Source organism: Stegodyphus dumicola, chromosome 12, assembly GCF_044657685.1.
Source record: "Stegodyphus dumicola isolate Sdum_Otavi_A_Nest chromosome 12, ASM4465768v1".
Taxonomy (NCBI): Eukaryota; Metazoa; Arthropoda; class Arachnida; order Araneae; family Eresidae; genus Stegodyphus; species Stegodyphus dumicola.
The window spans coordinates 93,654,126-93,726,214 of NC_140779.1; positions in this window are offsets into that span (position 1 = coordinate 93,654,126).

Here is a 72,089-nt window from a genome sequence, read left to right on the forward strand (position 1 = left end):
CTTATTTGTTAATACGAGAGTGATAAAGTTTGAAAATGTGTGTGAATTTCAAAAATTTTGGACTTTAACGTTAGGCAAACAGAATTGAACTTTAAAGTTAGGAAAAATATACATTTTTCAAGTAGGAGAATAGATACTGTATATTTTTACTGTTGAATATCCTTGAGTGTTTTCCAGATGTGTATTCTTGATTTTCGACGTACTGATTTATGAGACAAGATGGAAAATGAATTATTTCACGATAATCCTATGCTATATGTATATCCTTTTAACAAGTTTCGAGTGCTTGTCGGTAAAAACTGGACTCATTTTTTGAGCACTATTAAGAGAGCGAGACTTAAGGACTCTAATTATTTTACTGGATGAGACAAGCCATAGCTATGCGTAGCTAGAAATTTGTGTGTGTGTGTTTTTTTTTTGCTAATTATTTAACCTAGAATCTTGTGAAATGTGTAATTGTGAGGAGTTAACGTTAGGGAAATTTTGATTTTTTTTTTTAATTGATTGAATAATATTTTGTGAAATGTATGTAATGTTTTCATGATTCTCTAGAGTAGTATATTATTGCTTTTTGATTTACAATGTTTTGATATGATCCCAGTATATTGTGTAATTGTTAGTAATTTAATTTAGTATTGAGCAATGAATTTTATAAGTTCTTAAGGCATAATGATACAAATGAATGAGTTAGAAAAATTGAAGATTGTTTTTCAATTGCAAAATTCTGTTTTAAAATTAACATGGGTTAGATTTGAATTTTTGCCTGAGATCAGCAATAGTGATGTTTGGTTATTTAATTTTTTTGTATTGCATTCATCAGCTTGAGTGAAGTTCTAATTAGTTTAATGAGTCAGAGTAATTGAGATTAGTTATCTTCTGAGTTTTAAGTTTGTGAAAAGTTGTCAGGTGAGAATTGTTTAAACAGTAGAAATTTAGTCTTGTGAATTGTAGAAAGTGAATTTTAATGAGAATTTTGGTGACAACGGGAATTTGGGTTGTGAAAATGTTTGAAATAAGTTTGAGAAGATTAGTTACTTATGCTCTGTACTCATGTGTGGGAATTTTCTGTTGATTACAAGTAGTTTGTCTTGAATTTACTAGTGGATCGTAATAGATTTGATTTGAGTTATTGAATTTTCTTTCTTGGTTGGACTTGTTGCTGAATTTGGGGTTAATTCTTGTTTTGGCTTAAGTTTTGTATTTGAATTGGTAGTATCAAGATAGTTGTATCAGGTTTTTGTTTTGTTTTGGTGGTTTCTGCCAAGGTCCGTAAAATGTAAGTTCTCTGATGTTTAGTTTCTGTGGAAGAATTGAGATTTCTGTGGTCATAGGAAAATAGTAGAATTTGAGTTATGGATTTCATTTGTGAGATTTTTAGGGATTTTTGAGTTACGAGTTATGAGTATTTTTTTTAGTTTAGCACTTTTGAGAACTTTGCATTTGTTGCTTGCAGTTAGGTCTTGCGTGAAGTTGCAATGTCCTGAAAGCTCGTTTTCTTGTAAATACTTGCACTTCATGGTGGCACTTGACCTCTTACACCGGGGCAAACAGGAACTTGTTATCTGAGAAAGCTATTGTTGTATCTTTTTTCATTGTGTTGGTTCAGAATTGTAACGTCTCAGTCAGCGCACTTTTCTTTCCGAGATAAGAGATCTTATGTTCTTTTTCAACGTGTCTGGAGGTTTGCTTGATACGTAAAGTTTGAGTCTGTCATTTATAATACAGCGCTTTTCTCAGCTTACATGGACGCGGTAAAGAGTTACTTTGTTTCTTTTGTTTGGTTGGAGGTGTTGCTGATGGCTGCTACTTAGGTTACTATACAACGTTTTGAAAAAGTCTGATGCAGAATAGATCTCGGTTTTTGCCTAAATTGGGGGGTTGTTTTGAACACTTTGTTGATTTGTGATATTTTATTTAGTGTTCTAGTAACGTGCTTCAGTCCAGCTTTGATTGATTTCTTTGACTAGGTTGATTTTTTTTTCTCGTGGACTTAAGAGATTTTTAGAATTACTGAAATTTTTGTTGTCTAACTAAGGGGACTTAAATATGGTGTTGTTACTCACTAGTGTTTACCGTGAGGTGTGAAATTTTTAGCGACACTTCACTCTTGCTGGTTGATTTTTTTTGGCTTGATTTGAATTACAGTGAAATATTTTTGACTTGATATGGTTTAACGTAATGCTTATGTGTGATTTGTTTAGGTATTGCAGTTTAAAAAATTTTTTTTTAAGTATCACTGATCTCATTGCTCATTTGAATTATGTACGAAATTTTTACAGTTTAATTGTATTTTCATTTTTGGTGTATATGTGTATCTTGGTAGTATTTGTAAATTTTGGGCCAAACGTTATTTTGTACATGCATTAGGTTGTAGTAGTATTATTTTTGTGTGTTTTGGATAAAATTCTAATTGGTATTTGCACAGCGTATTCGTTATGTTCATTCTCGGAATTGATTTTGGTTGGATTGAATTTTTGGACAATCACGTTTTCCTTCTTTCTGATTTTTTGTGTGGGGTATTTTCGGCTGGTTCCGAGGTTCCTTGTGTTGTAACGTTCTTTTCTTTTCTAATGCTTGGCCCTGATCAGGCCGCTTCTGTTCTTAGACGTGATTGTTTGGGATTCAATCTTGGAAGTTATTCAATTTCGTAGTACTTAGGGGTCTTTACTCCTTATTTGAATACGTTAATGTGACATATTTTATTTGGAATTGTTTGAATTATTAGTGTGTTTATTTTCTCAGGAATGTATTTTATGTATCTGCGGCGCGTTAATTATCTTATTGATTGATCTTAGACATATTTTTTTTGTGATTAGCGCCTTAATTTTATTTTTATTTTTGTATGTGTTCTGAGTATTTCTAGGTTTAATTAAGTGATTTAATTGATGTTTTTGATTAATTATTTTTGATGATCTTCCTTGAGTATTTTAATTAGTAATTGCTTTGATTAATCTTGTTGTTTTACTTGCACATTTTGGACTTGAAATTTAATGTGTCAGTAACGTCACTGTTACCAAGGAGTCGTGTGAAATATTGTTACATTATGTTATCCTTTAGCCTTATTGCACAGTATGAGTCATGGTATTTCAAGAAGTGTCTGTCTGTTAAATTTTGGTAAACCAAAATTTAATTCCTTAGGGGAAAGGAATGTTATGTAGAGAAATTATCTGATAGCGTTATAAAAAATTAGGTGAATGATTTTATGATTTATGGAAATTTAAATTTTATTTTGATTCTGAATTATTTAATTTAAGGCTTTAATTTTGGGGAAAAACAGATGCTTCTGGAAATATTATTTAGTTTAAAAGAGTATTATTTATTTTCCTCTATTTGTAAATCTTGTACAAACTTTTATTCATTGTGAAAGAAGCAGGGAAAGGGAGGCAATTTTCGCCAAGTCATGATTTCGCGCGCTTTAGAATGTTCGAGAAAGAATTTTCATTGTTAGTTGACCTTAAGAGAGGAAAGTACGTGACGGAAAGGTCAAAGGTTGCTACTTGTCTTTCAATGTAAGTCATTCAGGTTTTTGGCGATTGAGGGTCCGGTTGTTGAATAAGTGAAGAAGGGCGCGCATGCGCGATCACCCTTTTTTCCGCATTCTGGAGTTGAAAACGAAGATTTTGCCATAATTAAGGGGGCGATAAGTGAAGCCATAGTGGGAGCCCGTTTTGGGAAGGAGACGAAGGAAATTCGAGTTGGATACACACTTACTTTTTGACTTACTCTTGACTCGCTTTAGACACTTACTTTTGGATGACTCTCGGACTGACTCGCTGATTTTTGGGCTTGCTGGACAAAATGTAAGTGACTCCGAGAGGTGTTTTCCGGCGGGGAGCGGCAAATATGCTCCCCGGCCGCGTTTTGGTTAAGAGGCGAGACTCTCTTACACACTTACTCTGGACTCGCTTAGGCACTCACTGACTGACTCGCTGATTTTCGGGCTTGCTGGACTTGTTGACGGAGACTGAGAAAAAACTTGTGGGTGTTGCGAAGGAGAAAGGAAAAGATTTAGTCGGCATCGAGCAGTGCTTCCGGCGGGGAGCGGCAATTATGCTCCCCGGCCGCGGGTTTTCTCAAAAATGCGAAGAAAAAAAAACTGTTGAGCGAATAACAAAAAAATTAACACAGACTTGGGTCTCTATCTGTATCGGCAAAAGTCAGGACGATGTCCTCTGAACTCCGACTTGAAAACAGAAGGAATTATGTCACCTTAGTCAACTGGAAGCCTGCGTTAGCCGTTCTCTAAAATGCCTAGCTTAATTGTCTACGTTTTCCTTGGTGGAGCTGAGAGTCTAGGCAGACAGCCGTGCGGTGTAAGCTGTTCTCTTGCTTCCAGTGGGAACAATTTTCTTCTATGGAAACCAGTAGCAGGCGTAAGATTTGACGGTATAGCAGATGTAATTCATTGTCGTGCCGATTCGAGTCTCTGTCTTGCGGATTTGCCAAGTGACGTAAGGATAGAGCTAAGATATGAGCTCTCCTCCACTTCAAGATGTCCCCTCAAGATAAGTATTATTTTTTTTGGTGTGTTGGAACTTTAGGCAAGTTTTTCCAAAAACGTCCTTAGCAGTAAAAACAACGTCGAATCCAAAATTTAACTCTCAGGCCATAAATTGTTTCCCTTTCCTTTCTTTTAAATCACCAGACAAACCTTAAGTTTTTTTATGAATTTAAATGAACAGACTCTCAGATGAGGTTAAGATTTTTCTTATTGTGTTGTAATTGAATAAACTGATATTTAATCTGGAACCTCTTACAGTATGTTTTCTTTATATATTTAATATGAACTTTTCCTTTATATCTTGTATATGTTTTATGTTTTCGATCCTCTCACGGCGCGGTCCCGGGATGCATTTTTTTTCACAACGCAAAAATGCTGTACACGTTTCACTATACGATCACTCCCTTTAACGGCAAGTAGTTTCATATTTAACATTTAACAATATAGGAATTTCAGATATAACATGGTACCTAGAAGTAAAACTATTTAACCCATGCGTCGAAACTTTTCTTCATAACAAGTGACGTAAGGATAGAGCTAAGATATGAGCTCTCCTCCACTTCAAGAGGTCCACTACAGATAAGTTTTTTTTTTTTTTTTTTTTTTTTTTTTTTGTTTATTCGAACCTCTCACGAAACTTTTTTCTTCATAACATTGGTGCCGTGACCTCTGCTTAGTGAAGGATCGAATCAGTAACTGATTTTGTGAATTTATTTATTTCGTATAACTTACTGTTTTAAGAAGGTGTTAAATTTTATGTGCTAGGATTAATTAGAGTTTTTGATTTGGTTTGCTTATTTGTTAATACGAGAGTGATAAAGTTTGAAAATGTGTGTGAATTTCAAAAATTTTGGACTTTAACGTTAGGCAAACAGAATTGAACTTTAAAGTTAGGAAAAATATACATTTTTCAAGTAGGAGAATAGATAGTGTATATTTTTACTGTTGAATATCCTTGAGTGTTTTCCAGATGTGTATTCTTGATTTTCGACGTACTGATTTATGAGACAAGATGGAAAATGAATTATTTCACGATAATCCTATGCTATATGTATATCCTTTTAACAAGTTTCGAGTGCTTGTCGGTAAAAACTGGACTCATTTTTTGAGCACTATTAAGAGAGCGAGACTTAAGGACTCTAATTATTTTACTGGATGAGACAAGCCATAGCTATGCGTAGCTAGAAATTTTTGTGTGTGTGTGTGTTTTTGCTAATTATTTAACCTAGAATCTTGTGAAATGTGTAATTGTGAGGAGTTAACGTTAGAGAAATTTTGATTTTTTTTTTAATTGATTGAATAATATTTTGTGAAATGTATGTAATGTTTTCATGATTCTCTAGCGTAGTATATTATTGCTTTTTGATTTACAATGTTTTGATATGATCCCAGTATATTGTGTAATTGTTAGTAATTTAATTTAGTATTGAGCAATGAATTTTATAAGTTCTTAAGGCATAATGATACAAATGAATGAGTTAGAAAAATTGAAGATTGTTTTTCAATTGCAAAATTCTGTTTTAAAATTAACATGGGTTAGATTTGAATTTTTGCCTGAGATCAGCAATAGTGATGTTTGGTTATTTAATTTTTTGGTATTGCATTCATCAGCTTGAGTGAAGTTCTAATTAGTTTAATGAGTCAGAGTAATTGAGATTAGTTATCTTCTGAGTTTTAAGTTTGTGAAAAGTTGTCAGGTGAGAATTGTTTAAACAGTAGAAATTTAGTCTTGTGAATTGTAGAAAGTGAATTTTAATGAGAATTTTGGTGACAACGGGAATTTGGGTTGTGAAAATGTTTGAAATAAGTTTGAGAAGATTAGTTACTTATGCTCTGTACTCATGTGTGGGAATTTTCTGTTGATTACAAGTAGTTTGTCTTGAATTTACTAGTGGATCGTAATAGATTTGATTTGAGTTATTGAATTTTCTTTCTTGGTTGGACTTGTTGCTGAATTTGGGGTTAATTCTTGTTTTGGCTTAAGTTTTGTATTTGAATTGGTAGTATCAAGATAGTTGTATCAGGTTTTTGTTTTGTTTTGGTGGTTTCTGCCAAGGTCCGTAAAATGTAAGTTCTCTGATGTTTAGTTTCTGTGGAAGAATTGAGATTTCTGTGGTCATAGGAAAATAGTAGAATTTGAGTTATGGATTTCATTTGTGAGATTTTTAGGGATTTTTGAGTTACGAGTTATGAGTATTTTTTTTAGTTTAGCACTTTTGAGAACTTTGCATTTGTTGCTTGCAGTTAGGTCTTGCGTGAAGTTGCAATGTCCTGAAAGCTCGTTTTCTTGTAAATACTTGCACTTCATGGTGGCACTTGACCTCTTACACCGGGGCAAACAGGAACTTGTTATCTGAGAAAGCTATTGTTGTATCTTTTTTCATTGTGTTGGTTCAGAATTGTAACGTCTCAGTCAGCGCACTTTTCTTTCCGAGATGAGAGATCTTATGTTCTTTTTCAACGTGTCTGGAGGTTTGCTTGATACGTAAAGTTTGAGTCTGTCATTTATAATACAGCGCTTTTCTCAGCTTACATGGACGCGGTAAAGAGTTACTTTGTTTCTTTTGTTTGGTTGGAGGTGTTGCTGATGGCTGCTACTTAGGTTACTATACAACGTTTTGAAAAAGTCTGATGCAGAATAGATCTCGGTTTTTGCCTAAATTGGGGGGTTGTTTTGAACACTTTGTTGATTTGTGATATTTTATTTAGTGTTCTAGTAACGTGCTTCAGTCCAGCTTTGATTGATTTCTTTGACTAGGTTGATTTTTTTTTCTCGTGGACTTAAGAGATTTTTAGAATTACTGAAATTTTTGTTGTCTAACTAAGGGGACTTAAATATGGTGTTGTTACTCACTAGTGTTTACCGTGAGGTGTGAAATTTTTAGCGACACTTCACTCTTGCTGGTTGATTTTTTTTGGCTTGATTTGAATTACAGTGAAATATTTTTGACTTGATATGGTTTAACGTAATGCTTATGTGTGATTTGTTTAGGTATTGCAGTTTAAAATTTTTTTTAAGTATCACTGATCTCATTGCTCATTTGAATTATGTACGAAATTTTTACAGTTTAATTGTATTTTCATTTTTGGTGTATATGTGTATCTTGGTAGTATTTGTAAATTTTGGGCCAAACGTTATTTTGTGCATGCATTAGGTTGTAGTAGTATTATTTTTGTGTGTTTTGGATAAAATTCTAATTGGTATTTGCACAGCGTATTCGTTATGTTCATTCTCGGAATTGATTTTGGTTGGATTGAATTTTTGGACAATCACGTTTTCCTTCTTTCTGATTTTTTGTGTGGGGTATTTTCGGCTGGTTCCGAGGTTCCTTGTGTTGTAACGTTCTTTTCTTTTCTAATGCTTGGCCCTGATCAGGCCGCTTCTGTTCTTAGACGTGATTGTTTGGGATTCAATCTTGGAAGTTATTCAATTTCGTAGTACTTAGGGGTCTTTACTCCTTATTTGAATACGTTAATGTGACATATTTTATTTGGAATTGTTTGAATTATTAGTGTGTTTATTTTCTCAGGAATGTATTTTATGTATCTGCGGCGCGTTAATTATCTTATTGATTGATCTTAGACATATTTTTTTTTGTGATTAGCGCCTTAATTTTATTTTTATTTTTGTATGTGTTCTGAGTATTTCTAGGTTTAATTAAGTGATTTAATTGATGTTTTCGATTAATTATTTTTGATGATCTTCCTTGAGTATTTTAATTAGTAATTGCTTTGATTAATCTTGTTGTTTTACTTGCACATTTTGGACTTGAAATTTAATGTGTCAGTAACGTCACTGTTACCAAGGAGTCGTGTGAAATATTGTTACATTATGTTATCCTTTAGCCTTATTGCACAGTATGAGTCATAGTATTTCAAGAAGTGTCTGTCTGTTAAATTTTGGTAAACCAAAATTTAATTCCTTAGGGGAAAGGAATGTTATGTAGAGAAATTATCTGATAGCGTTATAAAAAATTAGGTGAATGATTTTATGATTTATGGAAATTTAAATTTTATTTTGATTCTGAATTATTTAATTTAAGGCTTTAATTTTGGGGAAAAACAGATGCTTCTGGAAATATTATTTAGTTTAAAAGAGTATTATTTATTTTCCTCTATTTGTAAATCTTGTACAAACTTTTATTCATTGTGAAAGAAGCAGGGAAAGGGAGGCAATTTTCGCCAAGTCATGATTTCGCGCGCTTTAGAATGTTCGAGAAAGAATTTTCATTGTTAGTTGACCTTAAGAGAGGAAAGTACGTGACGGAAAGGTCAAAGGTTGCTACTTGTCTTTCAATGTAAGTCATTCAGGTTTTTGGCGATTGAGGGTCCGGTTGTTGGCTAAGTGAAGAAGGGCGCGCATGCGCGATCACCCTTTTTTCCGCATTCTGGAGTTGAAAACGAAGATTTTGCCATAATTAAGGGGGCGATAAGTGAAGCCATAGTGGGAGCCCGTTTTGGGAAGGAGACGAAGGAAATTCGAGTTGGATACACACTTACTTTTTGACTTACTCTTGACTCGCTTTAGACACTTACTTTTGGATGACTCTCGGACTGACTCGCTGATTTTTGGGCTTGCTGGACAAAATGTAAGTGACTCCGAGAGGTGTTTTCCGGCGGGGAGCGGCAAATATGCTCCCCGGCCGCGTTTTGGTTAAGAGGCGAGACTCTCTTACACACTTACTCTGGACTCGCTTAGGCACTCACTGACTGACTCGCTGATTTTCGGGCTTGCTGGACTTGTTGACGGAGACTGAGAAAAAACTTGTGGGTGTTGCGAAGGAGAAAGGAAAAGATTTAGTCGGCATCGAGCAGTGCTTCCGGCGGGGAGCGGCAATTATGCTCCCCGGCCGCGGGTTTTCTCAAAAATGCGAAGAAAAAAAAAACTGTTGAGCGAATAACAAAAAAATTAACACAGACTTGGGTCTCTATCTGTATCGGCAAAAGTCAGGACGATGTCCTCTGAACTCCGACTTGAAAACAGAAGGAATTATGTCACCTTAGTCAACTGGAAGCCTGCGTTAGCCGTTCTCTAAAATGCCTAGCTTAATTGTCTACGTTTTCCTTGGTGGAGCTGAGAGTCTAGGCAGACAGCCGTGCGGTGTAAGCTGTTCTCTTGCTTCCAGTGGGAACAATTTTCTTCTATGGAAACCAGTAGCAGGCGTAAGATTTGACGGTATAGCAGATGTAATTCATTGTCGTGCCGATTCGAGTCTCTGTCTTGCGGATTTGCCAAGTGACGTAAGGATAGAGCTAAGATATGAGCTCTCCTCCACTTCAAGATGTCCCCTCAAGATAAGTATTATTTTTTTTGGTGTGTTGGAACTTTAGGCAAGTTTTTCCAAAAACGTCCTTAGCAGTAAAAACAACGTCGAATCCAAAATTTAACTCTCAGGCCATAAATTGTTTCCCTTTCCTTTCTTTTAAATCACCAGACAAACCTCAAGTTTTTTTATGAATTTAAATGAACAGACTCTCAGATGAGGTTAAGATTTTTCTTATTGTGTTGTAATTGAATAAACTGATATTTAATCTGGAACCTCTTACAGTATGTTTTCTTTATATATTTAATATGAACTTTTCCTTTATATCTTGTATATGTTTTATGTTTTCGATCCTCTCACGGCGCGGTCCCGGGATGCATTTTTTTTCACAACGCAAAAATGCTGTACACGTTTCACTATACGATCACTCCCTTTAACGGCAAGTAGTTTCATATTTAACATTTAACAATATAGGAATTTCAGATATAACATGGTACCTAGAAGTAAAACTATTTAACCCATGCGTCGAAACTTTTCTTCATAACAAGTGACGTAAGGATAGAGCTAAGATATGAGCTCTCCTCCACTTCAAGAGGTCCACTACAGATAAGTTTTTTTTTTTTTTTTTTTTTTTTTTTTTTTTGTTTATTCGAACCTCTCACGAAACTTTTTTCTTCATAACATTGGTGCCGTGACCTCTGCTTAGTGAAGGATCGAATCAGTAACTGATTTTGTGAATTTATTTATTTCGTATAACTTACTGTTTTAAGAAGGTGTTAAATTTTATGTGCTAGGATTAATTAGAGTTTTTGATTTGGTTTGCTTATTTGTTAATACGAGAGTGATAAAGTTTGAAAATGTGTGTGAATTTCAAAAATTTTGGACTTTAACGTTAGGCAAACAGAATTGAACTTTAAAGTTAGGAAAAATATACATTTTTCAAGTAGGAGAATAGATAGTGTATATTTTTACTGTTGAATATCCTTGAGTGTTTTCCAGATGTGTATTCTTGATTTTCGACGTACTGATTTATGAGACAAGATGGAAAATGAATTATTTCACGATAATCCTATGCTATATGTATATCCTTTTAACAAGTTTCGAGTGCTTGTCGGTAAAAACTGGACTCATTTTTTGAGCACTATTAAGAGAGCGAGACTTAAGGACTCTAATTATTTTACTGGATGAGACAAGCCATAGCTATGCGTAGCTAGAAATTTTTGTGTGTGTGTGTGTTTTTGCTAATTATTTAACCTAGAATCTTGTGAAATGTGTAATTGTGAGGAGTTAACGTTAGAGAAATTTTGATTTTTTTTTTAATTGATTGAATAATATTTTGTGAAATGTATGTAATGTTTTCATGATTCTCTAGCGTAGTATATTATTGCTTTTTGATTTACAATGTTTTGATATGATCCCAGTATATTGTGTAATTGTTAGTAATTTAATTTAGTATTGAGCAATGAATTTTATAAGTTCTTAAGGCATAATGATACAAATGAATGAGTTAGAAAAATTGAAGATTGTTTTTCAATTGCAAAATTCTGTTTTAAAATTAACATGGGTTAGATTTGAATTTTTGCCTGAGATCAGCAATAGTGATGTTTGGTTATTTAATTTTTTGGTATTGCATTCATCAGCTTGAGTGAAGTTCTAATTAGTTTAATGAGTCAGAGTAATTGAGATTAGTTATCTTCTGAGTTTTAAGTTTGTGAAAAGTTGTCAGGTGAGAATTGTTTAAACAGTAGAAATTTAGTCTTGTGAATTGTAGAAAGTGAATTTTAATGAGAATTTTGGTGACAACGGGAATTTGGGTTGTGAAAATGTTTGAAATAAGTTTGAGAAGATTAGTTACTTATGCTCTGTACTCATGTGTGGGAATTTTCTGTTGATTACAAGTAGTTTGTCTTGAATTTACTAGTGGATCGTAATAGATTTGATTTGAGTTATTGAATTTTCTTTCTTGGTTGGACTTGTTGCTGAATTTGGGGTTAATTCTTGTTTTGGCTTAAGTTTTGTATTTGAATTGGTAGTATCAAGATAGTTGTATCAGGTTTTTGTTTTGTTTTGGTGGTTTCTGCCAAGGTCCGTAAAATGTAAGTTCTCTGATGTTTAGTTTCTGTGGAAGAATTGAGATTTCTGTGGTCATAGGAAAATAGTAGAATTTGAGTTATGGATTTCATTTGTGAGATTTTTAGGGATTTTTGAGTTACGAGTTATGAGTATTTTTTTTAGTTTAGCACTTTTGAGAACTTTGCATTTGTTGCTTGCAGTTAGGTCTTGCGTGAAGTTGCAATGTCCTGAAAGCTCGTTTTCTTGTAAATACTTGCACTTCATGGTGGCACTTGACCTCTTACACCGGGGCAAACAGGAACTTGTTATCTGAGAAAGCTATTGTTGTATCTTTTTTCATTGTGTTGGTTCAGAATTGTAACGTCTCAGTCAGCGCACTTTTCTTTCCGAGATGAGAGATCTTATGTTCTTTTTCAACGTGTCTGGAGGTTTGCTTGATACGTAAAGTTTGAGTCTGTCATTTATAATACAGCGCTTTTCTCAGCTTACATGGACGCGGTAAAGAGTTACTTTGTTTCTTTTGTTTGGTTGGAGGTGTTGCTGATGGCTGCTACTTAGGTTACTATACAACGTTTTGAAAAAGTCTGATGCAGAATAGATCTCGGTTTTTGCCTAAATTGGGGGGTTGTTTTGAACACTTTGTTGATTTGTGATATTTTATTTAGTGTTCTAGTAACGTGCTTCAGTCCAGCTTTGATTGATTTCTTTGACTAGGTTGATTTTTTTTTCTCGTGGACTTAAGAGATTTTTAGAATTACTGAAATTTTTGTTGTCTAACTAAGGGGACTTAAATATGGTGTTGTTACTCACTAGTGTTTACCGTGAGGTGTGAAATTTTTAGCGACACTTCACTCTTGCTGGTTGATTTTTTTTGGCTTGATTTGAATTACAGTGAAATATTTTTGACTTGATATGGTTTAACGTAATGCTTATGTGTGATTTGTTTAGGTATTGCAGTTTAAAATTTTTTTTAAGTATCACTGATCTCATTGCTCATTTGAATTATGTACGAAATTTTTACAGTTTAATTGTATTTTCATTTTTGGTGTATATGTGTATCTTGGTAGTATTTGTAAATTTTGGGCCAAACGTTATTTTGTGCATGCATTAGGTTGTAGTAGTATTATTTTTGTGTGTTTTGGATAAAATTCTAATTGGTATTTGCACAGCGTATTCGTTATGTTCATTCTCGGAATTGATTTTGGTTGGATTGAATTTTTGGACAATCACGTTTTCCTTCTTTCTGATTTTTTGTGTGGGGTATTTTCGGCTGGTTCCGAGGTTCCTTGTGTTGTAACGTTCTTTTCTTTTCTAATGCTTGGCCCTGATCAGGCCGCTTCTGTTCTTAGACGTGATTGTTTGGGATTCAATCTTGGAAGTTATTCAATTTCGTAGTACTTAGGGGTCTTTACTCCTTATTTGAATACGTTAATGTGACATATTTTATTTGGAATTGTTTGAATTATTAGTGTGTTTATTTTCTCAGGAATGTATTTTATGTATCTGCGGCGCGTTAATTATCTTATTGATTGATCTTAGACATATTTTTTTTTGTGATTAGCGCCTTAATTTTATTTTTATTTTTGTATGTGTTCTGAGTATTTCTAGGTTTAATTAAGTGATTTAATTGATGTTTTCGATTAATTATTTTTGATGATCTTCCTTGAGTATTTTAATTAGTAATTGCTTTGATTAATCTTGTTGTTTTACTTGCACATTTTGGACTTGAAATTTAATGTGTCAGTAACGTCACTGTTACCAAGGAGTCGTGTGAAATATTGTTACATTATGTTATCCTTTAGCCTTATTGCACAGTATGAGTCATGGTATTTCAAGAAGTGTCTGTCTGTTAAATTTTGGTAAACCAAAATTTAATTCCTTAGGGGAAAGGAATGTTATGTAGAGAAATTATCTGATAGCGTTATAAAAAATTAGGTGAATGATTTTATGATTTATGGAAATTTAAATTTTATTTTGATTCTGAATTATTTAATTTAAGGCTTTAATTTTGGGGAAAAACAGATGCTTCTGGAAATATTATTTAGTTTAAAAGAGTATTATTTATTTTCCTCTATTTGTAAATCTTGTACAAACTTTTATTCATTGTGAAAGAAGCAGGGAAAGGGAGGCAATTTTCGCCAAGTCATGATTTCGCGCGCTTTAGAATGTTCGAGAAAGAATTTTCATTGTTAGTTGACCTTAAGAGAGGAAAGTACGTGACGGAAAGGTCAAAGGTTGCTACTTGTCTTTCAATGTAAGTCATTCAGGTTTTTGGCGATTGAGGGTCCGGTTGTTGGCTAAGTGAAGAAGGGCGCGCATGCGCGATCACCCTTTTTTCCGCATTCTGGAGTTGAAAACGAAGATTTTGCCATAATTAAGGGGGCGATAAGTGAAGCCATAGTGGGAGCCCGTTTTGGGAAGGAGACGAAGGAAATTCGAGTTGGATACACACTTACTTTTTGACTTACTCTTGACTCGCTTTAGACACTTACTTTTGGATGACTCTCGGACTGACTCGCTGATTTTTGGGCTTGCTGGACAAAATGTAAGTGACTCCGAGAGGTGTTTTCCGGCGGGGAGCGGCAAATATGCTCCCCGGCCGCGTTTTGGTTAAGAGGCGAGACTCTCTTACACACTTACTCTGGACTCGCTTAGGCACTCACTGACTGACTCGCTGATTTTCGGGCTTGCTGGACTTGTTGACGGAGACTGAGAAAAAACTTGTGGGTGTTGCGAAGGAGAAAGGAAAAGATTTAGTCGGCATCGAGCAGTGCTTCCGGCGGGGAGCGGCAATTATGCTCCCCGGCCGCGGGTTTTCTCAAAAATGCGAAGAAAAAAAAAAACTGTTGAGCGAATAACAAAAAAATTAACACAGACTTGGGTCTCTATCTGTATCGGCAAAAGTCAGGACGATGTCCTCTGAACTCCGACTTGAAAACAGAAGGAATTATGTCACCTTAGTCAACTGGAAGCCTGCGTTAGCCGTTCTCTAAAATGCCTAGCTTAATTGTCTACGTTTTCCTTGGTGGAGCTGAGAGTCTAGGCAGACAGCCGTGCGGTGTAAGCTGTTCTCTTGCTTCCAGTGGGAACAATTTTCTTCTATGGAAACCAGTAGCAGGCGTAAGATTTGACGGTATAGCAGATGTAATTCATTGTCGTGCCGATTCGAGTCTCTGTCTTGCGGATTTGCCAAGTGACGTAAGGATAGAGCTAAGATATGAGCTCTCCTCCACTTCAAGATGTCCCCTCAAGATAAGTATTATTTTTTTTTGGTGTGTTGGAACTTTAGGCAAGTTTTTCCAAAAACGTCCTTAGCAGTAAAAACAACGTCGAATCCAAAATTTAACTCTCAGGCCATAAATTGTTTCCCTTTCCTTTCTTTTAAATCACCAGACAAACCTTAAGTTTTTTTATGAATTTAAATGAACAGACTCTCAGATGAGGTTAAGATTTTTCTTATTGTGTTGTAATTGAATAAACTGATATTTAATCTGGAACCTCTTACAGTATGTTTTCTTTATATATTTAATATGAACTTTTCCTTTATATCTTGTATATGTTTTATGTTTTCGATCCTCTCACGGCGCGGTCCCGGGATGCATTTTTTTTCACAACGCAAAAATGCTGTACACGTTTCACTATACGATCACTCCCTTTAACGGCAAGTAGTTTCATATTTAACATTTAACAATATAGGAATTTCAGATATAACATGGTACCTAGAAGTAAAACTATTTAACCCATGGGTCGAAACTTTTCTTCATAACAAGTGACGTAAGGATAGAGCTAAGATATGAGCTCTCCTCCACTTCAAGAGGTCCACTACAGATAAGTTTTTTTTTTTTTTTTTTGTTTATTCGAACCTCTCACGAAACTTTTTTCTTCATAACATTGGTGCCGTGACCTCTGCTTAGTGAAGGATCGAATCAGTAACTGATTTTGTGAATTTATTTATTTCGTATAACTTACTGTTTTAAGAAGGTGTTAAATTTTATGTGCTAGGATTAATTAGAGTTTTTGATTTGGTTTGCTTATTTGTTAATACGAGAGTGATAAAGTTTGAAAATGTGTGTGAATTTCAAAAATTTTGGACTTTAACGTTAGGCAAACAGAATTGAACTTTAATGTTAGGAAAAATATACATTTTTCAAGTAGGAGAATAGATACTGTATATTTTTACTGTTGAATATCCTTGAGTGTTTTCCAGATGTGTATTCTTGATTTTCGACGTACTGATTTATGAGACAAGATGGAAAATGAATTATTTCACGATAATCCTATGCTATATGTATATCCTTTTAACAAGTTTCGAGTGCTTGTCGGTAAAAACTGGACTCATTTTTTGAGCACTATTAAGAGAGCGAGACTTAAGGACTCTAATTATTTTACTGGATGAGACAAGCCATAGCTATGCGTAGCTAGAAATTTTTGTGTGTGTGTGTGTTTTTGCTAATTATTTAACCTAGAATCTTGTGAAATGTGTAATTGTGAGGAGTTAACGTTAGAGAAATTTTGATTTTTTTTTTAATTGATTGAATAATATTTTGTGAAATGTATGTAATGTTTTCATGATTCTCTAGCGTAGTATATTATTGCTTTTTGATTTACAATGTTTTGATATGATCCCAGTATATTGTGTAATTGTTAGTAATTTAATTTAGTATTGAGCAATGAATTTTATAAGTTCTTAAGGCATAATGATACAAATGAATGAGTTAGAAAAATTGAAGATTGTTTTTCAATTGCAAAATTCTGTTTTAAAATTAACATGGGTTAGATTTGAATTTTTGCCTGAGATCAGCAATAGTGATGTTTGGTTATTTAATTTTTTTGTATTGCATTCATCAGCTTGAGTGAAGTTCTAATTAGTTTAATGAGTCAGAGTAATTGAGATTAGTTATCTTCTGAGTTTTAAGTTTGTGAAAAGTTGTCAGGTGAGAATTGTTTAAACAGTAGAAATTTAGTCTTGTGAATTGTAGAAAGTGAATTTTAATGAGAATTTTGGTGACAACGGGAATTTGGGTTGTGAAAATGTTTGAAATAAGTTTGAGAAGATTAGTTACTTATGCTCTGTACTCATGTGTGGGAATTTTCTGTTGATTACAAGTAGTTTGTCTTGAATTTACTAGTGGATCGTAATAGATTTGATTTGAGTTATTGAATTTTCTTTCTTGGTTGGACTTGTTGCTGAATTTGGGGTTAATTCTTGTTTTGGCTTAAGTTTTGTATTTGAATTGGTAGTATCAAGATAGTTGTATCAGGTTTTTGTTTTGTTTTGGTGGTTTCTGCCAAGGTCCGTAAAATGTAAGTTCTCTGATGTTTAGTTTCTGTGGAAGAATTGAGATTTCTGTGGTCATAGGAAAATAGTAGAATTTGAGTTATGGATTTCATTTGTGAGATTTTTAGGGATTTTTGAGTTACGAGTTATGAGTATTTTTTTTAGTTTAGCACTTTTGAGAACTTTGCATTTGTTGCTTGCAGTTAGGTCTTGCGTGAAGTTGCAATGTCCTGAAAGCTCGTTTTCTTGTAAATACTTGCACTTCATGGTGGCACTTGACCTCTTACACCGGGGCAAACAGGAACTTGTTATCTGAGAAAGCTATTGTTGTATCTTTTTTCATTGTGTTGGTTCAGAATTGTAACGTCTCAGTCAGCGCACTTTTCTTTCCGAGATAAGAGATCTTATGTTCTTTTTCAACGTGTCTGGAGGTTTGCTTGATACGTAAAGTTTGAGTCTGTCATTTATAATACAGCGCTTTTCTCAGCTTACATGGACGCGGTAAAGAGTTACTTTGTTTCTTTTGTTTGGTTGGAGGTGTTGCTGATGGCTGCTACTTAGGTTACTATACAACGTTTTGAAAAAGTCTGATGCAGAATAGATCTCGGTTTTTGCCTAAATTGGGGGGTTGTTTTGAACACTTTGTTGATTTGTGATATTTTATTTAGTGTTCTAGTAACGTGCTTCAGTCCAGCTTTGATTGATTTCTTTGACTAGGTTGATTTTTTTTTTCTCGTGGACTTAAGAGATTTTTAGAATTACTGAAATTTTTGTTGTCTAACTAAGGGGACTTAAATATGGTGTTGTTACTCACTAGTGTTTACCGTGAGGTGTGAAATTTTTAGCGACACTTCACTCTTGCTGGTTGATTTTTTTTGGCTTGATTTGAATTACAGTGAAATATTTTTGACTTGATATGGTTTAACGTAATGCTTATGTGTGATTTGTTTAGGTATTGCAGTTTAAAAATTTTTTTTTAAGTATCACTGATCTCATTGCTCATTTGAATTATGTACGAAATTTTTACAGTTTAATTGTATTTTCATTTTTGGTGTATATGTGTATCTTGGTACTATTTGTAAATTTTGGGCCAAACGTTATTTTGTGCATGCATTAGGTTGTAGTAGTATTATTTTTGTGTGTTTTGGATAAAATTCTAATTGGTATTTGCACAGCATATTCGTTATGTTCATTCTCGGAATTGATTTTGGTTGGATTGAATTTTTGGACAATCACGTTTTCCTTCTTTCTGATTTTTTGTGTGGGGTATTTTCGGCTGGTTCCGAGGTTCCTTGTGTTGTAACGTTCTTTTCTTTTCTAATGCTTGGCCCTGATCAGGCCGCTTCTGTTCTTAGACGTGATTGTTTGGGATTCAATCTTGGAAGTTATTCAATTTCGTAGTACTTAGGGGTCTTTACTCCTTATTTGAATACGTTAATGTGACATATTTTATTTGGAATTGTTTGAATTATTAGTGTGTTTATTTTCTCAGGAATGTATTTTATGTATCTGCGGCGCGTTAATTATCTTATTGATTGATCTTAGACATATTTTTTTTTGTGATTAGCGCCTTAATTTTATTTTTATTTTTGTATGTGTTCTGAGTATTTCTAGGTTTAATTAAGTGATTTAATTGATGTTTTCGATTAATTATTTTTGATGATCTTCCTTGAGTATTTTAATTAGTAATTGCTTTGATTAATCTTGTTGTTTTACTTGCACATTTTGGACTTGAAATTTAATGTGTCAGTAACGTCACTGTTACCAAGGAGTCGTGTGAAATATTGTTACATTATGTTATCCTTTAGCCTTATTGCACAGTATGAGTCATGGTATTTCAAGAAGTGTCTGTCTGCTAAATTTTGGTAAACCAAAATTTAATTCCTTAGGGGAAAGGAATGTTATGTAGAGAAATTATCTGATAGCGTTATAAAAAATTAGGTGAATGATTTTATGATTTATGGAAATTTAAATTTTATTTTGATTCTGAATTATTTAATTTAAGGCTTTAATTTTGGGGAAAAACAGATGCTTCTGGAAATATTATTTAGTTTAAAAGAGTATTATTTATTTTCCTCTATTTGTAAATCTTGTACAAACTTTTATTCATTGTGAAAGAAGCAGGGAAAGGGAGGCAATTTTCGCCAAGTCATGATTTCGCGCGCTTTAGAATGTTCGAGAAAGAATTTTCATTGTTAGTTGACCTTAAGAGAGGAAAGTACGTGACGGAAAGGTCAAAGGTTGCTACTTGTCTTTCAATGTAAGTCATTCAGGTTTTTGGCGATTGAGGGTCCGGTTGTTGGCTAAGTGAAGAAGGGCGCGCATGCACGATCACCCTTTTTTCCGCATTCTGGAGTTGAAAACGAAGATTTTGCCATAATTAAGGGGGCGATAAGTGAAGCCATAGTGGGAGCCCGTTTTGGTAAGGAGACGAAGGAAATTCGAGTTGGATACACACTTACTTTTTGACTTACTCTTGACTCGCTTTAGACACTTACTTTTGGATGACTCTCGGACTGACTCGCTGATTTTTGGGCTTGCTGGACAAAATGTAAGTGACTCCGAGAGGTGTTTTCCGGCGGGGAGCGGCAAATATGCTCCCCGGCCGCGTTTTGGTTAAGAGGCGAGACTCTCTTACACACTTACTCTGGACTCGCTTAGGCACTCACTGACTGACTCGCTGATTTTCGGGCTTGCTGGACTTCTTGACGGAGACTGAGAAAAAACTTGTGGGTGTTGCGAAGGAGAAAGGAAAAGATTTAGTCGGCATCGAGCAGTGCTTCCGGCGGGGAGCGGCAATTATGCTCCCCGGCCGCGGGTTTTCTCAAAAATGCGAAGAAAAAAAAACTGTTGAGCGAATAACAAAAAAATTAACACAGACTTGGGTCTCTATCTGTATCGGCAAAAGTCAGTACGATGTCCTCTGAACTCCGACTTGAAAACAGAAGGAATTATGTCACCTTAGTCAACTGGAAGCCTGCGTTAGCCGTTCTCTAAAATGCCTAGCTTAATTGTCTACGTTTTCCTTGGTGGAGCTGAGAGTCTAGGCAGACAGCCGTGCGGTGTAAGCTGTTCTCTTGCTTCCAGTGGGAACAATTTTCTTCTATGGAAACCAGTAGCAGGCGTAAGATTTGACGGTATAGCAGATGTAATTCATTGTCGTGCCGATTCGAGTCTCTGTCTTGCGGATTTGCCAAGTGACGTAAGGATAGAGCTAAGATATGAGCTCTCCTCCACTTCAAGATGTCCCCTCAAGATAAGTATTATTTTTTTTGGTGTGTTGGAACTTTAGGCAAGTTTTTCCAAAAACGTCCTTAGCAGTAAAAACAACGTCGAATCCAAAATTTAACTCTCAGGCCATAAATTGTTTCCCTTTCCTTTCTTTTAAATCACCAGACAAACCTTAAGTTTTTTTATGAATTTAAATGAACAGACTCTCAGATGAGGTTAAGATTTTTCTTATTGTGTTGTAATTGAATAAACTGATATTTAATCTGGAACCTCTTACAGTATGTTTTCTTTATATATTTAATATGAACTTTTCCTTTATATCTTGTATATGTTTTATGTTTTCGATCCTCTCACGGCGCGGTCCCGGGATGCATTTTTTTTCACAACGCAAAAATGCTGTACACGTTTCACTATACGATCACTCCCTTTAACGGCAAGTAGTTTCATATTTAACATTTAACAATATAGGAATTTCAGATATAACATGGTACCTAGAAGTAAAACTATTTAACCCATGGGTCGAAACTTTTCTTCATAACAAGTGACGTAAGGATAGAGCTAAGATATGAGCTCTCCTCCACTTCAAGAGGTCCACTACAGATAAGTTTTTTTTTTTTTTTTTTTGTTTATTCGAACCTCTCACGAAACTTTTTTCTTCATAACATTGGTGCCGTGACCTCTGCTTAGTGAAGGATCGAATCAGTAACTGATTTTGTGAATTTATTTATTTCGTATAACTTACTGTTTTAAGAAGGTGTTAAATTTTATGTGCTAGGATTAATTAGAGTTTTTGATTTGGTTTGCTTATTTGTTAATACGAGAGTGATAAAGTTTGAAAATGTGTGTGAATTTCAAAAATTTTGGACTTTAACGTTAGGCAAACAGAATTGAACTTTAAAGTTAGGAAAAATATACATTTTTCAAGTAGGAGAATAGATACTGTATATTTTTACTGTTGAATATCCTTGAGTGTTTTCCAGATGTGTATTCTTGATTTTCGACGTACTGATTTATGAGACAAGATGGAAAATGAATTATTTCACGATAATCCTATGCTATATGTATATCCTTTTAACAAGTTTCGAGTGCTTGTCGGTAAAAACTGGACTCATTTTTTGAGCACTATTAAGAGAGCGAGACTTAAGGACTCTAATTATTTTATTGGATGAGACAAGCCATAGCTATGCGTAGCTAGAAATTTTTGTGTGTGTGTGTGTTTTTGCTAATTATTTAACCTAGAATCTTGTGAAATGTGTAATTGTGAGGAGTTAACGTTAGAGAAATTTTGATTTTTTTTTAATTGATTGAATAATATTTTGTGAAATGTGTGTAATGTTTTCATGATTCTCTAGCGTAGTATATTATTGCTTTTTGATTTACAATGTTTTGATATGATCCCAGTATATTGTGTAATTGTTAGTAATTTAATTTAGTATTGAGCAATGAATTTTATAAGTTCTTAAGGCATAATGATACAAATGAATGAGTTAGAAAAATTGAAGATTGTTTTTCAATTGCAAAATTCTGTTTTAAAATTAACATGGGTTAGATTTGAATTTTTGCCTGAGATCAGCAATAGTGATGTTTGGTTATTTAATTTTTTTGTATTGCATTCATCAGCTTGAGTGAAGTTCTAATTAGTTTAATGAGTCAGAGTAATTGAGATTAGTTATCTTCTGAGTTTTAAGTTTGTGAAAAGTTGTCAGGTGAGAATTGTTTAAACAGTAGAAATTTAGTCTTGTGAATTGTAGAAAGTGAATTTTAATGAGAATTTTGGTGACAACGGGAATTTGGGTTGTGAAAATGTTTGAAATAAGTTTGAGAAGATTAGTTACTTATGCTCTGTACTCATGTGTGGGAATTTTCTGTTGATTACAAGTAGTTTGTCTTGAATTTACTAGTGGATCGTAATAGATTTGATTTGAGTTATTGAATTTTCTTTCTTGGTTGGACTTGTTGCTGAATTTGGGGTTAATTCTTGTTTTGGCTTAAGTTTTGTATTTGAATTGGTAGTATCAAGATAGTTGTATCAGGTTTTTGTTTTGTTTTGGTGGTTTCTGCCAAGGTCCGTAAAATGTAAGTTCTCTGATGTTTAGTTTCTGTGGAAGAATTGAGATTTCTGTGGTCATAGGAAAATAGTAGAATTTGAGTTATGGATTTCATTTGTGAGATTTTTAGGGATTTTTGAGTTACGAGTTATGAGTATTTTTTTTAGTTTAGCACTTTTGAGAACTTTGCATTTGTTGCTTGCAGTTAGGTCTTGCGTGAAGTTGCAATGTCCTGAAAGCTCGTTTTCTTGTAAATACTTGCACTTCATGGTGGCACTTGACCTCTTACACCGGGGCAAACAGGAACTTGTTATCTGAGAAAGCTATTGTTGTATCTTTTTTCATTGTGTTGGTTCAGAATTGTAACGTCTCAGTCAGCGCACTTTTCTTTCCGAGATAAGAGATCTTATGTTCTTTTTCAACGTGTCTGGAGGTTTGCTTGATACGTAAAGTTTGAGTCTGTCATTTATAATACAGCGCTTTTCTCAGCTTACATGGACGCGGTAAAGAGTTACTTTGTTTCTTTTGTTTGGTTGGAGGTGTTGCTGATGGCTGCTACTTAGGTTACTATACAACGTTTTGAAAAAGTCTGATGCAGAATAGATCTCGGTTTTTGCCTAAATTGGGGGGTTGTTTTGAACACTTTGTTGATTTGTGATATTTTATTTAGTGTTCTAGTAACGTGCTTCAGTCCAGCTTTGATTGATTTCTTTGACTAGGTTGATTTTTTTTTTCTCGTGGACTTAAGAGATTTTTAGAATTACTGAAATTTTTGTTGTCTAACTAAGGGGACTTAAATATGGTGTTGTTACTCACTAGTGTTTACCGTGAGGTGTGAAATTTTTAGCGACACTTCACTCTTGCTGGTTGATTTTTTTTGGCTTGATTTGAATTACAGTGAAATATTTTTGACTTGATATGGTTTAACGTAATGCTTATGTGTGATTTGTTTAGGTATTGCAGTTTAAAAATTTTTTTTTAAGTATCACTGATCTCATTGCTCATTTGAATTATGTACGAAATTTTTACAGTTTAATTGTATTTTCATTTTTGGTGTATATGTGTATCTTGGTAGTATTTGTAAATTTTGGGCCAAACGTTATTTTGTACATGCATTAGGTTGTAGTAGTATTATTTTTGTGTGTTTTGGATAAAATTCTAATTGGTATTTGCACAGCGTATTCGTTATGTTCATTCTCGGAATTGATTTTGGTTGGATTGAATTTTTGGACAATCACGTTTTCCTTCTTTCTGATTTTTTGTGTGGGGTATTTTCGGCTGGTTCCGAGGTTCCTTGTGTTGTAACGTTCTTTTCTTTTCTAATGCTTGGCCCTGATCAGGCCGCTTCTGTTCTTAGACGTGATTGTTTGGGATTCAATCTTGGAAGTTATTCAATTTCGTAGTACTTAGGGGTCTTTACTCCTTATTTGAATACGTTAATGTGACATATTTTATTTGGAATTGTTTGAATTATTAGTGTGTTTATTTTCTCAGGAATGTATTTTATGTATCTGCGGCGCGTTAATTATCTTATTGATTGATCTTAGACATATTTTTTTTGTGATTAGCGCCTTAATTTTATTTTTATTTTTGTATGTGTTCTGAGTATTTCTAGGTTTAATTAAGTGATTTAATTGATGTTTTTGATTAATTATTTTTGATGATCTTCCTTGAGTATTTTAATTAGTAATTGCTTTGATTAATCTTGTTGTTTTACTTGCACATTTTGGACTTGAAATTTAATGTGTCAGTAACGTCACTGTTACCAAGGAGTCGTGTGAAATATTGTTACATTATGTTATCCTTTAGCCTTATTGCACAGTATGAGTCATGGTATTTCAAGAAGTGTCTGTCTGCTAAATTTTGGTAAACCAAAATTTAATTCCTTAGGGGAAAGGAATGTTATGTAGAGAAATTATCTGATAGCGTTATAAAAAATTAGGTGAATGATTTTATGATTTATGGAAATTTAAATTTTATTTTGATTCTGAATTATTTAATTTAAGGCTTTAATTTTGGGGAAAAACAGATGCTTCTGGAAATATTATTTAGTTTAAAAGAGTATTATTTATTTTCCTCTATTTGTAAATCTTGTACAAACTTTTATTCATTGTGAAAGAAGCAGGGAAAGGGAGGCAATTTTCGCCAAGTCATGATTTCGCGCGCTTTAGAATGTTCGAGAAAGAATTTTCATTGTTAGTTGACTTTAAGAGAGGAAAGTACGTGACGGAAAGGTCAAAGGTTGCTACTTGTCTTTCAATGTAAGTCATTCAGGTTTTTGGCGATTGAGGGTCCGGTTGTTGGCTAAGTGAAGAAGGGCGCGCATGCGCGATCACCCTTTTTCCGCATTCTGGAGTTGAAAACGAAGATTTTGCCATAATTAAGGGGGCGATAAGTGAAGCCATAGTGGGAGCCCGTTTTGGGAAGGAGACGAAGGAAATTCGAGTTGGATACACACTTACTTTTTGACTTACTCTTGACTCGCTTTAGACACTTACTTTTGGATGACTCTCGGACTGACTCGCTGATTTTTGGGCTTGCTGGACAAAATGTAAGTGACTCCGAGAGGTGTTTTCCGGCGGGGAGCGGCAAATATGCTCCCCGGCCGCGTTTTGGTTAAGAGGCGAGACTCTCTTACACACTTACTCTGGACTCGCTTAGGCACTCACTGACTGACTCGCTGATTTTCGGGCTTGCTAGACTTGTTGACGGAGACTGAGAAAAAACTTGTGGGTGTTGCGAAGGAGAAAGGAAAAGATTTAGTCGGCATCGAGCAGTGCTTCCGGCGGGGAGCGGCAATTATGCTTCCCGGCCGCGGGTTTTCTCAAAAATGCGAAGAAAAAAAAAACTGTTGAGCGAATAACAAAAAAATTAACAGAGACTTGGGTCTCTATCTGTATCGGCAAAAGTCAGGACGATGTCCTCTGAACTCCGACTTGAAAACAGAAGGAATTATGTCACCTTAGTCAACTGGAAGCCTGCGTTAGCCGTTCTCTAAAATGCCTAGCTTAATTGTCTACGTTTTCCTTGGTGGAGCTGAGAGTCTAGGCAGACAGCCGTGCGGTGTAAGCTGTTCTCTTGCTTCCAGTGGGAACAATTTTCTTCTATGGAAACCAGTAGCAGGCGTAAGATTTGACGGTATAGCAGATGTAATTCATTGTCGTGCCGATTCGAGTCTCTGTCTTGCGGATTTGCCAAGTGACGTAAGGATAGAGCTAAGATATGAGCTCTCCTCCACTTCAAGATGTCCCCTCAAGATAAGTATTATTTTTTTTTTGGTGTGTTGGAACTTTAGGCAAGTTTTTCCAAAAACGTCCTTAGCAGTAAAAACAACGTCGAATCCAAAATTTAACTCTCAGGCCATAAATTGTTTCCCTTTCCTTTCTTTTAAATCACCAGACAAACCTTAAGTTTTTTTATGAATTTAAATGAACAGACTCTCAGATGAGGTTAAGATTTTTCTTATTGTGTTGTAATTGAATAAACTGATATTTAATCTGGAACCTCTTACAGTATGTTTTCTTTATATATTTAATATGAAATTTTCCTTTATATCTTGTATATGTTTTATGTTTTCGATCCTCTCACGGCGCGGTCCCGGGATGCATTTTTTTTCACAACGCAAAAATGCTGTACACGTTTCACTATACGATCACTCCCTTTAACGGCAAGTAGTTTCATATTTAACATTTAACAATATAGGAATTTCAGATATAACATGGTACCTAGAAGTAAAACTATTTAACCCATGGGTCGAAACTTTTCTTCATAACAAGTGACGTAAGGATAGAGCTAAGATATGAGCTCTCCTCCACTTCAAGAGGTCCACTACAGATAAGTTATTTTTTTTTTTTTTTGTGTTTATTCGAACCTCTCACGAAACTTTTTTCTTCATAACATTGGTGCCGTGACCTCTGCTTAGTGAAGGATCGAATCAGTAACTGATTTTGTGAATTTATTTATTTCGTATAACTTACTGTTTTAAGAAGGTGTTAAATTTTATGTGCTAGGATTAATTAGAGTTTTTGATTTGGTTTGCTTATTTGTTAATACGAGAGTGATAAAGTTTGAAAATGTGTGTGAATTTCAAAAATTTTGGACTTTAACGTTAGGCAAACAGAATTGAACTTTAAAGTTAGGAAAAATATACATTTTTCAAGTAGGAGAATAGATACTGTATATTTTTACTGTTGAATATCCTTGAGTGTTTTCCAGATGTGTATTCTTGATTTTCGACGTACTGATTTATGAGACAAGATGGAAAATGAATTATTTCACGATAATCCTATGCTATATGTATATCCTTTTAACAAGTTTCGAGTGCTTGTCGGTAAAAACTGGACTCATTTTTTGAGCACTATTAAGAGAGCGAGACTTAAGGACTCTAATTATTTTACTGGATGAGACAAGCCATAGCTATGCGTAGCTAGAAATTTGTGTGTGTGTGTTTTTTTTTGCTAATTATTTAACCTAGAATCTTGTGAAATGTGTAATTGTGAGGAGTTAACGTTAGGGAAATTTTGATTTTTTTTTTTAATTGATTGAATAATATTTTGTGAAATGTATGTAATGTTTTCATGATTCTCTAGAGTAGTATATTATTGCTTTTTGATTTACAATGTTTTGATATGATCCCAGTATATTGTGTAATTGTTAGTAATTTAATTTAGTATTGAGCAATGAATTTTATAAGTTCTTAAGGCATAATGATACAAATGAATGAGTTAGAAAAATTGAAGATTGTTTTTCAATTGCAAAATTCTGTTTTAAAATTAACATGGGTTAGATTTGAATTTTTACCTGAGATCAGCAATAGTGATGTTTGGTTATTTAATTTTTTGGTATTGCATTCATCAGCTTGAGTGAAGTTCTAATTAGTTTAATGAGTCAGAGTAATTGAGATTAGTTATCTTCTGAGTTTTAAGTTTGTGAAAAGTTGTCAGGTGAGAATTGTTTAAACAGTAGAAATTTAGTCTTGTGAATTGTAGAAAGTGAATTTTAATGAGAATTTTGGTGACAACGGGAATTTGGGTTGTGAAAATGTTTGAAATAAGTTTGAGAAGATTAGTTACTTATGCTCTGTACTCATGTGTGGGAATTTTCTGTTGATTACAAGTAGTTTGTCTTGAATTTACTAGTGGATCGTAATAGATTTGATTTGAGTTATTGAATTTTCTTTCTTGGTTGGACTTGTTGCTGAATTTGGGGTTAATTCTTGTTTTGGCTTAAGTTTTGTATTTGAATTGGTAGTATCAAGATAGTTGTATCAGGTTTTTGTTTTGTTTTGGTGGTTTCTGCCAAGGTCCGTAAAATGTAAGTTCTCTGATGTTTAGTTTCTGTGGAAGAATTGAGATTTCTGTGGTCATAGGAAAATAGTAGAATTTGAGTTATGGATTTCATTTGTGAGATTTTTAGGGATTTTAGAGTTACGAGTTATGAGTATTTTTTTTTAGTTTAGCACTTTTGAGAACTTTGCATTTGTTGCTTGCAGTTAGGTCTTGCGTGAAGTTGCAATGTCCTGAAAGCTCGTTTTCTTGTAAATACTTGCACTTCATGGTGGCACTTGACCTCTTACACCGGGGCAAACAGGAACTTGTTATCTGAGAAAGCTATTGTTGTATCTTTTTTCATTGTGTTGGTTCAGAATTGTAACGTCTCAGTCAGCGCACTTTTCTTTCCGAGATAAGAGATCTTATGTTCTTTTTCAACGTGTCTGGAGGTTTGCTTGATACGTAAAGTTTGAGTCTGTCATTTATAATACAGCGCTTTTCTCAGCTTACATGGACGCGGTAAAGAGTTACTTTGTTTCTTTTGTTTGGTTGGAGGTGTTGCTGATGGCTGCTACTTAGGTTACTATACAACGTTTTGAAAAAGTCTGATGCAGAATAGATCTCGGTTTTTGCCTAAATTGGGGGGTTGTTTTGAACACTTTGTTGATTTGTGATATTTTATTTAGTGTTCTAGTAACGTGCTTCAGTCCAGCTTTGATTGATTTCTTTGACTAGGTTGATTTTTTTTTTCTCGTGGACTTAAGAGATTTTTAGAATTACTGAAATTTTTGTTGTCTAACTAAGGGGACTTAAATATGGTGTTGTTACTCACTAGTGTTTACCGTGAGGTGTGAAATTTTTAGCGACACTTCACTCTTGCTGGTTGATTTTTTTTGGCTTGATTTGAATTACAGTGAAATATTTTTGACTTGATATGGTTTAATGTAATTCTTATGTGTGATTTGTTTAGGTATTGCAGTTTAAAAATTTTTTTTTAAGTATCACTGATCTCATTGCTCATTTGAATTATGTACGAAATTTTTACAGTTTAATTGTATTTTCATTTTTGGTGTATATGTGTATCTTGGTAGTATTTGTAAATTTTGGGCCAAACGTTATTTTGTACATGCATTAGGTTGTAGTAGTATTATTTTTGTGTGTTTTGGATAAAATTCTAATTGGTATTTGCACAGCGTATTCGTTATGTTCATTCTCGGAATTGATTTTGGTTGGATTGAATTTTTGGACAATCACGTTTTCCTTCTTTCTGATTTTTTGTGTGGGGTATTTTCGGCTGGTTCCGAGGTTCCTTGTGTTGTAACGTTCTTTTCTTTTCTAATGCTTGGCCCTGATCAGGCCGCTTCTGTTCTTAGACGTGATTGTTTGGGATTCAATCTTGGAAGTTATTCAATTTCGTAGTACTTAGGGGTCTTTACTCCTTATTTGAATACGTTAATGTGACATATTTTATTTGGAATTGTTTGAATTATTAGTGTGTTTATTTTCTCAGGAATGTATTTTATGTATCTGCGGCGCGTTAATTATCTTATTGATTGATCTTAGACATATTTTTTTTGTGATTAGCGCCTTAATTTTATTTTTATTTTTGTATGTGTTCTGAGTATTTCTAGGTTTAATTAAGTGAATTAATTGCTGTTTTTGATTAATTATTTTTGATGATCTTCCTTGAGTATTTTAATTAGTAATTGCTTTGATTAATCTTGTTGTTTTACTTGCACATTTTGGACTTGAAATTTAATGTGTCAGTAACGTCACTGTTACCAAGGAGTCGTGTGAAATATTGTTACATTATGTTATCCTTTAGCCTTATTGCACAGTATGAGTCATGGTATTTCAAGAAGTGTCTGTCTGCTAAATTTTGGTAAACTAAAATTTAATTCCTTAGGGGAAAGGAATGTTATGTAGAGAAATTATCTGATAGCGTTATAAAAAATTAGGTGAATGATTTTATGATTTATGGAAATTTAAATTTTATTTTGATTCTGAATTATTTAATTTAAGGCTTTAATTTTGGGGAAAAACAGATGCTTCTGGAAATATTATTTAGTTTAAAAGAGTATTATTTATTTTCCTCTATTTGTAAATCTTGTACAAACTTTTATTCATTGTGAAAGAAGCAGGGAAAGGGAGGCAATTTTCGCCAAGTCATGATTTCGCGCGCTTTAGAATGTTCGAGAAAGAATTTTCATTGTTAGTTGACCTTAAGAGAGGAAAGTACGTGACGGAAAGGTCAAAGGTTGCTACTTGTCTTTCAATGTAAGTCATTCAGGTTTTTGGCGATTGAGGGTCCGGTTGTTGGCTAAGTGAAGAAGGGCGCGCATGCGCGATCACCCTTTTTTCCGCATTCTGGAGTTGAAAACGAAGATTTTGCCATAATTAAGGGGGCGATAAGTGAAGCCATAGTGGGAGCCCGTTTTGGGAAGGAGACGAAGGAAATTCGAGTTGGATACACACTTACTTTTTGACTTACTCTTGACTCGCTTTAGACACTTACTTTTGGATGACTCTCGGACTGACTCGCTGATTTTTGGGCTTGCTGGACAAAATGTAAGTGACTCCGAGAGGTGTTTTCCGGCGGGGAGCGGCAAATATGCTCCTCGGCCGCGTTTTGGTTAAGAGGCGAGACTCTCTTACACACTTACTCTGGACTCGCTTAGGCACTCACTGACTGACTCGCTGATTTTCGGGCTTGCTAGACTTGTTGACGGAGACTGAGAAAAAACTTGTGGGTGTTGCGAAGGAGAAAGGAAAAGATTTAGTCGGCATCGAGCAGTGCTTCCGGCGGGGAGCGGCAATTATGCTCCCCGGCCGCGGGTTTTCTCAAAAATGCGAAGAAAAAAAACTGTTGAGCGAATAACAAAAAAATTAACAGAGACTTGGGTCTCTATCTGTATCGGCAAAAGTCAGGACGATGTCCTCTGAACTCCGACTTGAAAACAGAAGGAATTATGTCACCTTAGTCAACTGGAAGCCTGCGTTAGCCGTTCTCTAAAATGCCTAGCTTAATTGTCTACGTTTTCCTTGGTGGAGCTGAGAGTCTAGGCAGACAGCCGTGCGGTGTAAGCTGTTCTCTTGCTTCCAGTGGGAACAATTTTCTTCTATGGAAACCAGTAGCAGGCGTAAGATTTGACGGTATAGCAGATGTAATTCATTGTCGTGCCGATTCGAGTCTCTGTCTTGCGGATTTGCCAAGTGACGTAAGGATAGAGCTAAGATATGAGCTCTCCTCCACTTCAAGATGTCCCCTCAAGATAAGTATTATTTTTTTTTGGTGTGTTGGAACTTTAGGCAAGTTTTTCCAAAAACGTTCTTAGCAGTAAAAACAACGTCGAATCCAAAATTTAACTCTCAGGCCATAAATTGTTTCCCTTTCCTTTCTTTTAAATCACCAGACAAACCTTAAGTTTTTTTATGAATTTAAATGAACAGACTCTCAGATGAGGTTAAGATTTTTCTTATTGTGTTGTAATTGAATAAACTGATATTTAATCTGGAACCTCTTACAGTATGTTTTCTTTATATATTTAATATGAACTTTTCCTTTATATCTTGTATATGTTTTATGTTTTCGATCCTCTCACGGCGCGGTCCCGGGATGCATTTTTTTTCACAACGCAAAAATGCTGTACACGTTTCACTATACGATCACTCCTTTTAACGGCAAGTAGTTTCATATTTAACATTTAACAATATAGGAATTTCAGATATAACATGGTACCTAGAAGTAAAACTATTTAACCCATGGGTCGAAACTTTTCTTCATAACAAGTGACGTAAGGATAGAGCTAAGATATGAGCTCTCCTCCACTTCAAGAGGTCCACTACAGATAAGTTTTTTTTTTTTTTTTGTTTATTCGAACCTCTCACGAAACTTTTTTCTTCATAACATTGGTGCCGTGACCTCTGCTTAGTGAAGGATCGAATCAGTAACTGATTTTGTGAATTTATTTATTTCGTATAACTTACTGTTTTAAGAAGGTGTTAAATTTTATGTGCTAGGATTAATTAGAGTTTTTGATTTGGTTTGCTTATTTGTTAATACGAGAGTGATAAAGTTTGAAAATGTGTGTGAATTTCAAAAATTTTGGACTTTAACGTTAGGCAAACAGAATTGAACTTTAAAGTTAGGAAAAATATACATTTTTCAAGTAGGAGAATAGATACTGTATATTTTTACTGTTGAATATCCTTGAGTGTTTTCCAGATGTGTATTCTTGATTTTCGACGTACTGATTTATGAGACAAGATGGAAAATGAATTATTTCACGATAATCCTATGCTATATGTATATCCTTTTAACAAGTTTCGAGTGCTTGTCGGTAAAAACTGGACTCATTTTTTGAGCACTATTAAGAGAGCGAGACTTAAGGACTCTAATTATTTTACTGGATGAGACAAGCCATAGCTATGCGTAGCTAGAAATTTGTGTGTGTGTGTGTGTTTTTGCTAATTATTTAACCTAGAATCTTGTGAAATGTGTAATTGTGAGGAGTTAACGTTAGAGAAATTTTGATTTTTTTTTAATTGATTGAATAATATTTTGTGAAATGTATGTAATGTTTTCATGATTCTCTAGCGTAGTATATTATTGCTTTTTGATTTACAATGTTTTGATATGATCCCAGTATATTGTGTAATTGTTAGTAATTTAATTTAGTATTGAGCAATGAATTTTATAAGTTCTTAAGGCATAATGATACAAATGAATGAGTTAGAAAAATTGAAGATTGTTTTTCAATTGCAAAATTCTGTTTTAAAATTAACATGGGTTAGATTTGAATTTTTGCCTGAGATCAGCAATAGTGATGTTTGGTTATTTAATTTTTTGGTATTGCATTCATCAGCTTGAGTGAAGTTCTAATTAGTTTAATGAGTCAGAGTAATTGAGATTAGTTATCTTCTGAGTTTTAAGTTTGTGAAAAGTTGTCAGGTGAGAATTGTTTAAACAGTAGAAATTTAGTCTTGTGAATTGTAGAAAGTGAATTTTAATGAGAATTTTGGTGACAACGGGAATTTGGGTTGTGAAAATGTTTGAAATAAGTTTGAGAAGATTAGTTACTTATGCTCTGTACTCATGTGTGGGAATTTTCTGTTGATTACAAGTAGTTTGTCTTGAATTTACTAGTGGATCGTAATAGATTTGATTTGAGTTATTGAATTTTCTTTCTTGGTTGGACTTGTTGCTGAATTTGGGGTTAATTCTTGTTTTGGCTTAAGTTTTGTATTTGAATTGGTAGTATCAAGATAGTTGTATCAGGTTTTTGTTTTGTTTTGGTGGTTTCTGCCAAGGTCCGTAAAATGTAAGTTCTCTGATGTTTAGTTTCTGTGGAAGAATTGAGATTTCTGTGGTCATAGGAAAATAGTAGAATTTGAGTTATGGATTTCATTTGTGAGATTTTTAGGGATTTTTGAGTTACGAGTTATGAGTATTTTTTTTAGTTTAGCACTTTTGAGAACTTTGCATTTGTTGCTTGCAGTTAGGTCTTGCGTGAAGTTGCAATGTCCTGAAAGCTCGTTTTCTTGTAAATACTTGCACTTCATGGTGGCACTTGACCTCTTCCACCGGGGCAAACAGGAACTTGTTATCTGAGAAAGCTATTGTTGTATCTTTTTTCATTGTGTTGGTTCAGAATTGTAACGTCTCAGTCAGCGCACTTTTCTTTCCGAGATAAGAGATCTTATGTTCTTTTTCAACGTGTCTGGAGGTTTGCTTGATACGTAAAGTTTGAGTCTGTCATTTATAATACAGCGCTTTTCTCAGCTTACATGGACGCGGTAAAGAGTTACTTTGTTTCTTTTGTTTGGTTGGAGGTGTTGCTGATGGCTGCTACTTAGGTTACTATACAACGTTTTGAAAAAGTCTGATGCAGAATAGATCTCGGTTTTTGCCTAAATTGGGGGGTTGTTTTGAACACTTTGTTGATTTGTGATATTTTATTTAGTGTTCTAGTAACGTGCTTCAGTCCAGCTTTGATTGATTTCTTTGACTAGGTTGATTTTTTTTTGTCTCGTGGACTTAAGAGATTTTTAGAATTACTGAAATTTTTGTTGTCTAACTAAGGGGACTTAAATATGGTGTTGTTACTCACTAGTGTTTACCGTGAGGTGTGAAATTTTTAGCGACACTTCACTCTTGCTGGTTGATTTTTTTTGGCTTGATTTGAATTACAGTGAAATATTTTTGACTTGATATGGTTTAACGTAATGCTTATGTGTGATTTGTTTAGGTATTGCAGTTTAAAAATTTTTTTTTAAGTATCACTGATCTCATTGCTCATTTGAATTATGTACGAAATTTTTACAGTTTAATTGTATTTTCATTTTTGGTGTATATGTGTATCTTGGTAGTATTTGTAAATTTTGGGCCAAACGTTATTTTGTACATGCATTAGGTTGTAGTAGTATTATTTTTGTGTGTTTTGGATAAAATTCTAATTGGTATTTGCACAGCGTATTCGTTATGTTCATTCTCGGAATTGATTTTGGTTGGATTGAATTTTTGGACAATCACGTTTTCCTTCTTTCTGATTTTTTGTGTGGGGTATTTTCGGCTGGTTCCGAGGTTCCTTGTGTTGTAACGTTCTTTTCTTTTCTAATGCTTGGCCCTGATCAGGCCGCTTCTGTTCTTAGACGTGATTGTTTGGGATTCAATCTTGGAAGTTATTCAATTTCGTAGTACTTAGGGGTCTTTACTCCTTATTTGAATACGTTAATGTGACATATTTTATTTGGAATTGTTTGAATTATTAGTGTGTTTATTTTCTCAGGAATGTATTTTATGTATCTGCGGCGCGTTAATTATCTTATTGATTGATCTTAGACATATTTTTTTTGTGATTAGCGCCTTAATTTTATTTTTATTTTTGTATGTGTTCTGAGTATTTCTAGGTTTAATTAAGTGATTTAATTGATGTTTTTGATTAATTATTTTTGATGATCTTCCTTGAGTATTTTAATTAGTAATTGCTTTAATCTTGTTGTTTTACTTGCACATTTTGGACTTGAAATTTAATGTGTCAGTAACGTCACTGTTACCAAGGAGTCGTGTGAAATATTGTTACATTATGTTATCCTTTAGCCTTATTGCACAGTATGAGTCATGGTATTTCAAGAAGTGTCTGTCTGCTAAATTTTGGTAAACCAAAATTTAATTCCTTAGGGGAAAGGAATGTTATGTAGAGAAATTATCTGATAGCGTTATAAAAAATTAGGTGAATGATTTTATGATTTATGGAAATTTAAATTTTATTTTGATTCTGAATTATTTAATTTAAGGCTTTAATTTTGGGGAAAAACAGATGCTTCTGGAAATATTATTTAGTTTAAAAGAGTATTATTTATTTTCCTCTATTTGTAAATCTTGTACAAACTTTTATTCATTGTGAAAGAAGCAGGGAAAGGGAGGCAATTTTCGCCAAGTCATGATTTCGCGCGCTTTAGAATGTTCGAGAAAGAATTTTCATTGTTAGTTGACCTTAAGAGAGGAAAGTACGTGACGGAAAGGTCAAAGGTTGCTACTTGTCTTTCAATGTAAGTCATTCAGGTTTTTGGCGATTGAGGGTCCGGTTGTTGGCTAAGTGAAGAAGGGCGCGCATGCGCGATCACCCTTTTTTCCGCATTCTGGAGTTGAAAACGAAGATTTTGCCATAATTAAGGGGGCGATAAGTGAAGCCATAGTGGGAGCCCGTTTTGGTAAGGAGACGAAGGAAATTCGAGTTGGATACACACTTACTTTTTGACTTACTCTTGACTCGCTTTAGACACTTTTGGATGACTCTCGGACTGACTCGCTGATTTTTGGGCTTGCTGGACAAAATGTAAGTGACTCCGAAAGGTGTTTTCCGGCGGGGAGCGGCAAATATGCTCCCCGGCCGCGTTTTGGTTAAGAGGCGAGACTCTCTTACACACTTACTCTGGACTCGCTTAGACACTCACTGACTGACTCGCTGATTTTCGGGCTTGCTAGACTTGTTGACGGAGACTGAGAAAAAACTTGTGGGTGTTGCGAAGGAGAAAGGAAAAGATTTAGTCGGCATCGAGCAGTGCTTCCGGCGGGGAGCGGCAATTATGCTCCCCGGCCGCGGGTTTTCTCAAAAATGCGAAGAAAAAAAAAACTGTTGAGCGAATAACAAAAAAATTAACAGAGACTTGGGTCTCTATCTGTATCGGCAAAAGTCAGGACGATGTCCTCTGAACTCCGACTTGAAAACAGAAGGAATTATGTCACCTTAGTCAACTGGAAGCCTGCGTTAGCCGTTCTCTAAAATGCCTAGCTTAATTGTCTACGTTTTCCTTGGTGGAGCTGAGAGTCTAGGCAGACAGCCGTGCGGTGTAAGCTGTTCTCTTGCTTCCAGTGGGAACAATTTTCTTCTATGGAAACCAGTAGCAGGCGTAAGATTTGACGGTATAGCTGATGTAATTTATTGCCGTGCCGATTCGAGTCTCTGTCTTGCGGATTTGCCAAGTGACGTAAGGATAGAGCTAAGATATGAGCTCTCCTCCACTTCAAGATGTCCCCTCAAGATAAGTATTATTTTTTTTGGTGTGTTGGAACTTTAGGCAAGTTTTTCCAAAAACGTCCTTAGCAGTAAAAACAACGTCGAATCCAAAATTTAACTCTCAGGCCATAAATTGTTTCCCTTTCCTTTCTTTTAAATCACCAGACAAACCTTAAGTTTTTTTATGAATTTAAATGAACAGACTCTCAGATGAGGTTAAGATTTTTCTTATTGTGTTGTAATTGAATAAACTGATATTTAATCTGGAACCTCTTACAGTATGTTTTCTTTATATATTTAATATGAACTTTTCCTTTATATCTTGTATATGTTTTATGTTTTCGATCCTCTCACGGCGCGGTCCCGGGATGCATTTTTTTTCACAACGCAAAAATGCTGTACACGTTTCACTATACGATCACTCCCTTTAACGGCAAGTAGTTTCATATTTAACATTTAACAATATAGGAATTTCAGATATAACATGGTACCTAGAAGTAAAACTATTTAACCCATGGGTCGAAACTTTTCTTCATAACAAGTGACGTAAGGATAGAGCTAAGATATGAGCTCTCCTCCACTTCAAGATGCCTACACCAGATAAGTGTATATATTTTTTTGTGTTAATACGATCCTCTCACGAAACTTTCTTTTCTTCATAACAGGTATTCCTACTTAATGTATAGGGCAGTGATGGGCGAACCTATGGCACGCATGGCACAGTCGACACGCTATTAAAATATTACTTCCTTAATCAATAATCACATTAAAATGATACTATTTAATTTAAATAAGTGTTTTAGTCTGTTCTTGAATGTTTCACTTACGTATCGGATAATGCCACTGACATAGGGCTTAAGCTCAGATATAAGATTTTCATGCATCGCCATAGAAATGCATACATATTTATTGACCCAATTTATGACGTTTCAATTGTTTAGCCCAATCATGTTACACGTTACATGGCAAAGAATACGCGAAAGCAGCTAATGTTTGCTAAACGAATTCAAATTTATTGTAGACTGCCAATGAGTTTTAATACTTTCATTGTTAAATAGATTCTTCCAATTTTCATATCTTAAGTATTTTGAGGTAACATATAAAAGCTTAGTAGACAAGCCATGCTTATTTACATGCACTTAGCTAAAACAAGTCCAATAAAGCCGAAAAGGAGCATATGAAATCTAAAGTTACAAGTTTAGCAAAGAGATGTCCAGGTTAAAGGCTACTGCTGTCCCCTGTTCATACTTGAATCTGCAACCATAGACTGTTGATTCATGAAAACTTAATTCCTTACTTTTAGCTAATGATGTTCCCTTTTTTTTTGTATATGATCGATTTATATTTAATTCTGCATTTTTAAATTTTGTGCTTTTCTATACTCCATGTCTTAAACCTTCACAAATGACTCAAAATTCAACATTGATAGTGGAAGATCATTTCAGGAGATCAGGATAGTATCATTTGGAGTTATTGAATACAATAGGAAAACATTATGCATTCTGTGCCGGGAAAATGTTGTGTGTCGTCCAGCTAATGTCAGACTGCAACCACAGGATAACCTTAACACCAACCACAGGGTTGTTGCCGAACTTTATGAAGCTGAGCGGGAGGTGTTTATTGAAAGGAAATTAAGGAATTATAATTACCAGAAAGTTGGTTTTTGCAATTATCTTTCAAAAACAAAGCATCAAACAACGCCCAGTATTCAAATTTCACAGCGCCTGGCGAAACATGATAAACCGCTCTCCGATAGTCATTTAATCAAAGAGGGATTTTGGGCACGCAGCCCCAAAATGTTCGCCACCACTGGTATAGGAAATAGTCAGAATAGTTTAATGAATATTTGAATACTCTCTGAAATAAAGAATTATTACATATAATAAAATAAAGAGTCTGTCTGTGTATTTGTCTGTGTGCGTGTCTTTCGTTCGAGCTGCGCGTAGGCTAATAGACCCAGGGCTACGAAATTTGGCACATAGGTGCATCTAGACATTAGCCAGTGCACCTCGAAGCGATGTTTTCGAAATTCGAATTCGAATTTTTTTATTTTATGTTTTGTGACAAAAACGCGGCATTTTGAGACATAATGGGCTATAGGAAATCGCGATTTTAGTCTACGCACTCCATTTTCACATCATCATGAAATGTAGGCACTTAACTAATTTACGAACTTAAAATAAATTCCGTGTTTCAGTAAATCGATTAAACACGAATTTATTTAACAAAGTGAGCTTAACACCTTTTCAACGGGATTTTTTCTAAAAAAATTATTTTTAAAAATGTATAGTTTATCTTCCTTTGATTTTTGGACACATTAAACTTTCATCCTTGCGACTGCTTTTTCAAAAAGAATTTTAGAAAAATGATAATATTTTGTATTTAAAAAAAAATAAATAAATGAAGCTTCCGAGTACACTTCTCACATCTCACATCTTTAAAAATGTGATTTTGGCAACAATTTTCCTGTCTTATTGTTGTTGATAGATTTTTGATGAAATCGCATCATTTTGAACAATTTCATTCTTTTAGAAATATGGATTTGGCAACAATTTTTCATGGCATTTCTTATGTCTCAGTAAGAGATTGGCATACTTCATTGTCATTTTTTTATATATATAATACTCTGCAGATTAATATTCCGTGCAGTTTTTAAATTGAATGTTTGGTGTTCCCTCCAGGCATTTTTCCATTTAAGAGCCAGACGAAGGCCGGCCGCGTAGCGGATATTGAAGAGATAAATAATTAATTTCTAAAATTTGTTTAAATTCTTAATCTTTTCATTTTTCCTTTATTTAAAGTTAGCCTTGTAGAAATGTATTGTGATAAATCAGTGACGTTCAGTTTTTACTTTCCATTCCCCTCTTCTTACATTCATTAAAAATGTCCCCTGCAACATTTTTATTTGTTTATTTATTTTATTCTTTCCCGTAAATTTGAAATGATGAGAAAATTTCAAAAGTTAAATAACAATTATTTTGTTATGTTATAGATGTGCACATAATTTTCATTATATTAAATAAACTTGTATTATTTATGCCTATTATGCTTATTAATTTAAACTAATACTTTATTAATCTGTACTTAAATAAACTTCAATAAATTAATATAATTATTACATATTTTTATTTTATATTCTTATGTTTATTAATTTAATAGAATTACTGTTCATATATACGTTATACTTGGCAAAATACGTTACACGTAAAAAACCACGAAAACGCCGACGCAGCCCTCCCGTTCGCGAGATTCGAACCTCGAACCAAACTCAGTATTCAACCTCTTTACGACTCGGCCGCTGGTGAGCATGTACCTTTTCCGGGATTTGAGCCGAGGCCCTTCGGCACGGCAGTCAATGTCACTAACCACTATTCTGCCAGGGATACACTTATTTCAACATCTGATTTTAAGAAACTATTAATTTTCTTTTGCCAAAAAATAATATTGCTGGGTACTTTTCCGTTTCGCCGGCGCAAATCTCGCCAAGCAGACTTTGTTGGCGACAACATACAGTATACACATAAAAAATGTTAATTCTAAGAATTTTTTTTTTTTTATTTTGAAGGCATAAACATTTTAATATGGTTTAAAATTTTGTAAAAAGACAATAAATTTGTAAAAAGACATTAATTTAAGAATTTACTATGATTTCATGGTTCAATATCCTGATTCGCCGCTTCGTATCACGTGACCCCAAGTGATCTCATCTCACGTAAACTACGCTACTAAAATCTAATTCGCTCAGTAATTATCTACATTAATTTCAAGTTAAATCTTAATTTGGAATACAAGTTTAAATGCAAGAATTATTTCAATTCGTACGAATAGCTTACTCAGAAATTATGTAAAACCGCAGTGCTTTACTTCGCTAGTGCATTCTCATTAGAATTGATGAATTTAACACTTGATTTCGCCTTCGGATGAGCGGTGTAATTGCGTTCTAATTGACTTAGAACCTAATTGACTTAGAACTAATTGACTTATTACCGTGAATTGTCTTAGGGGATAAAATTTAAATATCGTGTAAAAATTCTATATTATTGTATGCCAGTATTGAAAGAAACAATCTGATAAGAAATGGCTTCAACTTGTTTTGAAACTGAGGCGTAAAAGGTTACCAACAAAGATATTCCGTCTGGCATCAGTTAAACCATTATTGGCGACTTTATCGTTTGCGCCGTCAAAACGGAAAAGTACCTATTGTGCTGATTTCACAGGGCGATATTTTTAAGGAGTTCATCAATGAGCGCGATACTAATAAATTACATGTAATTACAGTAAGATAATTATGATAAGAATGACAGTTGTTCCTGTCTTACACCTGAATAACTACAATTTAAGGTGAAAATTTCTTTTACAGTTCGCATATTTGGCTTTTTATATTAATAGTAATAAACCCCAGGATTCTCTAACGAATCGAATGCTTTAAATTAAAATTACCACTAAAGTACTTGAATCCTGTACAACCTTGTTTTCAATCCCCAATGATTTGTCTCGGATCGGATAATTTATCGATATGCTGATTACTGATATTAACCCTCGTCGAGTACATGGAGCGGACTAAACATTTTAACTGCTAGGTGTTGATGTCAACTCGTCAAGCGCCTAGTGAGACCTAAAATTTTGACTGCTTTATCTGCATCAGATTGATTTTTATTACTCTCATTTTCGGAACCGAATCAGCTGAGTGCGTTATAATTTTTTTAAATCGAAAAATCAATTTATTTTCATTTCATAACATACATATGCATATTTTTATCCATAATCTCTTTTTTTTTATGTTTGTAATATTTTTTAATCTCAACAACTGGTGTCAAGATTACATTTTGTTTTAGTACTACACAATGGGAAAACGAAATAAAACATTCGAAATAAAATGTTGAATAAAATTGAAATAAAATACTGGAGTTATTTTTACAAGTATTTCTTTTTATTGAATACGAAATTACGCATTTATTATTTCTGGAATACTATCAGCTGCAGCTAAAAGTTCCCTCCATGTCATTAATGTCCACATCTTAAATAAATAGCTAGAATCTGAAAAGATAGATGGATTCTAAATAGGATTGCAGAACATAATAGTACATTTAATAAATCGACAGAAAACTGTCGGTTACATGATTTAGAATGAGCCATAGGAACTTTCTATTATGCATTTTTTACGTATCGATTTCTTCCTATTTGATATCGATATCTAGTAAGCAGTTTAATTTTCAACCAGTTATTAAAATATTTTACTTTTATTTCATAATTTCAGGATTTTATTTGTCTTGTACCTCGAGGGCATTTTTGTCATCTAGTGTCTGCTTTAAAAATAAACTTCACACGTCTTTTATATCTGTTTAGTTTTATGTTTTATTTTTTTGCATTCTTTATGTTTTCCATTTTGCTTCTTTGATCTAAACCTTGGCCGTATCTTTTATATATCTTTTTTACTGCTGTCACTTGCAGCTTTAAAACTTTACGCTTCAAACCCTCTGGCGAGCTGCCCGAATTTTCTTAAAGAAAAAAAAGTGTAATCTTTGATATCAAAATATTTCACACACTGATTGTTATAAAACCTAGCGGGCAAGCTCGCCAGATCAGCGGGTAAAGCAAAATTTATAAGTTCCGTATATACCTGAAATGAAAATATATAAAAAGATTTCAATATGAATGAAATCAGTTTATTCTTTCTAACCAACAACCAATTCCTAAATAATCCTTTTGTTGCCAAACCAGGGAAAAAATTTTGACATTTCACATTAATACGTATGACGTCATGATTTAAATTTAAGGTAGTATAACATCTTTTTCGCAATATCAATAAACGAATTAATGTGGCAATAATGTTCCAAATCCGAAACGAAAAGGTTGCCTAAAACTAAAATAAATATAACATTTTCTACTATACTACATTTATTTAGTGAGATCTATCAGAGCTCTATGTAGCCGTAACAAAAGCTGATTTTTTCATCTAAAGAACAGGAAAGCATACAGTTATCATCAAATGTTATACATAGTATATATATTTTTTTTAATTTAAGTTATATAAAATCCTAAAATCTATCTCGTTTACTCTCCTGGAAACTGTTTAATATTATTAATATAGTCTAGCTTTAGTACACATATGATAATACTTTTTCGTGCATTCTTTCGATACTATAACTCAAAGCCTACATATGTGTCTAAATTATTAATACCATAGTTTTTATCAATGAAGTTTATTAATATGCTATTAGAGTTCAGTCCAAATTTCATAATACGTTGTAGTGGTCATTAGGTTATTTTGAAGCCTGCTTCAAAACGACATGAAAAATGAGCAATGCCTTCGCTGGGACTCGAACCTGGAATTCTCGAATATACGTCAAGTGTACTACCGTTACACCACGAAGGTATGCAGAAAGGAGGAGAAAAAAACCTTATATACTCCCTCTTTAAAAAGGCGACTGGTGATTAGGAGACCCAATCGCCAAATCCTGATGGTGAAGAATCATCATCCACTACTTTTAGTTCTTGCGCCACTGTAGAGTCATCAGGGTGTTTTTATGCTATAGAAAAGAAAAATTAGCAATACTCTCTCCGGGACTTGAACCTGGACATCTCGAAATACGCAACCTGTGTGATATCATTACAGCTCGAAGGTATGCAGAAGGGAGAGAGAAAATAACTTAATTAACTTAATTAAAAATTAAATAAAAATTTTAAAAGGCAGTTTATGAAATATGCATATGTATGTGTGCGGTACAAATTGAGTAACTTTGGTATAATGCTCTGATTTTCTATTTTACGAAAAACTGAATCATTGTTTTTCTTTTGTTATAAGCACTTAATTCATAAAGTAGTGGGAAGAAATGGGTATAAACTTTTAAAGAATTTTAAAAAGAAAGCCTAAAAGAAAAGAAAAGCATAAAAAAAGAAAGAAAATCTCAAAAGGATACAAATTTTAACATCCCTCCAAGGTTGCAGACAAGACAGTACCATATGGTTCCTGCCGAGCCTGAACCACCACCGAATAAACGATGGCTCTAGTCCATACTGTGAAGACTGTTTATTTGCTCTGCAGGCCGAAACTGTCTAGACTGGTCAGTGATCTGGAAGAACCAAGGGTCTCCTTCATAAATGGACGGTTCCGGTAATTCCACCCAGTCGGACCACAGAGTTGGTTGTCCAGCACCGTTAGCCTATGCCTGACTAAGCCGACATAGTTACCAGCGGGAGCTACTAGGAGGCCGGTGCTGAACTGAGGGAGACGTGGCGAACCACCTCCCTCGGCATCCGCACCCTTAGATCAAACCCCGGGCCTCCTATCGCCAGTGGTCGACTCCGGAAATTTGTCCTCAGGTACGGGCGCCGCCCGCCGCTAAAGATTAACAGAAAGATTTAATTTGAAGTTAAATATCTTAGTCTTTACTGAATGGCAGCAGGCTGGTGCATATTAAGTATTCTATTAGAGGCAGTGGCAACACAATGCTTTCGAAACAGCTGAATTTGGAGATTAAAACGCAAGTTAATATCTTACATTTTGCCAAATGGCAACAGTCGGGTGCACTGGAGACAAGGAGGTTAGAATAAATGGAGTGAGCCTTCTCCGTATGTCCAGTGCAATGAAAACAAAGCCGTGACATCATCATCACAGTATGATGTCATCACAGTATGATGTCGAGAGTTATCATTTTCGATGTCTGGACGAACTTCTGGTTGGTTTTGTTTACTTTCTAACTATTTTTTTCTCTCTATTAGTTAAACAGCATTGAAAGTTTAAGTCTTCAGTTCTAATTTTAATAAAATTTCTAAAATTTAGTAAAAATCTATGTACATGAAAATGTGCAAATGCTAACTATAAGACAAATGTATACTTGTTTAAACCTATAAGACCAGTGAAATTTTCAAAGATATTTTCTGCAAATTATGCCTGAAGACACTTTTCTGAGCTTTCGCTACGCCATGCTTATTATTCCATCTATTCTAACCTTCTTGGCTTGAGATAAAATACTTTAGTTCGAACAGTATTGCCAATTCTCGCTTTCAAATCGCTGAGTTTGTTAAACAAAATATGATATAAATCGAAACATATTCAAAATTCGGACTTCGAGGTGCTCTTGTCCGGCTGGAAGACTGTGTGCGTTGAAAGTTCGGCAATCATTTTATCATACTGTGAGGAACATACATACAAATTCTTCATTATTTAATATTTTTTAAAATAATGCAAACATTTGGTGGCAACGATTTAAAAAGTAATTGAAACACAAAAGTGAAAAGGTCAAACAGTGAGTTTCGAGACAAATTGCTTCTGATTCTAATAAGTATTAAAAGAATAAGGCATCAACTAGGGAGCAACGAAATTTCTCTTATGTATTTCTCCTTATCCATAAACATCTTATAATTTAATACCTCATGTTTGTTTCAAATGGCTTGAACCAATATAAATATATTCTAGTACTTCTGATTTGAAATGTATTACTTTTCTGTTATGCTGAATTCTGTATATCCATAATTTTCTCACCGTAATGATGACTTATTTTGACGTGTAATAAGTATGCTGCTTTTTTGTGTGTACAATTATAAACCAGGTTTCTATTGATAGATAGTGAGAGAAATTGTTTATGCTGATAACAGTTTTTATTTCTTATTTTCTAGTCTAATAATCGTTTCGTATTATTTTGCAATATTTGTGTTTGTGCTTTTGGGCATGAGAGAAATAGTTTGCATACAATTTATAATATTAATTCCTGCTGACAGATTTAACTTAAAAGCATCTTTTTTACTTCAACGGAACAAACACTTTTGAAAATTTATTTTATCTCCAGTACACTGTGATATTTTACCATAACTGCATTTGACGAGAACTCTTCCATTCCCCAAAGCAAACATCTCTACTTGGCATCGATAACCTTTCCATCTATGTTTACTCCTCTCATCAGAAGCAGAAAAATCTCTCGAAGGAATATTCGAATGTATTTTCCCGCTTCATTCGAACATCGAGCTAAAAATAGAAAGCAGCAATCTCTTACTCAAAGTATACGAATCGAAAAACGAGGCGACGCCCGTTCTGAGTGACAGGCAAGTTTACAATTTCCTACGAGAAGGAGTTGAGAAAGCCTCGAGAACTGCTTTATTAAAATGCGGCAGTCGCCTTTGGAAGAGGGGGGATAGAAAGTTTCGCAGCAAATCCGTTTGAAAACTAATGGATGAATTACGCGAGTGAATTGCTTTCTTAATCCTTCACGACCCAGTCCCAGTTATTTCCATTGTCTTGTGATGTCTCGCGAGAACTGCTCCATCTATTTGAAAAGAAGAAAGAAGGGACTTCCAACAAAGTGAGAATTTTGCAATTCAAAGATATGGAGTAATTTTTGATCTATTATAATGGTTAACTAGTAGACCGACCACGCATTCTGTGATGACTTGTTGCGTAATTTTAAAAGTAGCTAATTTAAATAATGATAATCTCAATAAGAATCATCTTTTCCACCCAATTTGAGTGATTTATGTAAACGTTGAATGAATTAATTGTTAATACGTTTACTGCTTGTTGCTAGAACATAAATAAAGAAATTAAATAAAATTAAAACAAATAAATAATATTAAAAATATCTGAAAGGTTTCATATTTAATTTAGGTCCAAAGTGGCATTTTGTTAACATTTTAAGTGTTATCTTTATTTATTAAATATCATATTCGTCGCCCTTAAACCATAAAATTCAGTTCAACAACAGCACCTCAAAATAATTTTAAAACGAACATATCTTTAGAATTTCCGATACAAAGTTCCGTGCGCTGGAGATATTTTCTTTTTTGTACAGTGTTGTCAGTGCTCGCTTTAATATTGTTTGGATTGTTAACCAAAAATTGTTGCAGTGTTACAAAATACGAAATCGATAATAAAACAAATTTCAAATTCAAATTAGGGCTTCCTCATGCCCATATTCTATGGAAGATTACGTTATTCAAATTTTGATGGCTCTAGGTACCGTTGTTTTATCACAATGTGAGAAACATTAATAACTTCACGCAGATTCTTCATCCTTTAATTTCTTTAAATATAATACAGGGCAATAATATTCGGTGGCAACAATTTGAAAAGTGAAACAACACTTGTAGTGAATCAACGCAAAATGCCAAAACGAAGTTACTAGTTCCTTCCTTACTAGGCTGCCACTTTAGACTAAAAAAAAAAAAAAAAATTACATTATGCACGAAGGGATATTTTTTTAACGTTTATATGTTACCCTTATTTATTAGCATGTTCTTCGCAGTTAAATCGCAAAATTCAGTTCAACAGCAATATCTCAAAATAATTTTAAAATCAGCCTACCTTTAGAATTTTCGATATACAGTTTCGCGCGCTGGAGATAATTTTTTTTTTTTTTCCCGTACAGTTTTGCCGTTGCTCACTTTGAAATCGTCGAGTTTGTTAATTAAAAATTTGTTAAAATTTAACAAAATATGAAAACTATAATAAAACAAATTCCGAATTCCAAATTAGGCCTACCAGATGTCCATATTCGGTGAAAGATAACGTTATTCAAAATTTGATGGCTCTAGGTATCGCTGTTTTATCACAGTGCGAGAAACATACATACATTTATGCAGATTCTTCATTATTTAATTTCTTTAAATATAATGGACAGCTCTAATATTTGGTAGCAACAATTTGGAAAGTGAAAGAGCGCTTATCGTGAATCGACGCAAAATGCCAAAACGAAATCATTAGTTCTTCTGGGCAAATTGCCCCTTTGGACTAAATTTCTGAGTAAAATAAATATTTAGGCAATGTACTTGATGCTCTTCATTGTCTTGAATAATAGGTATTGGTAGTCACAGATTCATTGTCTCAGGTAACGGACATTGCCATTCATAGTCTCAGATGTCTCAAAGATTTCTCAGCTAACCTTTCTTCATGTCTTTCAAACTGTAAGTAACATAAAAATTAATTCATTTTATATACATTGAACAAATTTAGTGGCTTAGTAAAAATGCTAAAACATTATTAAAATGAATTTAGTGAAACAATTCATATATTTTGCATGGGGGATTAAATCGCTTTGTATTTGAGCTCTCAATGCAAGTAACTGTGGTAAATAAAGTAACATAAACTGCATTACAGATAGTTTTAGTATGCCCAGGTTTCACATTTATAAATTTTTATCGTCTATCTCCACATAATACAACAGATAGGACGAACGTTCAACAAATGCATACTGTATCATAAGGCAGTTCTTAATATAAAATCACCATAGAAGTAGTACCAGTATATAGTAGAAGAACACTTAGCAAAATAATGCCGCAAAAGGCTCGGTATAATAGCTGCAAATCTTTATCTAGTATAATATTATGTCTAAATATCTCTGTTATGTTATATTCTATTTCGTTGCCCATATTAGTTTAGTGTCATCCTGTATATTATCAGCAATGGAACTTAAGACACTTGTCAGGTTCCTTGCTATTAACTAATAATTTATTTTACATTTTGGACCTATACTGTCACTTCTCTCTTTTCTTTTTTTCGCCAGAATGCAAATTTATTATATTTGTATTTAAGGCTATTGTTTGGAGATTGTGAGGCAAAGCGTATTCTGCCTCTCGGGACCACACTACTAGGTTCTACTTCAGATAAGTAGTTCTTATCTTTGGGACTGAATTTTAACTGCCGATAGTTGAAACCCACTCCGGTTAATTTCTGAGCCAAATTCCCGTTAACTTTCTGTGTGTAATATTTGGATACTAATTATTTAAGTTTAAATTTACTTTTGACTTTCTATTTTGAGTTTCTCGCCATTACAGCTGGCGTAGTTGTAAGCACCAGGAGGACTTCTGATCAACTTATTTAATTACAATAAAGGAACTTTTCATGTCTCAGTTTTTATTTTCACTTATCGATAAGTCGCTGAACATGTACCAAGAGTTTAGTCACTTTGGAAGATACTTAAACACGTAAAACTCTAAAATTTCTACATGACACTGCTGTTCACTTTTATAATTTTACATCCGTATGCAAACATAGTAGATTTTGAAATCAATTTATTCACATTAACAGCTGGTTCATATAAACCGCATTATTTATAAAACAGAATATCAATCGACAAAAATGTTCGATCCTGTTAGTGTGTTTGAAAAGTATAATATTCCATTATACGATATAATAGCCAATTATGCTAGTACAGTGGTCATTAAACTGCGTTCTGCAGAACCCAGGTGTTCTGAGTATCAAATCACGGAGCTCCACGTGTCAAAATAAAAATTAAAAAGCACTCACACTAGCTCACTAGCATTTATTAACTAAATATAAAGACATATTTAATTATTTTTGAAAATTAATAAGAAGTTTCATATATATGCTCCTGACATTCTAAATGAAGTAAACATACCCTTTTAAGGACTGAATATACCTATTATAAGAATTAAAGAAAAACATAATGCATTGATTTTAAAAGTTAGCATGTAGTCATTATGTGTCAAAAAGAATGACGTGCAGTGCTTTGCAAATCTAAACAGTTTTCTATTAGACGGCAGTCTTGAAAATGATTTTTCTGCCCATAGTCCAACAAATGGCAGTTAATTTCATCAAATTTAGGCCAAAGAAAGGCACATGTTCAGGAAGAACGTTTATGTACTCTCATCTAAAATTAATCTCATCCCTTCAAAATTATTTGAGGTATATTATGGTTAAAAATCAATTTTTATGATTTAAACATTTTACTATAACGTAGCCTTTAAGAAGTTCTCAAAAGAGGGTATATTATATAGTATAGTATTTATGTATGTCAAGGGTTTCGGATATTTCAGATGCAGAGCTTTTGGCAGCGTCGCCTGCAGTTTACGTTCTATCACCCACTCTGCCAGCGAATATCCCAGCTTTAGCCATTTTGCTAGCTGACGTTAAAATGAGTGAAAGTATTGAGCCAGCTTGAATAGGCCAAAATAGGCATTCTTTGTCTACATTAATTTGAAATGCCAACTTATTTTATTTCACTTACCCGCAAGTGGCAGAGTTTATTTGTACGCATAACTTGCACTTTCTGTTTATCTAAAGACTGATTGAAAAATAGCCGATTTAATAAATAAAGCGTTATTTCCAACCTTCTTAGGACCCTGTCATAATATTTTAGAGAGATCGAGAATTCGTTTTCTGTCTAACAGGATTTTAAGTACATTTGAAGGATTCTTATTTCAGAAAGTTCATCTTTTGTAAGCAGAAAGAACAGACACCTCTGAAACAAGCTGATAATCACAATAAGTCACATTTTATATAATAACTGCTAAAACAAAACGGAATTGGAATAATGATTAAGAACATTTATTCGTAATTATCTCCCCTTTTATTTGTAAATAACTATACCTTGTGGAAAACGTTTATTTTTTAAAACGAGTTAATATTAAAATAACTGACACTGATCTTTCTTGGTCAGTTTCGACGGATCGATGTGTTTAACAGGACTGTTGAAAATTTGCAGACTCAATCCCGAATCTAATTGCTTGATAGTTTTTCAAGATAATAATTGCAGCAATGTTAATGTCTTGATAGTCTTTGAATCTCTGTATCTGTCCTTTCAACTGATATCAAGTGAGAAAATAGATAAAATAGGCTAATGACAAAACAGCAACTTATGCTAGATATTCTTCAACACTGCTGTCATGCTACATTTAAAAACGTGCTTAAGAAGTACAGGTTAGTATGATATGTATTGCAGTTAAAGAAGCTTATTTTATTTCCATCTTGCGAATGTTTTCTTGTTTCATCCCTCATATGCTGAAGGATATCAGCATCAATTTTGTAGCTAGTATTTTTATCTTTTGTAATTACATTCTGCTGAGTAAATACCTCTGAGAATAAAAACTATTTTCAAAATAACTTTAGCTTTCTTTCCATCCATATGACAGCTCTTCGATAGAAGAAACGGTACAGATTTCCCTTTAGGTGTCAGACATCTGTCTTTAGAAGACAAAAATATTACATTTCCTCTCCCATCGTTCTTCTGTTTAGTATTTTTGTATATCTACCAGCTCAGAGATTTTAGGTCCATAAAGCTGTCATTTTTCCTCTTGTCCTGGAGAAATTTCTCAGTGATTTTTCCGAAACAAAGTAAAACATTTGACACTTGTCTGCCATCAGTCTGCGCTAGTTTGACTTTGACACACGCCTATCTTAAAAATAGATAGTGTTGTTTTTGCTTTTGAATAATAAATAGTTGCTCATCCATTTGCGCATGGACCAGCAAGGTGATTAAGAGAAGTAAATACGATTCCGGTAGGCCTGACGTTACATTTGGTTATGGCTTAGAAGAGTCGTATAACTCTACGAAATGAAATGAGCTAGATATTCTTGCTGTTGGTGGCCAAAAAATAAAGAATTCAGACCCGACCTTCAAGGTGACTATTCAAAGCAACTACTACGGTTCTTAGAATGGAGCTTCCATAAAATGCTTATCTGTGATCTTTGTTTCAGTGGGACATATAAGTTCCACTGTAAAGAATGTTCTCTCGTGTATTTAATAGCACAAAAATAAAAGGCACAGCAACTGAAACATTATTGATACAGGAACGGCATCTTTTTTATTCTCTTTAAACAAGACTCAATCTTCGGAAGGACTGCCCGCCTAAATTGAGATAGTTTTTGTTCTATGTCTGATAGCCGAAGACAGCCGAAGAATTTGTTCTATATCTGATAGCCTGAGATCAAATCGAGTTCTTATTACATACTTTCACTCATTTATTCAGCTACGCATTGTACAGAACGCATTGTAGATTTTAATAACACTGTAGCTCTTCTATTATCATGACATCATTCGAAGGAAGATAACTCCGAAAACTTTCCAAAGTTACTTCACATATGAGTATTTATACTGTAATAAATAAATAATTATTTAAAAGAAATTAATGGAAATATAGTTTAAAAAAATTAACGAAATCTGTTTCCTTGTGCATTATAATTATTTGCCCAAATTAAGATAAACTGCAGGAAATAAATATTAAATATTATGTATCAAATTTGTGAATGTGTTATGAATGAATAAAACAAAATAAATTGAAGAAGGAAAATAATAATTTCAGATTAGCTTTCATTTGCAGGAGTATCCAAAACACCTTCTACTGACAGAAATTTAAAATCACTACTAATAAAAAATCATGAATAGTAAATAATAAATAATGTACCAGCTTCTGAAAGGATAAAGGGAAGTAAGTATCTAGATTTTTAGTTATCAGACTAACGAGACATAAAATATAATACTAGTGTAGCTAATACCAATCCTTTTTCGTACTTTGGCATATTTGTATTCTTACAACAAAATATAAAAAGTGTTTTTAAATTTTTGACGAAATAGCAACTTAATTTTTTAATAAGTGAAAAAAGACTAACATGGAATATTTTTATTCCTGTTGCGAATCCATGCTTGAGTCATCCAATCTAAACTAGCAATAAATTTTCCAGACCCCTTCAGCTGAAACAAAAACTATGTAAGCATTTTAAATGCTGATGCAATTCATTTAACAATTTTAAAGCAATATAATCATTTAATATTCTTAAAAAGTCCGATAAATGTGCAGTCTCATTTGGACTGTCGAAGGAGCTCGATAATCCCTTTTCATAGTTACAGGATTCTTAATATAATCTTTGTACAAATCTGCACCAGGCCCGCAAGTTCATTGATTGAAAAAATGAGAGTTAAGACACAACTGTACATTTTCTTCTTCTAATCTTAGTTAACATTATGGAGGTTTATAACAAGTGGGTGACATGCGACTGTGGCTTTGAAATTATACATTAGCTCAGGATGTGGATCTATAACTTAATTATGATACTATAACTAATGTTTAAACTTCTCATCATTTAAATTTGTGACATTTTATCTGCACATTTTTAGTTACTCCATCTTAATAAATCTGATAAATTGAACTGAGACGAATAATGGACTCTGAAAATGGATAATGGATATCGTTCGAAAATAATGCGAAAATGTTTAATATCACTGAGATGTTTTTAAAATAAAAGCGTTTATGTAAATCAGCATTAAATTTTAATTTTTTCTTTAATGCTTAATTAAATTCTAAAATTCTATTGGTGTAAGTATAAAGACCTAATTTATTCTAAATATTTGGGATTACCTAGAATTAAGTTGTTTTTTTTTTTGTCATTTTCGTTAACTGCATTATGTCCTTGTCTTCCTGTTTATTGGGGAGACAAATACCGTAAATGAAAAATTGCTTGTCCATTAACCTTTTGAGAGCAATTTAATATAAAATAAAAAATAAAAAAATAGAATACACAAAAATAAAATATAAACATCTCAAAAGATTCATATTTTAAATTACGTCCAAATTTAGCGTTTTTTTAACATTTTATTTATATATTATCATGCTCCCATAAAATTCCGTTCAACAGCAATGTCGCAAAATAATTTTTAAATGAGTATATCTTTAGAATTTCCCATACACAGTTCCGCGCGTTGGAGATAAAAAGGTATTTTTCCCTCTCGTTAAGTATTGCCATTGCTCGCTTTTAAATCGTTGAGTTTGTTAATAAAAAATTCGTGAAAGTTTTACAAAATATGAAACCGATAATAAAACAAATTCCATATTTCAATTTCGGGCTTCCACATGCCCATATTCGCAGCAGGATTACGTCATTCAAAATTCGATGGCTCTAGGTACCGTTGTTTTATCACCTTGCAAGAAACATGCCTACATTTATGCAGATTCTTCATTATTTAATTTCTTCAAATATAATACAGGGCGATAGTATTTGGTGCCAACAGTTTGAAAAGTGAAACGGATATTCAGCGTGATTCAACGCAAAATTGCAAAATGAAAACAATAGTCCTTCAGGGGCAATGCCCCTCGGACTAAAAACAGGTTAAATAAACTCTTATTAGCAACTATAACTGCACTAACATGTGTAAATTAGAAAGATTTCTAAAAATGAAGTGAATGAAGCATGTGCTTACATGAGAACAACAGGACAGGTTCCAGCTAAATGGTAAAAACAAAGGCACTGACGCTTTGTATTTCCTCATACGGTAAAGAAATGCCGGAAAGAATTTATGGAACAGAAAAGAGCGACTTAAAATGGTGTCCATTCACAGACTTAAAATGCTTTCATGACTATGACACGTTTCGAGAAAATTTCATTTGTCAACAGAAGACCTCCGAAACTGAAAATTTACTTACATTATGCTGATTCTTTTGCTTATTGTTCGTTACTTAAAAATATACGTAACAATGTATGCCTGTTTTGTACATGTAGAGAACTTAAATTAAGGATACTGATAATGATGATTATGTTCCGTTTCTAATACCGTTGTGTTGAAACACTGCAAATTTATGCAACGGGCACAGAGGCGTTGCATAGGCGGAGAATCGTCTCTGCATGCTGCGCAATTTCGTAGCGATAACTTCCGTCATAACTCACTAATCTGCATAGTTCTAAATATTTTTAGATTCTTCATATTATAACAAAAATGTGGATAATGTTTCTGTGAATACGAATATTTATTAAATTACTGAAATTTTTATCAATTTACATAGTGAAATTTCTCTTCTATTGTTTACTAGGATGGATCGAAAAAAACTGTTTTTGAAATTCATATTGCCTGAGTCAGTATATGGTTTCAAATGGGCTAAAACAATTTGCATTCAAATCTCAGCCTAGAATATTGATATCTTGAGGTTCCACATTTCAAGTGAATAACTGTACTGACTTTGTCTAACATTTTTAAGCTTTTTTTATTACTTGTTTGTCAAAAATGCCATTATTAGCGCGAGAAATTGCTTCCCACACCAAAATATCAAATTTACTACCAAAATCTGCTACTAAATGGCAGACAGGTTCTAACTTTTAACTATTGGTTCTTGGTAGCTTGGGGTAAGCAATCACGTGGCTTCCATAATATTTCAACGACTTTTTATTGTTCGGTGTCTTTTTTCCATTCTGCTTTATCAGTCATTGTTTATACTGGACAACGATGACGTTAAATAGAAATGCATCTCTTTGTAACGCTTTTGGAACTTCATTACTACTTATAGAGACAGTTTTACCAACCTATGCTGATGTAATGAAAATTTCCTTTGGGTCAGAAATGAGTTATTGGGGAAAAGGGAACAAGAAAGACCCGCCAATCAAAAACATTCACGATATTGTTTCTTATGACAGTAAAGCTCCATACCTCAGGTAAGTTCCTCTGGGAATTCTTTCTAAAGATAATTAAGCTAAAGTTATAAAGTTGACAAGAATAAGCTGCGGAGAGAACGTCGTAAAAATCCCAGGTTCAGTCAACCTCTTCACCAATAATGCAATCTTTGCATGGCATCTACTTTGATGAGAGCAAGGACAAAACTATAGTGCATGAGAAGAAGGGAAATTCCTTTTGCAGTACTACAGCTGAGGAAGATCATATTCTTCTCTTATCAGAACCTGGTCCTGTTTGTATACCCATATATCTCCGGATTCTGTGTCCAGTGCTGATATTATACAAAGCAGCACCAATATTGTTACACAGAAACAGATTGAACTTTCCAAACTGGTTGCTGTTGGATGTGATGAGTTGGAACTAGTGTGAACAGTGGGAAACAAATTGCTCAATTAGACATCTTGAGATCTTTTTGGCTATAAATTGCATTAATTTTTTTGTTGCACACCGATGAACTGCCTCTTCATCATATTTTCCAGAAGATTATTGGAAATACATTTGGAAAACAACAGTTTTCTGGAATAATAGGTAAATTGCTTAAAATATATGAAACCCTTCCCATGACAGGTTATGTCCCAAATTCACTTGATTTATCCAAATGTGACTAATAAAACCTCAGTACTGACCAAAAATACCTCCTTGATATTTCCTTGATATTCCGTATTCTCGGGAAAGTGCCCCTCAGACCTAGCAAACAAGATTCCTGTGAAGATGGCACACTCAAATTGCCTCAGTAAAGGCAACATAATTCTTCGCCTTCGTGTATCAACCGCCGAACCAAAGACGGCTTGAAGCTACTAGCCGAATATGTTATCAAAGTTCATATGCCATCCTTGTTTGAGATAAAGAGAATCTCCAGAGCAACACAAGGAGAACATCATGTTCACGGAATGATCGAGAAACGTTTATTCACGAAATTATTCAGAAGAATTATTATTTTGCTCACTCTAAAAACATCCTGTTGGCAATGTTGGAAGATGAGCGAGCATATAATCGTGAACTTGGCCTGAAAAGAATACTTAAAGCAATAAAAACTGACTGGAAGGAGAAAATACGACAATTTCGTGCTTTCCAAATTGATTTCAAAGCAGAGGAGTATTTTAAGATGATTCGCTAGGACGATCCATTGGAATCATCGGCTACCTTGAAACTCAGCGATGAAGACATAAGATTGGATATAACTTAAAATCAGATGTATAGTTCATTTGAAGATTCACTCGATATTGCAAATATTATTAGCTTTCATTTGTTTTACACCACTCTGTGTGACAAAGCGGGAAAAAAGATGGATACAATATAATATAATATAATGATAAATATGATGAGTAAAGAATTAAATAATATTAATGTTGTAGGTGGGGCTAGTTATAACTAAAAATATTGCTTTTGCATATGTTTTGATCAGTGAGTGTCACGTTTGAAATCTTCACAATTACTTTCAATTTTATTCAATGGCAATTTCAAACTTTATTAATGAGTTGTATTTCACTTATCAGTATTCATTATAATACTTTGTTCATTTTCAGCCATTACCATGCGTTCACCTCTAAGCTATCCCGTTATCCATGCTACAGGATAGGAACCGCTGCTCTACGCGTTCAAACTCTTTTATGTATCCGGATTTCTAGAATGTCAAAAAATCTGAAAAAAACTTCACTTGAATCAAAAGTTCAAATGGGAGAGAAGGAGAAACGAAAAAGCTGAAAAAAATGTTAGACATTTTAAAGAAGATAAAAACTATAAAAGAAGATAAAAACTATAAAATTCGAGGATCTAGAGACCTGTAAAATAGTATGTAAAATTTTTCAAAGACAGTTCTTTTTTATTTTATTTTCCTTCTAGAATTGGAAACACGAATTTTTGAAATTTCCTAGCTTTGATAACTTTTTTTTTCACTTAGAATTCTGAGCATTTTGTGACTGATATCCACAGATATATTTCCTTATTAAAACCCCTGCTAATTAAAATTAGGCTTTTACATTTACCTTTGCCCATTAAATACGAACTAGTATTTCCGTAATATAACATTTTATGTAATAAAATGATCAATATGTAGGTAAAATATTAAAACGTCGATTACTAGAAGACGAGAGAAAATTATGTTTTTTAATAAAATTGTTTTCATTCATGCGTTGGCACTATAGTCTAATTTCAAAATTTCACATGAATTAAACACATGTTTTTTTTTTTTTAAAAAACTTTGTTAATTGGTCATTCATCTTAAATCGGGGAAAAGCATGAAAACATTTGTTTTTTGTTTGTTTCTGGCTTATCCCACCCGATCGACAAAGGAAATAGGATTAGGTCTCTCACACCAAAGCAAACGCACGAAATTCATCGTGGCAAGGGGTCAACGACTTTGCTCAGTTCCGCCCCTCATTTTGATGCGGAGCAGCGCGAGGGGGGGACGGTCCGAATGTCTCCCACCCCTCTCTTCAGAAGAGTTTCGGCTCGCCGCATATTTAGAGTGCCCCTTGCCGCACAGAAACCATGCATTTGCAAACATGCACGTCTTCTACGGAAATCGAACCCGAGCCCTTTGGCACGAATGTCAGCGTCGCTAACCACTATCCCAGTTGGGCGGCCGAGAAAAGACAGAAAATAAAGTATTTGAATTTTACATATTATATGCAAAATAGGTTGTATTTTACTTTTATTTAATTTAGCATATAAATGCTTGGTGTGCTTTTGCATTTAAATAAATAAAGCATTATGAATTATATTCTATTCAGAACTGTAGTGTAAAAATGTGCACTTCGTTTTACATAAACCTTCCATCTACATTTCAGAAACAGTTTTCAATAATTCTTCGAAACAAATATGTGCCTTGGTAAAAATTTGATGAGAAAATTGTCTGCATCATGACCTTTTCTGGTCATATTGACTTTGTAGAGTCATTAGGATTTTTGAAGTAAGAAAAATGAGAAGTGCCCTCTATGTGACTCAAGTGTGCTACCGGTACACCACGAAGGCATGCAGAACGGAGGGAGAAAAAAACCTTAAGTACTCCCCGTTTTAAAGGGTGACTGGGAATTAAGTGACCTAATCGCCAAATCCTGGTGGTGAAGAATCATCATTCACCACCTTTTAGTTCTAGCGCTACTCTAGAGTCATTAGGATTTTTCCTATGTGAGAGATGTAAAAAATGAGCAATGCCCTAGACGGGATTCGAACCTGGAGCTCGCCAATATGCACCGACTGTGCTAAACGTTACACCACGAAGACACGCAGAAAGGAGGGAGAAAATACCATATAACTTTGCATTATATACATAACTAGAAATGAGGACAGACGATTAAATTAATTGCATAATGTTATATGAACAACCGAAAAAATAATAAAAGTTATATGGAAAAATTGTAAACGTACGGATATTTGTGATTTTTATTTTTTATGAGAAATTCAAAGCTGTCTCTCTCAGCATTATCTAATAGACATTAAATAGAAGATTTATTTGGAGAGTATGGATAACAAATTTCTAGCAACTTCTATTGTTATAAATTAGCTGCTTAACGTTATATGGAAAATAGAAAAATGATTACAATAATACGAAAAAATTGTAATTCCACTTAGATTTTTGTTACTTTTATTCTTCGTGAAAAAATCAAAGCCAGTTTTTCAGCATATTCAGGATACATTTAAAAGTGCGGATCAAAGCGTATTATGAAACATTTATAATCCAGAAAGACTGATCATGTATTTTTGATTCGTTACAATTAACTATTTAATAAATTTACAGTTTTTGTATTATCTGGAGCTCTACGCCTATCATATTTATTAGTAAGCCCTCGATTCTCTAACTAATCGAATAAGCGAATGTGTAAATTTTGTACGGTATGAATAGCATGTGAATGGAAATTAAAAAAATAAAAATTGAAGACTAAATCGAAATTTAGAGCTGTATATACATTTTGAGATTTGGTGAAGTGAAGGTGGATCAACTTTTTTATTGTTTTATTTTACAAGCTAACTCAAACTCTGCGCTACAATAAGCAATAGCGTAAAAAATGTAAACCAGCTCCTGAAATTAATCAAAAACTTCACTAACGCAATATTTCGGGTAAAAACATTGATTAGCTGAGTACATGTAACGACAATTTTTTTTTCTTTTACCGTTTCCGAAGAAATAGATTCCAAAGCATAGAGCCAATATAGGATTTGGTTTATATAAAATAAAAATATAGTATTCGGATTTTGAGCTTTAAGTGAGCAAATATTGGTAAAGAATCTGTAGTTAAGGGCGATTTGAGCGATTTAGATCATCCAACGTAACGTAAGAGATATTCTTGTGACATATCATGCCAAAATAGTATTGTGCAAAATACAGTAGACTCCCGCGAGCGGATTATCCGCGCCTGCCGTACAAAGTTTTTTTTTTTTTTTTTTTACAAGCGTAAAGCAAAAAAAAAAAAAAATAAAATAAATAAATAAATAAATAAAAAATAAATAAAAATGTTCACAAAACTGAGTGAAACGTTAAATTTGCTAACATCGATGGCAAAAATATCCCAGGCCTTCTAGGGACCTTCCCCTCGGCCTTCTCGGAACCTTCCCCGCGGCCTTCTCGGAACTTTTGCCTCTGATGAGTAAGTGATTTCTTACTCACCCTTTGCAGTGCCCGCTCCACCGCACTCTCTAGTCTTAATCTTACTGACACGTCCACTTCCTCCCACTCGCCATTGTTAGTTTAAGCCTGATAGTGTTTGCGAACCAGTCGGAGTTAATTTCTCATCTTTTATTGTGTTCAGTGCTTGTGCGTTTTGGTTTTGTGTTTTTCGTTGCCGATTTAAAGTGTCAGAAAAAGGAAAAAATGTTGTGTTGACGATTGCCCCAAAACTAGAATTAATTTCCAAAGTATCAAACGGCGCTACAAGGCAGCAGATAGAATTAGATTACGGAATCGCGGAAACAACAGTGCGTGACATTCTAAAGCAAAAAGATAAACTGGTGAACTTTGCATCAATGTCGGACAGTGCTTCCGCAATGAAAACGCGAAAAACTATGAAGGGTTCTACCTTTGATGAGCTAGACACGGCATTGACAAAGTGGTTAGCTTAAGCTCGAAAAGAGGGTACTCCTGTAAATGGTCCTATCATTGCGGCGAAGGCAAAAACCTTTTTTGAGTTGTTAGGCCTGAAAGAAAATTTTGATGCGTCTTCTGGCTGGTTGTCTCAGCAGCGACATGGAATTCGAGAAATTGGACTTCACGAGGAGAAACTTAGTGGTGACCAACAAGCAGCCGACGATTTCCACCATGAATTTGAAGAAGTTGTTTTAAAAGAAGAGTTATCTTTTGAACAAACTTACAATGCCGACGAATCAGGACTTTTGTGGAAATGCATTTTAGCACTTTAGCATTTGAAAGTGAAAGTAAAGCGGAGGGTAATAAAAGCAGCAAGGAAAGGATCACTATCATGTCTTGCAGTAACGCTACCGGTGGACATAAACTTAGACTTGTCATTGGAAAGTAAAAAAAAAAAAAAAAAAAAAAAAAAAAACGAGATCTTTCAAAGCCAATAGAAAATTTGACCGTTGATTACTTTAACCAAAAAAAGGATGGATGAACCAAACATTTTTCAAGAATGGTAGAATGGTTCGAAAAAATCTTTGTTCTTCAAGTGCGTAAACATCTTAAACCGAAAAACCTGCTTGAAAAAGCTGTGCTATTGATCGAAAACGCATCTTCTCACCCAGCAACAAGCGTGCTAAAGTTTTCTGATGGACAAATTTTTGAAAAGTTTCTCCCGCCCCCCAAACGTTACTGCGCTAATCCAACCCAAGGACTAAGGTGTCATTGCAACAATGAAGAGAACATACCTAACCAAGCTGCTAATGACCAAAATTGAAGAAGGTCATGATCTGAAAGTGGTTTGGAAACACTACACAATCTTGGACAGCATCTACGATATTGCACCTGCATGGGACTCAGTGAAACCGTCAACCCTCATAAAATCATGGAGAAACCTCATGCCTAATGTTAAAGCCAACAACAACCTAACCCCTTTGAGTTGTGAAGAGAATGAAGATGTAGATACGCCCACGGCAACCCTTGCCGATATGGTGAAAACAGTTCCGGGGGGTGAGAACGTCGATGCTGAAAACATTAACGAGTGGTTGGAGTGTGACGTCAACGAACCTGGCTTCAAACACTTGACAGATGACGAAATTATTAAGAAAGCAAGGGGAGAGACCGAGATTGAAGGACAGCGAAGTGAAAGCGAAGAAGAGCCCATTGTGCAGATGCGGAAGACGCACGAAGCGGCTTTGCAACAAGTCGACGGATTGCTAAGCTATTTGGAAGAACAAGAGGACGCGGAGTTGGCCGAGAAACTTATGCTACGAAAAATGCAATCTCAGATCAAGAGAAAATGCTTAAAAAGCAATAAGCAAACACAAATGACTGATTTCTTCAAAAAGGTGTAGTTTTACAGTTATGCTTATTTAATTACATAATACAATACAGTATTAAAACAGTACATATGTAGTAATTTTTCTGTGTATCCTTGACGCCTCCCGTAAGTATACAAAGCACTTTTCTGTTTTCATTAACAAACTGCATTTTAGGTTAGTTTTGAGTGATATACTAAAATATTAAGCGTTAATTAAACATTTCCTTCTGTTTATTTTACCTTTTATTGTTCATAAAACGATTTTTCAAAGTTAGAATGACTGTTTTCTCTTTTGTTATACCCGTTTTTAGCTTTTTTCGGATTATCCGCGATTTTTGTTATCCGCGGCGGCCTCGCCACCCAATTCCGCGGATAATCGGAAGTGTACTGTAGTAGAATTTGCTAGAAAATTGCTATTCATACTGTGAAAATAAATCTTCTTTATATTTATTTTGTAATGCTTAGAGGAAAGCTTTGAATTTTCCATAAAGAATAAAAATTACAAAACTATAAATTAATTTGCATTTTTTTTTACATTTAATATCCGCTTGCATAATTTTCTAAGATTTTATTAGCCAGTAATAAAAGTAACATTTCCTCCCCCCCCCCACACTGTTTGGCTCTTGTTCAAAAAACTTAGATTCCTTGAGAGAGCATCGTATCATTTCACTAATCGTCAAGATGTCATATTTCTCTTCTTGAAGGGTAATAAATTCCGTTTATTTTTCGGATTCGAAGAAAACCTTTCTTTGAACACTTCACACTTCTACATTATATACTTTTCAGTGTAGACGTGACATGCTGCACAATGAACACAATAGTAGCAATGAGATTTAGAATAAACTCAAGTCTTGAATATGAATTTTTATTTTGCATAAAAGAAACTTTCATATTACCAAATAATGATGGATGGCAAGAGCGCCGTGGTAAAATAAACAGTAGAGAGTTCGATACTAAAATGCAACTGTTTTTTTTTTTTTTTTTTTTTTTTTTTTTTTTCGTATTCATAGAGGTAGAACTTTTTATGGTAGTTATCTAATGAAATATTGAAAAATATAGAATAATTGCAGGGAAAAAAAGACTTATATCCTTATGTATGAAATGTTATTTTCGCAGATCAGTTTTGTGCATAGTAAAAAAAATATAAATTAAAAGCAACAATACAAGTATTTACTTTCTTGTACGAAGTAAAGGACGCGTTGCAATTGCGAAAAAATTCGGACATCCTATTTTAATGTTAATATCCATTTTGATCGCTCTCGATTTTCTTTGAACGATGTTTTTGCGTTTCATCTGTACGTAGGGACAAAATAAGAGACTATTTTTCCCCAAATGAATTTAAAATTAATTCAGAAGAGAATGTTCCGTGACGTCTGTAGGTACGTATGTATATATCTCAAATAACTCAAAAATGAGAAGCCTCCGAACGTTGAAATTTTGTATATGGCGCTGCCATAACATGTGCATGTGCACTTCCGTTTTTGGTTTCAATAGGTCGTTTCAAAGGTATATAAATATATGTATGTATATGCCCACTCTGTTACTTTGCCCTGTGAGCTAAGTATTTTTATTCGTATGTGTTGGTAAATTGTACATTTTTTGCTTTAAAAGTGATTTAATTATATTATGTTCCGGTTGAGCTTTTCTTCAATTAATCTGCATACAATAATTGTAGAATTATGAACAATTTAAAAGTTGTTTAACTTCCACTAAGCCTAACGACGCCCCCCATTTGTTTACATTTGAAATTTAGTAGCATAGTTAATTTAGTTTCTCGACCAACCTGAGTGCCTTTTTGCCAAGTGGTGCCAAACGTTTTGTGCACCGATAATCTCTCTTTCTGTCTAATTTTAATTCTAAAAATTGTTTTTAACTCTGTTTGGTGTTTTAGGTTTTTCCTATTTTTACTATTTTTAATGCGGATGTTTTGAGATTTTATATATTTTTTTCTTGCCGCGAAGTAAGTCAAAACTGAATTGATTGAATGAGAAATATATCTCTAATGAATTTCGGGGAAATAAATTTAAACGAAATCCAACAAAAAATATAACATAATTAAATAGGCCATATCTATAATTTAATAAAACCATGAAAGGAAGTCATGCGGTGTCTCCATCTAATCATTTTTAACGTATTTGATAACTCTTCCTTATAATTTGAATTAGCTATATTAACTAAAAAATATTATAATGAAATTCTAGTAATCATATTATTAATATAATAATCCTTTGTTTGCGTTAATATCAATAAATTCTCTGCTGAAGAATTCTGAATCATCTAGCCAGTCGAATAAGCAAATCAACAGCTAATTATCTTCTACGTGCTCAGCCTCAAGTATTAGCACATTCGGCCAAGCGTTTCGTATATATATTTTACAAAAAAAGAAAAATGGAAAAGTCCAATGTTCTCCTAATACCTATTTCAACTTTTTCTTTTTTTTTGCTAAGAAGCTTGTGTTTAAGGAAATGTAAGTCCAAATGACATTATGCTTGTATGAATCATAAAATTAATTTTTAAAAGTGTAAAAGAATGTTTTTCGCCAATTTTTTTATGTAAAACCTCTTGGCTTTTTATATCACTATTTTTTAATATGGATAATTTCGTGGTTTCAATAAAACGTATTTTGGCCCTCAAGTCAGCTTTTAAATGCAATCACAGCTTTCAAAACGTATTAGCTTGAAATACACAGCCTATGTCTCATAATAAGAATAGCAAGTGAATATATTAACGGAAATTATTGGCGACTGCAGCCGTAAGCTATGTTGTATCGCAAAATTGCGAAGCTGTCCATCAAAATCGATGTTTCATGACAATCTTTCATTTGTTTTGATATATTTTTCAATTTTTAGGTTCACCTAATTATTACGAATTATAATTGATTTTTAATTTCATCCACTAATCAAAATGAGTTATATGATTTCAGTTGAATATCAACATACTGTAAAAGTAAGATTAAAATAAAAAAAGAGTTTTCAAGCAAAGATCGAATTGCGATTGTTCAGTTCTTGAAGCATCAAAAGAAGAATTAAAAGTTGCAATTATATTAACTTCCAAACAATTTAAGTGCAACAGAATAACCATAGCAAGAATTCGGAAACGCGCTTCCGCAAATAATTTTCCAGATGAATCTTATGATAATGTTGGTTCTTTAAAAAAACAAAACTCTGTACATGAATACAAAGATTGTGGGGAAACACTTGAGAAACATAAAAATATTCCTCTTGGTAGATTTAGCATCAAAAGAAGCACTAAACAAAACTTTTGAAAACATATCTCTGAAAATATTGTATAATTAGTTTTTGTGTAACCTCAGCAACTTACAGAAGCAATGAAGAACGATAGCTCCAATAACTTTGTAGAGTTGAGCGTCTCCAACCTGCACGCAACAAAGTGGTGACTGCTGAAACTGGAAATTAGACGGAGTCTTGAGAAGGATTTAAGTCCCTTTTTATTCAACTTTAGAAATTACAAATGCGGGCTCTTGACGCTCACAAACTACGCCGACCCGGCGGTAAAATAAAAATAGAAACTAAAAAGATAATAACGAGTGACTAACTACGAGGCTCTCTAAACGTAACTAACCTCACCGCGTTCTAAAATACCGCTGGTAATTCAGCAAACTCTGAATACCACGTTGAAGGATTAACAATTTGCAAAGACAAGCACACAGTCCGAAACGCGTGGTTCTTCAATTTCTAACTAACTACCTCAGCGCTCGTGAAGTACGAAAAGCACACTTCGAACTCGTTTCCTTTCTATTTAACTCATAATACTTCCGCTGATAATTTGAATCCTTGCGCGTTCTATTAAAAATTTACATACTCTGGCATTGGCAGTTCCAAAGGAAAGTAAGGCTTGATAGGAAAGATAGTTTAAACTTAAAATAAATGTTAGTTAAAATAAACATAAACCCTACATTTGCCGCTGCCAGAATTTGGAAAACTTGGAAGCAGACCTACAAACGACCTGTTGTAAGGTTTCTACAATTCTGAACTAACTTTTAAGAGCCTCGTTTACACAAAAAAAAATCTTATGTCACAAAAGGTATACTAAATTTCTGTAGATACTTATTTAAATCTCTCTTCTTACAGCAACTTTTCCTGGACTTCAGCAATCAATCTTGTTCTTTTCCTTCCAGCATCTGGAAGGAATAAGTATCAGTATCTTTCTAAATACATTATAATTTACACTTTCTTGACACTGAATACATTTTTGTTTTTAACCGATTTATTTTCCTTAGTTACTTCTTAATTCACATTCATTCAAGTATTCAAACATTAATTTAACTTTACCCTGGCTCTCCACCATGTGTGGTGTCAAACGGGAATATTCGTGTTTTAGTATTGCAACACTTCCCCTAACCACCATGATTTGTTAGAATTCAACGACCAAATAGACACACCTTACTCGACATTCTACAACTCGATGAGCTACTTTAACATTCTTAAAATTCAAGTGTAGGTGGAGAACCCTACAAAACACATTCATTCTAACTTCCCCCTCATTCATCTTTAGACATGCAGGCATTCGCTCTAAAGCATGATTTTATCTACAGTTTAATACTTAAATTTGAATTCATTGCTTTTAAGCCTTTACTTTTAGCATTTAAAATTTTATGCTTCTAGACTAAATTCTACTTTTATATAACTTTCAAGTATTTACGTATATTTGCAAAATTCTAATACATATGATTTTTACAATTTACCATAAAATGAATAAGAGAAAAATAAATTTTTACTTTACTCATTCTTCGCCACGCTGGCGGCACTGAAACTAAAATTCTTATTAATACAAGAATACGAAGTTATTTTTATCTTCGGCCAAATTTTGGCTTTAACATAACAGAATTAGTCTTTCGACCAACAGAAACTGCTTGTTCTTAGATTTTATACTGAAAGAAAATAATACTTTTGCCTTAGCTAAATAAAGTAAAACAAAACTAAGTCTCAACCGAGACACATTGACTTTCCTCAAAACATAAAACTTCGTATTTACGCATAACATTTTGGAACAAAAGAAAAATTTTATAGAAGATTTTAACTTATCTTTGAGTTTTCGATGATTTGAACTCCGTCATTCTTTTCTGGCAGAACTGTTCCCACGTTATACGTTTCATGGACGTCAATCTTCTCCTTAATGACCTCCGAGTGTCGTCCACATTAATTTTTCGTTTTCGTCCTGTGCATGCTGGCGTCTTGGCGTAGTAGTCGTCGGGTTGCTGTCTTTTTCGTTTTTTCCCTGGACGGCTGGTCTTGGCGTCCTCCGGTCTGGAGTCATTCTTGAATTTCTTCTGTTGTTGCTGGTCTTTTCGTTCCTCCTGCTGTCTTTTTATTTTCTGGAACGGCGGCCTTGTTTTCACCTGACTCTCTGGCCCTGGGAGCGTTCTCCTTGATGTATAATTTCTACTGCGATACGTTGTAGGTGGTGGTTTCCTCTTTACCAAGGTTTCCTTACGCGGTGGCTTTGCATTCTTGTTTTTCTTAAATGCTGGAGTCTGAAAGTTTTCGTTTTTTCTTTTCGGTACCGTCGCCTGGGTTGTAGAAGGGCTAGGTCTCTCTTCAGTTCTCTGCTTCTTGGGTGGTGGAGGGGTGACGTTATTTCGGGACCTTCTACTTCTTTTACGCTTGAGTCCTGCAAGAAACTGTTAAGGATTTCAAAATCATTTTGATTATAGTATTTTTTCACCTGGTCGGGACTTGCTTTACAGATTTCCCCTCTCTCGTTCTTAAGGTACAATACGACTCCTTTGATTTCCTGAATTACATAGGGGCCTTCAAATTTTGGAGCTAACTTTGCCGTAAAATTTACTGGGGCACTTGATAAAGAAAATTTCCACTTCAAAACTTTATCCCCAACTTTAAAATCTGCTTCACGGCGTTTTCTATCGTAATATATTTTTTGCCTATTTCTTGCCGTATCTGAGCTTTTAAGCGCCTGGTCAATAAGTTTTTGCACATCTTTCTGTTTAAATTCTTGCTCTCTTTGTTGCACAAAGAATAATTTATCTAAAGGCGTAATTAACTTTCGGGCTAAAAAAAATTCTGCTGGGGTTTTTCCCGTAGTATCGTGATTTGCCGTTCTTAAAGCATAAGCTAACTCATTTATGTAGCCATCCCAGCGCTTGTGATGTCTGCTAACGTAACTGCGAATTATTTTTACAATATTTTTATTAATTCTTTCTCCTATGTTTGCCTGTGGTCTATACGGAACCATTTTGATATGGCGTGTGCCAAGTCCAGTGCATATGTTTTCAAATATTTGACTAATGAATTGTTTACCGTTATCGCTAATGACTTTTATCGGTGCACCGTATTTTAAAATGTATCTGTGTAAGAATGCATCTGCGACTGTTTTGGCTGACGCGCGTTTAAGTGGAACAATTTCTGTCCATTTTGAAAAAGGATCTACAATTACTAAAAGAAAACGATTTTTATTTAACTCACTCTGGGGGAAAGGACCAAGAAGATCTATGCCTAAAATTTCATTCGGAAATGTAGCGCAAATGCTATTTAAGTACCCGGCCGGGCTGTAATTAATATCATTTATTAACTGACATTGATTGCAGGACCTGACATACGCAGTTACTATTTTGTATAATTGCGGGAAATATACCGCTTCGCGTACCCTTTTTAAAGTCTTTCTGACCACTAAATGACCCACTGTTTTCGCGTCTTGTAATTCCTTCAAAATGCTTAATCGAAGCGAGGCTGGGATGACTGGTTTGTATTCGAGATTTTCGTTTGTTGTTTTCGTATAAAATAGTAAATTATGTATTATTTCGTAGTTTTCTGCTCTATTTCTTATCGCATCGATATCTGTATGTTCAAAGCTTTCGGGGTCTTTCAAATATGCATAGATACTTCCAAATTCAGGATCAGCTTTCAGTTCAGCGATAATTGTATCTCTAGAATCTAAAATTTTTGAAGTCAACACAGCACATTTAAGTTCATTACCTTTATCGTCCAGTTTTATACGAGAAAGTGCTTCAGCTACATTGTTTTCCTTACCCGGTTTATATTTTATTATTAGATTATATTCTTGGAGTTTTAAAGCCCATCTTATTAAGCTGGGCGTTAGGTTTTTACCCGAGTAAAGTCTACCAACAGCCGCATGATCCGAAAAGACTGTTACTGGCGCTTTGCCGAAATAAACTCGAAATTTGTGTACAGCCATTAATACGACTAATGCTTCTCTCTCTGTAGCTCTATAATTCCTTTGTGTATGATTCAACGTTTTACTAAAAAATGCCAGAGGATGGCTATTTTGCATAAGAACCGCACCCACCACATTGTCCGACGCATCTGCTGCAATTTCCAGATTTTCGTCCCCCTCGGGGAATTTCAAAACAGGGGACATTGATGAGCGCTTCTTCTAATCTTTCAAATGCGGTATTTGCTTCCGCTGTCAACGTAAATTTACTTTTCTTTCTTTTAATTACTAACAGTGGTTCAACAATATTAGCGAAATCTTTTATGAATGACCGATAGTAAGAACATAACCCAAGGAAAGAAGAAAGTTTCTTGGCGGTGTTGGGAGGTGGGAAATTCTTGATTGCTTTTATTTTTTAATCTTGAGTTTCTATAACCTTTCGCGAAATTTTATAACCCAGATATTTAAGTTCTTTAGTTGCGAACTTGCATTTTAGGCGTTAATTGTAGGACCGGCCTCTTTTAATAATTTAAACACTTCTTCTAGATCTTTAATATGTTGTTCCAACGTACTACTCGTTATAATTATATCATCTAGATTGATTAAAGTTGATTTTCCTAGGACAGGCTTTAGAACAATGTCCATAGCTCTCTAGAATGTTGATGGGCCCCACACAACTCAAAGGGCATGCGTAAAAATGCATAAATCCCCGATTTTGTTATAAACACGGTTTTATGTATGTCTTCGGGTCTCATAGTTATTTGATAGTAGCCAGACTTTAAGTCCAAAGTAGTCATGTATCTAGTAGATTTAATCTTTCTAATAATTTCCTCTATAACCGGCAAAGGTTAAACTGGGAATTTAGTAATACTATTCAGTTTTCTGTAATCGATAGCAAAACTCCAACCCTTTTATCCGAAGGAGGAAACTCGTTCTTTTTCCTACATATTACGACTGGACTCGCGTACTCACTATTTATGCGCGTTATTATTTTGTTCTTTAACATTTCTTGAATATGTTCTTCGACGATTAGGTCTTTTTGTTTATCATAACGATACGGTTTAGTCCTACAAGGTTTTTCGGCAGTTAACTGTATCTGATGCGTAACTATTTGACAGCTACCAGGCCTTTCTGAAAACAAGTTTGAAAAATTACTCACCACTTGCTGGATGGCTTGACTTTCATGGTTAAGGTCAACTTGCGGTTGTTCCACAGGTTCCACCACCCTCTGGTCCATCTCCAGCACAATAGAACTGTCCTGAAAATTCAATTTGGCCCTCGCGGCCCTTAAAAATTCCATACCTAAATTAAGAGGATTTTGCAAATGTTTTACTACAAAAATTAATACTTTGAGGCTTTCCTCTTTTACCTGTATGTTTAATGATAATTTCCCGGTGCAGTGACATGTTTTTCCTTGCGCCGCTATAATTTCTGTGTTTTTGTTTTTAAATAATCGTAACCTATAAAATTCTTTTTGAAAAATGTGTCACTCATAAAATTACCTTCTGATCTGTATCGATGAGGGCTTCTACTGGTACATCGCCAACCAGGACTTGTATAATTGGTAGATGTGAGTTATTTACGATGACCGTATTTAAATGTCTTTTTGAGGGTTCTTTTTAAAACTTCCGGGGTCTGGACCCTCGCTTTCACAGACCCCTCTACTCGTTTAAAGCTTTCCTTTCAACTTCTGCCTTCTGGGTACGCGGAAGTTTGTTTTCGAATTTCCTTTTTGGGCCTTGACCTTCGAGGTTCGATGAGTTAGCTTGATAGCTCTTTTCCCATAAGAGCGGTTTGCATTTCTGGTCTGCTCATTTGAAGATTGCCTTCGGGCACTTTGAGAATAAGATGCCCCTCTAGCTTTTTCCGCTATTCTGCGATTTTGAAACTTCACCGCCAATTCGAAGAGCTCCTGCAATGTGCTTGGGTTTCTAATTTCGAAGTAGTCTTGAACAGCAGGTAACAATCTCGTTAAGATTATTTCAATAATCTCCGCGTCGGGTTTCTTCCCGTAGAGCATATCCGTCAGCTTAATTTTTCGCAGAATAAAGTCCGTCAACTCTTCTATATCCCGTTGATAGAAATTATATAGTTCGGCTTCGAGCCTTGCTCGATCTTTCACTATGAGGAAGGCCTTTAATAACGATTTTTTTGAAATTTTCAAATGTATAAGTCTGGCCTCCAAATTCCCCTAATAAAAATTTGCCTATATTCTTCCACCATAGCGCGGCCTGTCCTTTTAGGGCAGATGTGGCGATGGCAACTTTTTGTCTTTCAGGCACAGGGTAGAGCTGAAAGTGGTTGTCAAGGTTTTCTAGAAATATCGCCACCGAATTTTTTCCGTCGAAATTGACGTTTGGCTTGATTGACGCTCTCAGCGTCTGGACCAGGTATCCAAATCCTTCCAATTGCCATTTCTTGGAAATTGCCATTTCCAATTGCCATTTCTTGGAAACTAGTAAAGGCAAAAAATACAGTAAAATCCATAGGTATTTTACTGCACATCCATACGCTGAGTATTTTACTGTGTTTTTTTCCTTTCTCGTGTAGCGTATTTCTCACCCTTCAATGACATTGTTTCTTAAAACGTGTTGAACGTTTTGGAGCCACAGCTCCTGGTAACTTTTAGGCGAGCTTACAACAATTTATATATATATATATATATATATATATATATATATATATATATATGTATGTATATATATATGTAATATTATCATATATACATATATAATAAATAATATGCAAAACCATAACCATTTTCCATCATGCTTGTAAAGCATGATGGAAAACTGCAAGAAAAAGGGAGGGGCAAAACATGCCAAAACCAAAAAGTAAAATAAGAAAAATATATCCTTCCTAGCATCATTATCAGGGGATTGGTCCAACGAACGAAGTAAATAAATAATATATATGTATTTCCTCGGCTTATTTAACTCATCCTCTCCCCAGTTTTCAGTAATTTCGCTTTCCGAAAATTGGTAGAAGATAATTATGTGAATAATTTAATTTTTCAAGGACGCAATTACAGTAGGAACATATAAACTGAAATGAAGTCGTGGATAATCTGCAAAGACTGTCCCAATATTATATCTTTAGAGAAATTTACATTCAAATAAAAAAACAGTGCAATGTTGGCATTAGAATATCTAATAAAATATCTTCACTTCTACTTCTTTGTAACCGGAGTATTGCCCGTTCTTACTCTTGTTTCTGCTAATCCTTAAGCCTCAAATCATTCATAAATAATTAGAGAATGGGAATGTAGATCTGTCTAGGTTAAATCGTAAACTGAATGTCCGCTCGTGCTTGTTTTACCGTGATTGATCGGTTTTTGTATTAAGCTTGTATTAATTTCAACACTTAGAAGGAATATATGCCTTCGTAAATTTTGTTTCCAAGGTCTTGTCTTTAATGTGGAATACGCGAGAGGGCGGAAATACGCTAGAGGAAAAAATATGGGAAGGAAAATATATTTGTTTCGTTTGGTTTTTATTCGCATGCATAAATCTCCTTCATAACAATTTTACTTGCTTTAATGCTAAACCTGTGTACTTTTGAGCGCGTTATTTACCAGCTAATGCTAATAATTATGAGCATGTGTTCCTAAATGCCATTGCGCCTATGGTTGTAAACCATGTACCACCACATCATAAAAATATCTAAGTAGTGAGCAGAAATAGGAAAATTGCATAAATAGTCATTCTGATACAAGCTATAGGGAGCCGCATTAGCTCAAGAGGTATAGAAAAAAATCATTAAGCCAAAAGTTTTGATTTTTGTTGTTGTTTTTATATTTTTTTGGGGGGGAAGGGTTTATTTTATATTTTTATGACATAAATAAAACACAATAGCAAAAAGCGGAAAGGAAAGATTTTGTGTTATTTACCTCTGATTTTAAGCAGAACCAAGATAATGTACGAAATTTCAGAATATCAAGCTTGATTTTAGTCGATATATATACCTTTTCTTTACTATTTAGGATCTTTTTCTTTATTGTATTTACAGGAGAAAAAGTAGCTGCTGTTTTAAAAATGCCAAAATAATAAATAATAATCTGCAATGCTTTGGAACAAAGAGGAAATCATGCATCTTACAGGAAAACGTTACATCAAATACTAAACTGGAAAAATTTTTATTATGAACTTTCTGACTGTTTGAATTCAGAAAACGCATTGCGTTTCTTCACACAGTTCACAA